General features: G+C 45.8%; 4 protein-coding genes across 14 annotated transcripts in view; 3 read left to right on the forward strand and 1 right to left on the reverse strand.

Moving 5' to 3' along the window:
- Window positions 1-751: 751 nt before the first annotated feature.
- On the reverse strand, window positions 752-15152 carry BDH1 (3-hydroxybutyrate dehydrogenase 1). Of its 5 annotated transcripts, none has more exons than XM_030456445.1 (7): window positions 15024-15152; window positions 11923-11995; window positions 10381-10491; window positions 5430-5571; window positions 3913-4065; window positions 2084-2578; window positions 752-1326 (listed from the first exon to the last, which is right to left on the reverse strand). In XM_030456445.1, exons 4-6 carry the CDS (start codon window positions 5533-5535, stop codon window positions 2109-2111), a joined length of 729 nt encoding a protein of 242 aa, XP_030312305.1. In that variant the 5' UTR covers window positions 5536-5571; window positions 10381-10491; window positions 11923-11995; window positions 15024-15152; the 3' UTR covers window positions 752-1326; window positions 2084-2108. The 5 variants fall into 5 exon arrangements, with proteins under 5 accessions (XP_030312305.1, XP_008491527.2, XP_030312303.1 ...); XM_030456443.1 differs by lacking the exon at window positions 752-1326 and adding an exon at window positions 1335-1750; XM_030456446.1 differs by lacking the exon at window positions 752-1326 and adding an exon at window positions 1335-1784.
- Window positions 15153-16581: 1429 nt separating this feature from the next.
- LOC103528109 (D-beta-hydroxybutyrate dehydrogenase, mitochondrial-like) lies at window positions 16582-31384 on the forward strand. Its single transcript, XM_030456345.1, is given in 8 exon segments — window positions 16582-16707; window positions 20349-20405; window positions 20407-20458; window positions 25604-25747; window positions 29675-29827; window positions 29934-29991; window positions 30930-31223; window positions 31225-31384. Coding segments are annotated over 8 exon segments (1044 nt in total).
- Window positions 31385-46203: 14819 nt separating this feature from the next.
- On the forward strand, window positions 46204-50211 carry APOD (apolipoprotein D). The gene is made up of 4 exons (XM_030456347.1): window positions 46204-46326; window positions 46620-46741; window positions 48478-48566; window positions 49976-50211. Exons 1-4 carry the CDS (start codon window positions 46204-46206, stop codon window positions 50209-50211), a joined length of 570 nt encoding a protein of 189 aa, XP_030312207.1.
- Window positions 50212-52790: 2579 nt separating this feature from the next.
- The window catches only part of PPP1R2 (protein phosphatase 1 regulatory inhibitor subunit 2), a 14444-nt gene continuing 1940 nt past the window's right edge, over window positions 52791-65294 (forward strand). The window contains exons 1-8 of one of the 7 annotated variants that reach the window (XR_003987895.1): window positions 52811-52986; window positions 57457-57564; window positions 58027-58107; window positions 58331-58434; window positions 59307-59498; window positions 60743-60951; window positions 62491-62541; window positions 63856-65282. Coding sequence is in view for 4 of the 7 variants with exons in the window: in XM_030456181.1 (XP_030312041.1) it covers window positions 52829-52986; window positions 57457-57564; window positions 58027-58107; window positions 58331-58434; window positions 59307-59498; window positions 63856-63923 (711 nt within the window). In the remaining 3 variants the exon portion in view is untranslated. Of the gene's footprint in view, window positions 52987-57456; window positions 57565-58026; window positions 58108-58330; window positions 58435-59306; window positions 59499-60727; window positions 60952-62490; window positions 62542-63855 lie in introns of all 7 variants that reach the window. The other 6 variants (XR_003987893.1, XM_030456183.1, XM_030456184.1 and 3 more) reach the window with 6 other exon arrangements.

Genomic DNA, 65294 nt, shown 5'->3' on the forward strand with positions numbered 1-65294 from the left:
ATGGGAGCTAGTATCTCCAGTGGAATGACATAATTTTTTTCTCTTACTTAGCATCCTGGGGATAAATTTTTAGACTACAAGACCTTTCCTTGTAAAGGCTTTTCTTTTTATGCTGTTTCACCTACAGCAAACATTGCTATCCATGTGTTTTGTTCCACATTGCAGGGTAGTCCCTATGCCTGCTGGGTCTCTTGTGGTTCATGTTCTTACATTTTGCCCCAGGGAGAAGTCCACTTGTTGGAAAATGAGACGATGCTCTTCGCTGCACCACAAGATGCAGCTACCATTGCTACGACTTTGGAGAAAATCACAATGCCAGCAAGTCTCTCTCAAGGTTTTATTTTGGGTCTGTCAGTGACCTGCTGTGTGCCTGCCCTGCTGAATCACGGCCAGCCCCCTCCCCTCTTCAGAGCTCAGTTTCTCTTCCTGCTTCCTGGAAATAATCCGTAATAATCCTTTGTAATCTGTGGGAGTCCAGTACAGATGCAAATTTAAGATCTGTGAATGCAGAGTCTGGGGGTTAGACAGCTTTGTCACAAGATGAAGGACACATCTGGTACACCTATAGAACTCTTGTACTATCCAACACAGACATGTAAGACCCAGGACTGAAAATCAGCCTCTGAGGGCAATGTGTATGTGGAACAGGCACGAACCTTAACAAATTTAAAAAAAAACATAAAACCACCACAAACAAATATGAGCTTTTCCTACTCACTTTTAAAAAATTGAGAGGGAGCCTCTGAATTTTGTTATCATTCACGTATACATTTATTAAGCCAAAGAAGTTTGCTCGTGTCCCAGTACATTATTAGAGCACATAAAAGCCCTTCTCTTTAACTTTGCTAACAATGGTGTTTTAATTAGTTGTTTGGTTTTTGCCTTTCAAGCTTAAAAAAAAATTAACTCCTTCCCCATTTTCTCATGAAAGCATCTTTTATGGTTCTTTATTTTTTTTCCTTACAGTACAAAACAAATGTTTTCAGACATGTAAACAACCTTCATGGAAATGAAACTGCTCCTAAAGTTAACTATTGTTATGAACATTCTGTCAGATTTGTGCCATATAAGAGTATTTCAGCTCAGTGACTCCTTCAGTGGAAGTTGTTATTGTTATCATCACCTGCACTGCCATAGTTCTTAGAGGCCCTAGTCATGGTTAAGGCCTTTGTGTGTAAGATGCTGTATGAATATTTCAGTGTAGCCCTGAGGTCCCTGGTAAGAATGGCTACAACTCTCTCTGTTCCCTCTGCTCAGTGGTCATCCTTAAAAATTATGGAAGCTGGAGTGAAGCTCTTCTCAAAATCTGGAGCTGATGTTGAATTACTGTTGAAGAGAAATGTTACTATGGGACAATGCTGACGCCTGCAGTCCTGTGTGTAAAGCTGCTCACACTCACAGGAATGCTCAAAAAAAAAAACTCCTGTGGGAAAGGTCTGAAGGATTGAGTCCCTGGATTGTCGAACTCCTTTGCAAGAAAGCATGCTGGAAAAGCAGACTGGTTCCCTTTTCCCTAGGGTTTCGAATTTCAATGGTGTAATTCCAAGAGAGATAGGGACAGAGTCAGTTGTTCAGTTTCTGCACCCCAAGCATTTTGAGTTCTGATCCCTAAATTAAAGAAGCCTCTGCTCTGACTTGGAATACTGTGACCAGGCCTGGAAAAGTCTGTTGGATGCTCTTTGTCATCAGGAGGCTGTGGTTTGCTGTAACAGCATGGAGGGCTTCTGTTTTATGGCGTAAAGGCTGCATCCTAGGCAGGAATTGTGAAGATTGTGTTCATTCAGCTGTCAGCAGAAATCATTCTGAAAACACTTCAGAGCAATTGCAGTTTAAATAATTACTTTATCTTGACATTTGAGGTAAAAAATAAAAAGGTTACATGAAAGAAATAGCAAAAAATCAATGTCCCCACAGAAACAACGTATTCCTGCCTATGAAGCATCCCTTGCAAACAACTGCCCTTCAGGTTGTGTCAGATGTTTGAGTGAACCCTTTAGAGCTAAAATACAGTACTCTGAAATGAGGTTAGAAAAACAACTAATGGGAAGTGTGTACAACGTTCTCTTTAAAAAAAATTTCCCACCTGTGTAGCTCAGGAGCGTGAGGCCTCAGTAGACATAGAGCCGGTCTGAGATGGCAGCAGGCATGTGTGTCATGATCTGCATGCGGAGCCACCAGTAGTAATCCATGGGATGGTACCGGGTGTAGGGGGCGGTGGAGGTGAGGGCATGGGCCACGCTGTCAATGACGGGGGAGGTGTCTGTGGAGCCGCTGTTGCAGTACGTCTCCATCTTGCTGACCTGCTCATCGAAGTACTTCCTGCCGTAGTCCTTGCGCACTATCTCGGGGAGCTCGTCCCACATTTTGTCAGCTATGGCTTTGATGCGCTCGGGGCTGTAGAGGTTGGTGGCAGCTATGAAGTTGCCGGGCTCCACGATGCTGACCATCACCCCCTGGGGCGCCATTTCATAGCGCAGGCAGTCGGAGAAGGCTTCCACCCCAAACTTGGTGATGCAGTACGGTGAGCGGGCAGGGCTGCCCATCCGGCCCATCATGCTACTGATGTTCACCACTCGACCTAAGCCAGGCAAAGCACAGCTGAGCCGTGGGACCTGATCCGAAACAGATACCTGACACATACCACCCAACAGATTCCTCAATGTGCACCTGTCCACTGGCAGGGCTGCTGGTGGCTCTATCTGAGCATTGCTGTCCTGCACAATGGCCTTCAGGCAGGAGAACAAGCCCATTGCCTGTGCTACCTGGCCTCTTTTGCCGAGGGCATAGGCAAATGGTGGCACACAAAGCTCAGCAATACAGGGAACACAGAAGTGGTGGGAGAGAACCTACAGGGTGGGAAACAGGACTGCTCAGCACTGCCTGGGGCTGAGCCCAGACAAGAGGAAGCCGCAGAACAAAAAGCTGCTGGGCATCACGGCTGAGCTTGTTTATTTACAAGTCAAAGGCACAAATTCTAGAGGCCCAACGGTGGCTTATCATGTCTGCCTCTTAAAAGGGAAGGGACTGCACCATGAACAGGCAGAGCAGTCTAACTCTGCTGTTGGGGCCTTTCTCCTCTCAAGAGCCATCCATTTTGGCCAGGGAGACTGATGGTAGGATGCTGCAGTGTAATCAGAGGTTGCAGTTCTCTACACTTTCTATCAATGTTCATTACTGGGTTGGGTTACAGAGGGAAACAGACCATAAAAGTGGATCCCTTTCCACAGTATAAGAATTACTCCCTGGGCCACGTATAGCCCAGGTTTGCAGCACAGGATTATGAAACCAATATTGTGAATGTCTGTGGATGCCTTGAGAGTGAAAAATATACTCTTCCTGTCAGGCAGTTGTACCCAGTACAGGAAAGCTTTTGCCCCCTTATACCATGACCCATGTGAGCTGCAGATCCAATCCTTCCCTGTACAAACCTGTAGTGCTTGTATGTTATAAACTCAGAAAGTAACACAGTGAAGAGATGAGAACCTTCTTGCATGAAGCACACTGCTGTACCCTGCTGCTGCCCACCTTGCCCAGCACTGCCACAGCTGCTTTTTGTATAGAAGGGGCAGTTGCTCCTTGCACTGGCATTTATGGTGAGCTGCAGCTTCTGATCAGATGACAGAAGGTACCGTGGACCAGATCTTGTGGGACGTTGCAGGAGAAGGCAGCACAGATGGGAGAGAGTAATAATTACTGGCTTTCAATACTGCTGCCTTGCTGCATAACTCCAAGTGGTCAGGAAATCCACCATTTTTGCATAAGGTGTGGGTCACATTCTGTCTCTACAGGTGTGAAGGTGGCCAGTGGTGCAGAGAGAAGCATAAAGGGACCTTTTGGCCTCTAACACAGCAAGACATGGGGCAGAATAGGGGGCCTGCTCCAGGGAGCATCAGTCCAGAGGAGATCACTCACCTTTTGACCTCCGGATGAGTGGGAGGAAAGCCTTGGTGGTTCGTACAGTGCCCCACAGGTTCACTTCAGCTACTTCCATGTAGGTGTCCATGCTTGTGAACTCTACTTCCCCGAATGTGGAGATCCCAGCATTGTTAACCAGCCCCCACAGCCCTGGAAGACAAAATCAAGCAGAAAGCTTTCCCTTTGGGACATTAATGAAAGCAGCTTGGAAAACGCCTTGCTAGTAGATTATGGAACCACACAACAGTGCTTTTAATTAAGACTTGTAAAGATGAAAGCCATATGGAACAGAGTCCAGAGTGAACCTCAGCCTCCTGAGCAAACATAACCACAGTCAAGATCTGTCTGCACCATCCAACACTGAAGCCACAAAGTACCATGAGATTCCTGGGAAGCTCTGAGCCAACAAACAGAAAGCTTCAGCCTTGTCTAAGCTCTTCTCTTCACCATTCTCTTTTTATCTGTCGTGGTTTTTTTAAAAGAAGCAAAATATAGTCTCTAAATGCAAATAGTAAGAATAGGAAAGACTTGGTAAGAAACAAGAGTAACTCTTTCAATATAAAAACCCCATAAACACTACAATTTATGCAATGCTGGGCAGGGAGATGTGAGAAGGGGTGGACATGGGTGGGCATGCATGCCATGGACTCTCTTCTCTTCTGCTGCAACTAAGATAGCAACAACTGAAGCCACTAACTCATTTGGCAGTGAAAAAGATTTGAAAGGAATTTTGAATAAAACTAATTCACTTAATATTCTAATTGCACAGGAACAGACTGAGAAAGCTCTGGGATGGCTTCTATCTGACATTTAAAAAACCTCACTGTTATCTATTGACATAATGTGTCCAGATCTGTGTTCTCAGAAGCAGCCCAGAAAAGGTAACTTCAACCTGACCTATCCTTGAGAGTACAGGGCTAGAAAACTTAATTTATACAGGAGATCCACATATAAAATCCAATGTCAAGAAAAGTGAAAGAAATAGGTTTATACAAAATACTGAATTAAACATTATTAATTGTTCTGCTTTTAAACAACCTTCATGGGTAGAAGTGCAGATGTTCTTTAAGAGAAAAATGTAGTTCACCAAAGGGTGCAAGGGTTTCATCAATGCATGATCAACTGGAATTTTCACAGTACTGAAGCAGAATGTGCTGTCATCACCTCAGGAGAATGAGGCAGGCAGGCTAAGGAAGTCAGGTACAGCTACCCCCTGAACTCTGAAATCTGTAATATATGGTGATATCCGCAATGGCATCAGTGACACTCAGCTGGCTTCATGGGAAATATTCTGGAAAAACTCTACATTTGCTTTGCCTTTAGAAAGTTTTGGGGAGACATTTTCATTGCTAATACCCCATATTTGGGTACTGGCCAGGTTTTACAACATAAAGAGAGTCGCAATAAACTTCAGGACACAGGAATTCTGAAATACGCCCCGAATATACTCTCAGAGCCCAGCTGAGGGAGCTCCTGCCACCTAAGTGACCTCGGAGCCCATTGTACACTCCTACCTTTCTCCGGGTCCTCCAAGCTGCTATTCACGTGCTCCACTGCTCGGTCCACTTCTTTGCTGTCACAGACGTTGAGCTGGACAGTTCTCATTCTATCACTGTTCATGCTGTCCAGCTCCTTGGAGCCACCACCTCCCTTGTCCTAGAGGGAAAGAAAGCACAGGTTTGAATCTAGCAAAGGAGCTTGTGTAGAATATCAAATCAACCATCAAATCAAGCAGAGTGCAGGGCAGTCACAGAGTGATCAGGACAGTCCTGAAACTCAGAGGAAGGGCAGCTCCTGCAGAACACCATTCCTTAAGCATCTCCATCTGATCTTGAGCCCTGCCCCTAAATTAGCTGGTACAAAATGCTATGAACACCAAGAAAGAAGCCAGAGCTGGATCCAACCTGGCAAGGCAACTCCCGTCCAGTACAAGCTCCTGAGACCAAGCTATGCCCCACTAGTGCAGTGGTGGGAATGTGGTGCCATCCTCACTTGGGCTTGCACACAAGGCACAGCAAATAGCTTAGCAGGGGTATGGTATAGAGCAGCCAATGAGCAGCTGCACATGTACAATGCATTTGATTCCCAGTCCTGTTGCCAGCTCTGGGAGTGACACTCCTAAAAGAGGGACTGCCTGCCCACTGCTCTCTCCCTCCAGCTAATCCATGCATACAGTCCCCACTGCCTGGAAACCCACCTACTGCCTCCAGCAGACTCTTGCAGAGTCTGATCATCACATGCCTGGCCACCTTGCCTGCTAGCAATTCCCCCTAGTGTCTTTTCCAGAGTCTTCCTCTCTTCTCTGCCTTCCCCTATTAGCTTTTTCTCACTCCCATTTCCCATCTCCACCCCTTTTTTCTCAGCTCAGAACAACAGATTCCCCCAGCATACACATATCCACTGACAGTCCTGCCGTGGCTGACCCCTGAAGTGCCTCCTACATGGGCCAGATGCTGCTAACAAGGCTGCTGTGCCCAGAGCTACTCCCTTCACAGCAGTGAAACCTGGGTACGTGATTTCAGAATGCAGACATGGGATATTAACATGAGTTTGGGATGATCCCCAAATCTCTCCCAATGGTTACAAGCTACTGGACTCTGCTGGCCACTCTAAGGTACTTTCGTAGAGAATGATGAAGCTTAGCTCTGAAAATTACAACTTTTTAGGGACATCCACGTCTTGTCAGAAAGAAACTCCCTCTGCCCCCTCAATATCATCCTTCACTAGAAGTCTTTTAGTCCTCAAAAATATCATAGACACAGAGCATGTTTCACAGGATCACCTGATGGCTGCTCAGCTCTCCTTCCCCAAACACTCAATGCTTTCCTCACTGTGTTGGCATCAGCAGGCATGCATTGGAGTGTCCACTCCTGAGCTTTCACAAGGCAGAAGAAGCTTTTTTGGATAAGCAGCAGTTCTTCCTCTGATTTGGAACACATCAGTTCATGGCAAGGCTGATCCATGACTGCTGAGTGATACCAGCTCATTCTAAACACCTCCAGCCACAGGCACCCCCTGTCAGAGACTGCCATCAATCTGTTGACAATGAGATGGTGCTCACCTCCGCAATCTGCACCCAGCCCATCGGCCCCACCAAACAAGACTTCCCTTCAGGCAGCCCACTGCAGATACCACATGAGGGTGGTTATACATCCCTGTCTCTGTGCCACCCATCTTCCAAAAAGCCTTCTCCTGGCTCCTTTCATTCCTGGGCTTATCTGCTGTGCTCACAGAGAGGCCTCTATCTTAAGTACCTGACACCTCCCACCATCTTCTCCACCCATCCTTATTCCACCACAGACTGTTAATACCAGTAAGTGTTTGTCCTTAAGTGACAAATTGCACAGTCCTCACACAGAAGTATATTGCATACAAAAGGGAGCAGTCCCATGCACAGCTTAGTGGTGGTTGGTTTTACAGTGACTGAAAACAGAGTTTTGTGCTGTCTGCTGCTCAATCAACAGCACTGTGTGGATTGCAAAGCACTGGAAAGCACACCAGTGGCACAGGTGGGAATGCACACAGCAACACACCAGCCTCAGAGGCTGTGTAAGCTCTACTGGAACCTTCAAAGTGTCCTCTTCTTCTTGCCTTACAAGGCTGGCTCAGCACACCAACATCTCTCCTGCCCTGCTACCCACACAGTGACGTGCTTGGACAGAGACCCCTGGGGATGAAATTCTGGCCAAGAGCCAGAACTTTAAGCATTAACCCAGATCCACAGGGCCATTCCCTGGGCTTTTCAGAAAGGGCAGATTGATGGTGTTTAAGTCAGGCACCCTGTGATTGTGCCATGCTCTCCTGGTATGGGGTGGAGCCTGTCCCACAACCCACAGGCAGCAGGTGAAGGATGTTTTCATGCTGCAACAAGAGACCAAGTACATCTCTGCTGTCATCCACCCCCAGGGCGCACTGTTGCCATGGCAAGAGGACCCAGCTCTTGTATATTGAAAAAGTAAACTGCTGCCTCATTGTCCTCTTCCTATGGTCACCCTCTGAGACCCATGTCCTTTAGCTTGTATCTTTATCAGTGTGTCCTTGAAGTGATATGTAACACCCTGTGGCTCTAGGCACTCTTGTTGAGCCCTACAGTAGCTGGCCTGCATGCTGGCTTGCTCAGATAACCTCTGCCTTCCCATCCCCCTTGCAAGCCCCAACAGGCTGAGCACACAAAGGAAAGCAAACAGGGGTTCCACCATACTCCTGACAGCTGGCACAAACATCACATGTGTCCACTGGTAACAGATACTGATGGAAAAGTACCTTCTTCATCTTGTGTCAGCTGACTCCTCTGGCTATTAACCAAAGAGGAAAAAATAAGACAGCTGCAGTGTGATTGTTCATTGGATCCAGTCTACCACTGCCTTTTGGCAATGAAGCATCAACACAACCCTCACACAAATATATTTGCCAGTGAAAATGTTAGGAAGAAACTGTGTATGAAACAGCAGACAGCACAGATTCATCCTTAGGCTTCTCTCAGCTATGATTCTGAACACCTCTCTCAGGTTTGTTTCAGTAACAATACAGTCAGGTGCTCAGGATCTGGCCACTGTAGGAAATCTTTCCTGCTAAAAAGTCATCATTGCAGACACTTCTAATAAGCAATAAGGATATGATGTTCCTAAGAATATCTCCTCTCCCTGAGGAGATGATGGCTCCGTAAGCTGCAATATGCTTCTGCAGGTGTGCTGTGAAAAACAGTCCCATGAAAACAACACTGAAGTTTCATAGTCATTTCCTCTCTATCAGGGTTAGGTCAAATGTGCCCAAGAAAAAGATGATGCTTCTTACTTCTACCTTCACTTCTATCTAGAACTTAAAAACAAACCAGGCTTTTCCTCCCTCTAAAATTAGCACCAGAAATAATAATTACACAATTCTGCTTATGATTTTGCTAGTGAAATCTATGACATGATGAGAAATCAGCTCAGTTTCCTGAAGTTCTTTTATTTCTGCAGAGTAGTTTTGTTTAAAGGATATGGCCTGAAGACACACACAGGAGGCCAACCTGTTAACCATGGAGCTTTGCCATTTTACAGTGTTTTTCTGTTGATAATTCCTGTTACCAGTCTTGCCATAGCCACAATTTTGAAACATGGGATGAAAGGCAATCTAAAGAAACAGAATTTAATGACGAAGTGATACAGCAAAGCTTTCTCATTATTTTTGGCAAGGAAATAAATATTGATCAAAAGAGGTCTGTCAGACTGCTGCATGTCAGCTTATACTTATATTGTCAGAGGCCAAATTTGGGTCTTGCTGGCAGCTCAGACACAGGAAGTGAAACCCATAGGTAACTCTGCAGCTTTGAAATTCTTGGCTCCTTTTAACAAAGATCCAGGCTATTATTCTAAACAGTGGGTTTTAAGTCTGCCATGTTCTTTTATTCTCTAATGTTGATTTTCAGTAATGAAAGCTGAGCAAACACATCTGCCAAATAAGTACTGATCTACCTCTCTCTTCTTGATACCTTCTGATAAACAGGTTTAAAAGCGTCTTGTTCTGCTGTAAAGCCTGTAGAGGGAGCCCAGGTTAACAAACAAACCCTTCACCCAAAGCTGAGACAGCACAAGGGACAGAGCTATCAAAACAAATTTCTCCTTTGACAAAATGCAGCAGAAAGAAACCAGTAGTTTCAGCAAAACTTAGTGATAATGGAAGAATTAACAACAGAAGGAGTGTTGGTAATATTAAAAACCACCAGGCAAATTCTCTTTAAATTCAACAACTATGCAAAATTCTTTTATAGAGATGTGTGAGCTAAAAGATTAGGATCAAAATAACTGACCCACCACAGGATATCCTGAGAAGTTGGTTTCTTTCTTTTGGGAAATGGCCACACAAATTAAAAAGTGCAGTACTTCCTAATGAGGGAAAGGCTAAAGATTTCTCCTATTCTCCATGACCAGGTACCTCTGACTGCCACAAAGAGTGCTACTGGAGAGTGCCCCAAGCCTGCATCACTAGGCTATTTGTGGCCAGATTCTGCTCTCAATTGCACCAGTGGAACTCTATCACCTTCACAGACTTTGACATGGCTGTACTCACAAATATAGAAAAATATCTTATGCCATATGCCTTAATATTGCACACAAATAATCACAACAAACACTCTAAATATGTACAGTCTGAGAGCAGGAGCAAAGGTTCAGGCTCAGCCTGATCCCAAAATGTGTTTATGGATAAGCCTACAAAATTAGATTTGGGCTTCCAGTCAATCAGATCTGGAACAGACTACAATGTGGTAACCTATGTAACAACCTCTCTGCACACCTTGTAGCCCTGGTTCTGGTCTAAAGCAGGTTATGCTCTATGAAATTCAAGCACTCCTGTCTTTTCCTTTGGGCTACCAACCACCCTTCCTCTCCATGGCAGAAAGCTGTGCAGTGAGGAGAGAAGACTGGATTTCCTACGTGCTTGTGCACATGACATGGGTGAAAAACACATTTTGGTTTTCCCTACCTTTTGCAGGCAGCCAGCATAAATAATGAAGCCCTTGGTATGCAGGTGCTTTGCCAAGGCAAATCCAAATCCTGAATCACAACCTGTTATAAGCACAGCTCTGCTACCAATCTGCAAAACAAAACGGAACAAAACATACTAAGAATAAGTATTTGAAATCCATGATTTGCAGTGCACAGAACAAAACCATGTCCTTGGCCTGGAGCAGTCAGTTCCAGGCACATTCACTACACTCATTGCCATCTGCTGCCACCCAGTGCCTCCTGAAGACAAAGGTTTCACACTGAGTTCACATCAGTGAGGCAGGATCATGGTCCTCTCAACTCAAGCAGAAGTTTGGTATTTCTACCAACAGGCTACCAAAGTAAAGAGACAAAAAAACACAACACTTCCTGATAGTTCACATCCACCTTCAAGTCTGAAAGTATACCAGTTCCCAAGAAATATTCTCCCTTCAGTAGGAACAGTTCCTGTATATTCAGAGCAGGCAGTAGCCACCTCTTCTGTGCCATGAAGGCCAAAAGTCTGACTGAAGAAAGGACAAAGGTAATCTTCCTGACTGCTCACTCAGATTTCTCTCTCTAGCATGTAAATCCTCTAGTGCAAGGTTTTAAAAGCTAAGCAGAATCAAGTGGGTATAATATTTGAAACTACGACCAGTTGGCCATCAGTCTTTTTGTTTGGTTGAGTTGTGGTCTTCTTTTTTTTTCCAGCTTAAAATTTTAATAGTAGTACACTTCCTTTCTTCTCTAAACCCCTTCTTCTAACGCAAAGAAAAGCAGCAGTTAAATGGCATGTTAAAAATTAAATGATGTACTAGATATTCTAGGAGCAGTAAGTGCACACGCAGCAAGGTGCTGCTGTGGGTGGGATTAGGTAATAATTACTTGCAATTCATTCCAGTTCATCTCTTTCAACAAGCTAGGAGTTTGGCTTTCCTCAGGATACAGACGGACCGATCAGGGTCATGCTGAAAGCCCAGCAGTGATGTAAGGGCCATATCCAAATTCCTGAGACTCTGTGCCAGGCTTATAGAGCAAGATGTACATGCTCTAGTACTGCTACAAAGCTGAGTTCTGTGCTGCAGGACAAGCAAGAGGGCAAAACATCCCCCTTCCTATTACTTGGTGATGTTCCTGGCTACCTACTGCCTTCAAAGTAAGTGCTGTTAAAGAGAGGGCTACTCTTCAGATCAAGAGGTGAGGACACATTGCCTTATGTCTCTTTAAACACTCCAGAAAGAGTGTTTTAAGATTTTGTGATGCAAAATCCCTTTAGTTTAAGGTGGGAGATTTCATCTGCTGAGTGAGTTCCAAAAATAGGAAAAACTCACTAGCCTGATTGCTTGTTTCCATCCTTAGCAGCACATACCGTGCTACGTCAATGGAAGCTCTATGCTAGGAAAGAATGTGGAGTATGTTGTAGAGGTCCAGATCAGAGTCACTCTGGCAAATCAGAAAGATGAATTTGGTCACCAGGTTTTAGAGATTTTAAACCCCCAGCTCAGCAGCACAAGTTACTGGAAATCACAATCACACTCACCTGATCGACTTCACTTGCATAAGAGCGGCTGGCACATGGGGACAAGAGAGGTAAACAAAATTTTTGCACAGGCCTGTTAAAAAAAACAGAAATAACAATAGAACAATCAGGCATGGAATATCTTATCTGTACTCTGATGCTGTAGCATACACGTGAAAAGAAATGTAGCATTGCCTATGTATGTGATGTAGACTGTCACTTGAGAAGACAAATCTGGTCTGTATTTCTCATGAGTCTGAGTCTGTGTGTGTTTCCTACAATATGAAACATTCGTTTCTTAAAAGACCTTGATGCTATTTCCAGCTGCAGAAGCTGTCTGGCTATTATGAAGAATTCCAAAATAGCTCCTGGTCTGGAGGCACAGAGCTGTTTCCACCCGCAAATTGGGCAGTACCTTGTTTACACTTCCAACAGCAACATTCTCACTTGGAGTTGCACAAAACTGAGGTAAGGGAAGTTATTCATTTGTCTGATGAAAGTATTCTGCTGTGGCATTGTTTCTGATACCTAAAGTGGAATTTGGTTGGATCTCTCAGTTCCAAACCCTCTGCACATGCAAGGGACACCTCCCACTAGACCAGGCTGCTCAAAGGCCCATCCAGTCTGGCTCTGAACACTTCCAGGGAGGGAGCATCCACAACTTCTCTGGGCAACCTGTGCCAGTGTCTCACCATCTTGAGAAATACCTGCCATGCAGATCTGAAGCTCCTCAGACAGCATGTCTGACTCCCAGGAAGATAAACCAATTTTATTAAGTCAAAGCAGAGCAAAGCAACAGTCTTCCAGGCTGTGAGTATTTAGAAAAGCTGTGCTACCAGTAACATCATACTGTATTAGATCTTGCCATCATTCATCAGAACTAAGCCTTAACAATGCACCAGAGTGACCCCAGCCTCTGTCCTTGCCAGCCACCTCTCTGGACTATGTCACTTTTTTCATGTTTGCTTTGGGCACAGACATTACCCTCCCAGAGCCTTGTGGCCTTCCCCTGGACTTACTGTACTTCATCTACCCCCTGGCCCTTCTAACAGCATTTATCCTTCAGCAGAGTTTATCTTCCAGGATGCTCTTCTAAGTGAATTTTCATAATAATTCACAATTATCTCCTGCTCATACATCACAGGTGCTCCCAGGGTGACCTGTACTACACTGAACAGCAATCTGCAAACACTCTGGCCTCTGAGCTGCATCTTGTGAAAACAAAGCAAGAAAAGGCTCTACTAGGGCAAAAGCTTAGAACCAGACAGGAAAGGAGCTGATTTATATTCAGGCTGACAGTGTCCACTCAACTTCCTGTTCTTTTTCTAACTTTAAATGTCACAAGCCCAATCAGCTCTTGAAATAGCCACAGCCAAAGTAAATTACTGCACAGGTCAGTTCCCAGGCAAAGTCTGTGTTAACATCACCGACCTGCAATCCTGGCTTGGAACCTCAACCTCAACCTCAACAATAAGCTTCTTCATGTGTCTCAAAGTGATCAGAAATAGCCATAACATTTATTTGCATGAGTTTCATTTTTATTTTTCAATGTCTAACCTGGTCCTGTTCTTTGACACTGATTTGTTGCACTCTATTCTCACTAAGCTGTACAGAACAATTACTTGACATTCTGCCTCACCTGACCTGAAGGCAAGGGCATAAAATAGATGCTGGCTGCTGATCAGCAGGGATGTCATCAGAGGAAACAGCTACAATGCATGTGCAGTGTTAGCCCCCACACATTACACTAATGTACCATGAGCCATTTCTGTCATTCTGCATGACTAAATTCTAGAGACCATAACTGAGGCTCCTGAAATGCACAGATGGTCTTGAATTAAATTTGGGCTTGTAACCATGCACTCATTTTTTTTCACCTACACCAAAAAAAGGCAGCCCTCAGCTTGAAGAGGCAAGTATATAAATGCTACCTTGATGCATTAAGGTACAGTGACAACACTGCCTTTCAGATGAAAAGCTGGATTTACATTTTGGATTTAGCAGCTACTGGGTGCTTAAAAAAATGCAGTGTATTTTTACCCTGAGTACAAGATCCACAAAAACAAATACACAGTAAGCAAAACAAAAGAAGGAAAAAAATGCTGAAAATTCTTTTCTCAAGTTAATAAGGCATTCATTTTTATTTTTAAGGCCACACTAGATTCCTGCCAGTGCAGCTTTGGTGTTTGTTGAGTAAACAGGTGATAAAAGGCCTATTCTGTTTGCACAGGAAATCTCTAACAGTTTAGCTATCTTTGCTCTCTACTGCTCCCTGTTAAAGGAGCCATGATGGACAGTGATGATAATGACACTGCTATCAACAGCAGCAGAACAACTCTGGAGGTGGCACTTCTTGCTTAGCAGGCCATAAGCCACTTTTAATGGCTCGTGCAATAAGTGGTACATGCACCACTGTTTGGGAGCCTTGCTTTAAAGCAGAGCCAGTGAGAGCACTGATTTTCTCTGAATTTGGATTAGTATGGTTCCCATCATAAATCAATACAAAAGGTATTTTTTCAGAGCTAGGAATTAGACTTAGATTGGCAATGTTCTGTTCCTGTTCTTAATAAACAGTTTCATTACTCAGCCCAGCTGTGTTTCACTAAAACCCTCTCTCTCCCTTTTCTCTCTTTTCATGTGTCTCACTGCCTTTTTAATGAAGTCATAGAAATATGTGATAGTTCCTTGCACTTCAGCAAGGCCTGCTTCCTGATGTTCAAGAATAAATCCTTGCTTGACACTGAATTAATGCTCTACACTGCTACGTTTTGACTGCAGATGATTGTCCAAGTCTAAAAAAAAATCACATTGCTAACCCCTCCTTGCATAGAGTCCATCTTCTCTGTGCTCAGCTCAGTGACTGAGCACTGCCACAGGCTGCCCAGGCTCCACAGGTTGTGGAGTCTCCATCCTTGGAGAGACTCAAAAGACATGTGGATACAGTTCTGCCCAAACAGCTCTAGGAGGTCCTGCCCAAGCAGGGGGTTGGACCAGATGATCTCCAGAGGGCTCTTCCAACCTCAACCATCTTGTGGTTCTGTAAACAAATTGTTCCATTGAAATCAAATGAGCCCTTTATACATGTTTTACTCAAGATCTAACTCCTTCATTGAGTTACTTACCTGATACCATTTCCTGGGTCCTTGAAATTCAGGGCTTTCACAGAGAAATTCAGGAGAGGCCGGGACAGCTGTAGCCAACATGTTTTCAGTTAACACTCTTTACCACAAGACTGCTCTTCCTTAGCTCTGCAACAGAAGAAAGTAACTCTGTTTAAGTTGCCTCAATTATTCTGTAAGTCATGCTGACTCCATATATTTCAACAACAAAATAAAGTCCAAAGGAACTCATCTATCCCCCTACAGTCCCTCACACTGAGATAAACAACTCAACCTTCAACCACCTGAAGATGCTTTAAGTAAGGAAAAAATTTTAAGCGAACCATAAAGCAGAAAGGCATTTGAAGAAAATGTCATTTTCTCCTTCTTTAATGCACCTTTAACTATATTCTCTAAAACAGCTTAAAATTAAAATATTTACATGGAATTCATGTGAGCTATATGAAATAATTTTGAACTAAAATACAAGTTCAGCTCATGGGTGATGTGATATGTTCCCAAAGCAATCCTTGGGCTTTACATATAGTACAGCCATTCAGTTAAAAATACATTTCTTTGTAATTATCTGGTGATGCTGGACTATACACAGGGAATCACCATTACACTCGCTATGGGGGAAAAAACAGCTCAAGAACAAGGGTTCTTGAGTATAGGAAGTTCATTTCAGTAATATTCATCTTGGATAAAACCGATCCAGCATACAAAAAGCACTTCCCAAGCTTAAGGCACAGCCTCCTTTATTAAAGCAGAAAAACGGAATCTAATTGTTAGGTTTTATTTGCATCTCAGCCGAAGGCCGGGCTCCTGCTGCGGCGGCTTCAGGGCCTGATGGGAAACTTCAGGCCTCGACTGGAAAACGGTAAAAATACCACAAAAAGAGCAGCTGGGGAGCGCTGAGCTCAAAAAGGAGAGCTCCAGGCGCAGGAGGACTCGCTGGCTCCGGTAGTGCTCAGAAATTTAGGGGGTTTGATCAAACCCGAGAGCTCGCTGGCTGCTTCCCTCTTTTAGTGAGAAATTTAGGAAGAAGAGGGCGAGTGGTTTGGTTTTATTCCCCGGCAGGCCCCACCGGCCCTGCCCCAGCCCAGGGCGCGGTAACGCGCTAAGGGCGCTCGCCCAGGGCGGGAGAGTGCGCGGGGCCCCGCGGTGGCGGCGGCGGCAGCGAGGGGTTGGGGGGGGCAGGGCGAGGGGCGCGGCCTGCACCGTGTGAGGGCCCGGGGCAGCCTGCAAGGGGGGGAGGTTGCCGGCCCCCACCTCCCGCCGCGGTCTGGTCTGCCCGCCCCGGATCGCCCCCTCCCCGCAAGGCCCCCGGGCGTACCGGCACCGGGGTCCCGGCGGAGGCCGTCCTGCCGCTGCGCCTCGAGCCCTCCCGGCCGCTCCGACCGCCCCCCTCCCGCGGCGGCGGTGAGGAACCACCCGCGCGTTACTGCCGGGCGCTGCCGCCGTTTGAATGAGGCTGGGCCGGTGCCCCGGCTGCCGGGGCGCGGCGGGGGGCGGGGCGGGGGAAGGTCCGGGGCGGGGGCGGGCGGGCGGCGGCGATAGGCTGCGGCCATAGGCTGCGGCCATGCGAGGCGTTTCGGTGCCGCTGCTGGCTCCGGGCGCCGCGTCGGTGTTGGCGGGAGGCGGGCGGTGCCTGGCTCACCGCCTCCTCTTTTTCCTTCTGCCTCGGCGGGCCCGCCGCGCCCTGCCCGTGAGTACCCGCGGCGTGGGGCTTCGGCCTCTCCTGGGGCCTCGCCGAAGAAAGGCGGCGGGGGCTCCCCCGGGGGCCCAAAATGGCTGCTGCTGCACTGGGCCGGGGCAGCTGTGGTGCCTGAGCTATGGAGGCTGAACACAGACACTGCGAGGCTGGTGAAATGCCGAGCTCTGCAGAGCCTGGGGCAGGATGCCGGTACCTCTGGGGCCTCGCCGGGCCGACCCCGCGGCATCTCCCGGGGGTCACAGAACCGCTGGCGTCTTGTGCCAGTGCTTTGAATTTGGAAGTGATCTTAAGGGAGAAAAAAAAAAAGAAAAGCCCTGTGAATAGAACAGAGCTGCATAAACAACCTCTTATCTATGTTTTAAATAACACGAGATGTCTTTCACTGGATTGGAATTAGCTTAGCTCTTGCTTAAAATTCAGACAGCCTTTCTGCAGGCACTAGGAAGAACCTGCAAGTGAATGCGTTTTTGCTCCACCTTAGTCCTGTCCTGCTGAAAACGCCAGCAGGACATCTTTGCCATCTCCCACTTCGCTCTTCTTCTGTCCACTCTGCTCCTCTGACCTTGTCCCATCCCGGAAAATGTCTTCCTCAGTTTCTGACCTCAACTTCCTGACTTGAAAAAGGGAGTATGCAAAGTCTACTGTGTCGTTGCTCATCTTTATATTAATTTGTTTGTTAACAAGCAGATAGTCAAAGGAGTGCCGAAAAGGGGTCAGGATCCAGAAAACAAGTGACACAATAGAAGATAAAGTCTAGACAAGCATGGTGAGTTTCCACATTGAGACTGAAGCTGAGGAATAGCTTCACTTTCCATAGCTTCTTTTGCAATAAATGTGTATAATTTTGAAAGATCACCTGCATGAGAAAAAAAGAATTACTATTTAATAAAGTGATGATATCCCAGTAGGAAAAGCTGGTGAGGTGTGTGCATCTGAGCTGGCTGCAGCTTAAAACCAGGCTGCTTCAGTGGGGATGTTTTAACTGAGTGGAAAGTGTAGTACAATGCTGTGGGTCACACAGTGACTGGCTGAGGGTACAGCCAGTGCTGCCCTACCAGATTCCACAGCAGCATCTCCAGCACAAGAAGTTGCTGAGTCCTGGGTAGGTCTCAGGTGCCCTGGCAGCACTGTACACAAGTGCATCTCCTGTGCAGCATTTCCTGACAGTTGGTGATAGAGGGACCTGAAGGTCCTCAAAATGCCGATTAATGTCACTGCAGCGCCTGCTAGAGAGGTGATAGCAGCTCCTCTGCCTGGCTCAGCACTGTCAAACTCTGAGCTGCAGGCTGACCTTATCGAACTCGGAATGAGGCCCATTAGGCTTATCTTGGGACCTTCAGAAGATAAGGATAACAAGGCTTTTCTGTGTTTGGATGTTTTTTTGTAGGTAGGATCTTTTTGGCTGGGGATGGTGTTAATCCCTGCTCTCATCTGCTGGAGCTTTCTTTACATCAGGCATGGCACAAAGATGGGACAGATATAGATGTGCGGTTTCTTACATCCCTTGGGTTTCCTTTCCATCCTGCTTAGAGCTGCTGGGGCCTCAGCCTGTTATGAACAGGCTGAGTGAATGTTTTACTACCCAATTAGAGTAATAAAAGCTATTAACAAATAATCACAGAAGCCTTCTCATACTGCAAGGTATTCCTCACTTTTGTCACCACTACAGACAGCTGAGAGGACTTTGTAACCTCCTTCCTTCTGTGTACAGTTCAGGGTTTAATTTTTTTATAACCTGAGAAGACAAATCAGCTGCTGAAGCTAAAACTAGATGCGAAAAGGAAACACTTTGCAAGGCATTTGCTTTTATTTTCTGCAGCTAATCTCTGTCCTCATTAGACCAGCTGATGAGGGAGTTAATGATGGCTGAGGATTGGATATCTTCTCTATTTGTCTGTCTTAGGCTCTGGTTATAACTGGATCTCCTGCTTGGTTGCTGCCCTTTTGGGAAGCTTTCTTTTCTTAGGACTCAGAGGCAAAAGGTCTAGGGAGGTGAGACAGAGAAAAACATTCAAATCCTTTCTTCTCCAAGGGCCAAGTTGCTAAATTAATGTGGGAGGTAACTTTGGCATATTCTGTGATCTGGTTTGTAGTTGATCTTGTCTGTCTTGGAGCTTGTTACACTGTAAATGAGATTAAAACTGAGCACAGTGTAATTTAATGCTAATTGTATGTCCCTTTAGCTGTGTCTACCTTCAGAGCTTTAGCAGAGCCTAGCCTGTAGCTGCATCCTCTTTGCTTGAGCATGGGAATCAGCGTTAATGTGGGTGGTTTTTATGTTAGATTGCAGGATAGACTTTTGATCAGTTCTCATTTCAACTTCAAATTATGAGTCCCTTTGAAAGCAATAACTTCAGTATGAGATATGGGTAAGGGCTCTCTGAACATCTTGAGTTTGTGGCAGTAATGATCTGATCACTATCACCTTACAATTATCCTTTATTGTGACTTCACTGCCACCCATGTCAGCCAAAACAAGGTCAGAGAGCACTGGTTATTGCCCCATTTCTGTTTGAAAAAGTGGCTGGACAAGCTGAATCATTTTAAATGTAGTAGTATAAAATGCAAATGTTCATATCCAGCTATTGCTAATAACAATATCAGGCAATATGAGATATCTTCACAGAGATGTAACTGACCTCACTTCCTTATTGCATTCTGTAGCTCTTTATTACTATGTCATGTTTTGCTCACAGTGTGTAGCACTGCAACTGGGTGCCTGCCAAGATGGGCCAAGCATTAGAGTTTGAGTTTGTTGCTTCACAGCTGTGGTGAAAGAGCAGATGAGAGATGACTTTCAAGCAAAGAAAGAGGATGAATGGGCAGTGTTTCGGTATAATATTCTCTTCAAGATTTAGGACTCTGTTTTTCACATCTTATCACAAGCCTGTCGTGTCAACCAGATGGAATATCAAATCTCTCTCAATTTATCCATCAGTCAAAGATAATAATTACGTAGGAAGAACTGTAGGATTTGGTAAGGTGTTCTTGTTAAGATTGGTGTTTTTCAGAAGGAAACCCTCAACCTGCAGTCACATTCCTACATGGTAAAATATGGCATGGAAGTATGCATAGAGTGGGAGTAGGTAGAGAACAGAAATAGAGAGGCAGTCTGCAGTTAAAAGAGCTGCTGTATAGTTCAAGCAGATGACAAATTGTCATTTGGATGTTTATCTATGCTGCTCCTATAATGCCCAGGAGTTGTTAGATCAGTAAACTTCTTTTGAAATGTTTCTGTTCTGTTTTGGCACTGGCATCTGAAAGAAAAGTGCTACTGTTCTAGCTCAGGTATGGAGGCAATACAAATTGTTACAGGACTGCCAATTGAATAAATTCTGGATTTCACAGTAGTTGGGAGCTGGTTGTGATTCTCCACAGGAATCTTGTCATCCTGTCTGTGCTGGTTGACCAGCAGAATCTCCATTGAAACTGTTGAGTTTAGATTGCAGCCAGGTTTAGGTATGCACGCAGGTGCCCACTGTGGCTTGCAGCTAGAATTTTTACCTTCTGAGCACAGACTGGCCCTGGCTGTGGGGCTGCAGCTGCTCCTGGGCTCTGTTGCAGGGTGCTCTTGGTACCTGCATCACGGCAGTAAATGTCAGTGTTTCTGTTCTTGTCTTTTCCCCACACAGGCTGAAGGGAAGGCAGTACTGATCACAGGAATGTACAAGGGTTTTGGACATGCCTTCGGCAAAACAGCTTCACACAAAGAGATTTACTGTTTTTGCTGGATGCTTGCCTCATGGTGAGTAGCAGTACTGATCAAAACTCTCTGATTGGAGAAAAATGGCTTCTTAAGCGACAGCATCTTCATCTGCAGCCTCCGTTTATCCTCATCCAAGACCAGGGGAAATGCAGCGGGCAGGGCTTGTTACATCTTCAGTTGCTTCATCTGCCTGTTGCATCCTGTCATTCTGTAGATTCTGGCTCTCTAGGGCAGAAACTCTGCCAGTTGCCTGTGTGTACAGTAGCTTGTACACACTATTGTGTACAAATAGCTTGTAGGGCACTATTTATTGCTGGAAGCTTCTCAGCAATACTGCAACACACCAAATAAATCTAATAGTGCATGGATGCAATGACACTATGGCATGTCCTGTTGCTGTCTTTTGTTCTGCCACTTGTCTTTGTGTGCACTCACCTCACACTCATCTCCAGGCTGCCCCTCTTGCCTGGTTCAGGTTCTGTTTTCCAAAGCCTCTTCTAATTTTTCAGTTTCTGGTAGCTGAATAAACAAATTTACCATACCTTTCTGATATCTGTAGGCCTCACTGTCTGTTGCCTGTCTTTGGCAGATGATGTTCGTTGTTGTAAATTAGGAACACTGAATCAGAAGGGTTGCAGACGCTGTCACCCAAGTTTCTGCTCTTACAGGTAACTGTGTTGTGTAATCCCTTAACAAACTGGGCCAGCACAGCTTCCATCTCCACTGGGGTTTTATTCTTATTATTGTTTTTGCTGTTTTGTTAGTGAAAAGTCATGTAATTCCCAACCTGAATTGTTCAAAATCTGTTCATACCCCTTGTTTCTGTGTTTAAAGATGGCCATTTTGGCACAGGTGCTCAGGGAGTGATGACACAGACTCCTGAGTAGCGTAGAGGGTGAGGACAAACAAAAAAAGGTGACCCTCGTTGCCTGTGTGATCTCAGCAGAGGTTATGTTCTTCCACCACACCAGAAGGGAAAGCTATTATCAGCTGACGCATTGTGTAATTTGAGAACAAAAGACTCCTATTGGAAAATTGCCACTATCTGGAAATTTCCATGTGGAGGCTCTGTAAATTCTTTCAGTAATCATGTCCACACACTGCTTTGGGGTGCCTTTGTCCTGGTGATGGCAAGTCAGGCAATCACTTGTTGAGCAAGTGATGTAGGGAACAGAGAGGGGAGACAGGGTGGTCTCAGAAGGGCAGCATGCTAGTGTGGAGCAGAGAGGGCCAGTCTCCATTTGAAACCACATAAAGAAAATAAATGCTCCTGAAGTAAGCCTGCTTTATTTTATTGATTATAAAAAACCTGTTACTTCTTGATCACAGATACTACCTGTTCCAGAATGGCTTGGCAGCTCTCAGCGTCTCTTCTGATCTCGCATGGAAACTTCATACTCAGAGCTAAAATTCTGTGGTTCCCTACTTACGTTCTGTGTAGAAGTGGAAAATGCATCAGCAGTCATGGTCGGTTAGCAGGTGACAATCAGGAGATACACTAAGCACTTGATCCTGAAGAGGAGAACGTAATTTTTCTTGTTCAATGTGTTAATAAATTTTCAGGAGACCTGGACTCATCACCCAAAGATTTAACTTCAGGGTTTTTTTCCTGACGCTGGAATGTCAGTGCTGCCTTATCTGCTGTTAGGTGCATCTGAAGGGCAGGGTCTGGTGGTAATGGAGTTATCTGGATAGCTGTTGCAAAAGTCTCACAGCTGAGTGTTTTCTACAGTTCTTTGAATAGCCAGCACATTTGTGGAGCAGCCTTGTGTTGATTGAGGGAGATAACACCCTAGGAAATTAAAATTTGATGAGCAGGAGCTTACTGAAAACTGAATAGTAGAATGCTCATGGGATGAAAATGTTTATAAATATACAGGGAAAAAAGGGAATAAAAAAAAAGGGATATAAAAAAATAAAAAGGGATATAGAAAATATAAAAAGGGAATAAAAAGGGATAAATTGTTTTCAGATGCCAGCTGCCAGCAGTTTTCATGAGGACTGCAGGTAAGAAAAGGGAATGTTCTCATAAATAGATGTGTTCAAGTTCTCTAGGCCTGACATAATGTACTGAAGAGCATTCAAATGAGCCCTTGTAATTTCTGTTCCATGGGTAGAGTGCGTTCCAGCACCAGCTGGAGGTCAGGGGATTTCCAGAAGTCTGGAACAGGGCTGATCTTGTACTTCCCCTTCCAAGGGAGACCTGGAATTGCCAGCTTACCTTCAATGCACTAGATGAAGTTGCAACACATCTGTTTTACAAATGTGTAGATGATAGTGTGACACACATTGTCCATGTAAACTACTGAGAACAGTCTGTCCCATTTCAGTCTAATCTCATTCTGGCTAAGCAGCAGAGTGGTGAAAGGAGAAGGAATAAATGTCTCCAGCATAATGGTTTTGACATAGTCCCTCAGTCCCACAGTCCCTCTTTCGCAGGGTGGTGAGGGCTTGTGTGGTTGTTGGGCTCCATGCCTGGGAGCAGCTGCTGCTGTGCAGAGGGTGGGGTGGGTGGCCAGGACCCACAGGGCTGCAAGGGCAGGATAATCACAGGAAATGAGATAGGTGGGAGGAAATGCACAGTCTGGTAAGAACATGGGCAGCAGGCCAGGCTGGAGCAGGGCAGCTTTCAGCTGATGAAACTGGGGTGGCAAGGCTGGGAGATTCAATAAGAGGAAAAAAAAAAAAAAAAAAAAAAAAGATTGGGGAGAAAGGTTTTGCAGAAGCAATCAATTGGGCAGTGCTGCCAGGATCCCCCCAGGAATTCTATGTGGCTCTTGCTGCTGCATAGCTCCTGCTGGTGAGTCACAAGGTCACAAAGACCATCCCAAGGAGAGCACCATGGGAACTGCTCCAGGTATCCTTCCTGCTAGCAAATTTAGCGTTTGAAAAAACAAGGAGGAAATACCATGTGGGTATCTGAACAGGGGCTTACAGTGCTTACAGCCCCTGAAGACTACAGAACTTAAGATGATACCCACTCTTTCCCTAAACACACATGGCTGCTTCATTTGTGACAAGGTTTTCTGGACAAAAGAGGCAATTTGTTTTACAGTTAAATAGCAGCTGAGGTGGTGTCTGCAACTGTGAAAAGTGGTTCCCATTGGTGTTGCATATCAGCCTTCCAAAATCAGTATGTTTTGTCACCACTGGATAAATTGTAGCTGGAAAGGTAACTTTGCAGATTGAGTTGCATTGGTGGTAGAGGAAAATTAATTTCTGTGTGAATAAAACAGAACATTTATTCTGGAATTTTAAGTTCCTGGCCTGTGACTTTTCTCAAAAAGTAATTTGTTTCTCAAAAAAACAGTGCAAATATTTCTCTTTTAGTTCATAAGCATTATGAAAGATTAAAATAATGTAGGGAAGGCTGTTTTCAGTTCTCTGAAATGACAGCTGGTACTTGAGTACAGATATAGCCAACTTCTTTTTTTTTCCTACAGAGATCCAGTAGATCTCTTTAAAAGCTGAATTAGCTCCACTTTATTCACTTTTAAGTATCTGAATGTTACTCTTTATAACTCAGTAAGATGCAAGAGCATCTTACAGAAACGTAGAGAGGCATCCCAAAACCCTCCCCCATTCCAGAGGAATATGTTTTGGTGACTATGTGATTAACTTGTAATGGCCCTTTTGGAGATTCTTTTCATAGCTAGATAAGAGGGCTAGACACATCATGTCACCATGGTTGATGTACATCAGGAAAGCTCTGGGTCTTTATTTACTGTTTTTTGGTACCAGGAAATAAGTCAGTTGTGACATGAGACACAGACATGGGGCCAGCAACTCATTCTTACTACTTTCATTATTCTAGTGTAACTATGTATTGATTTTTAAGAGAGCTACAGTGTTTTGCTTAAGGCTGTGATGAACATTTCAGCTCTTTTCCTTCAGTGTTCATTGGACTGCAGGTGGAGGTGAGATGTTGTGTATTTATTAAGTACCCTGAGGGATGTATAGAAAAACTAAGTGGTCACATGTTTTTAACATCCTGGCTGCAGAAGCAGCTGAGCAGGTGACTGTGGGAGGGTTGCTCACCTTGTTTGCCCTTGTACTGGGGGAGCTGGTATCAAGTGTGAAAGAAAGAGTGGCAGCCAGGCATGGTGACTCACTAAGTCATCACTTCTTCCTCCCTAACAAGGCAGAGCCTGTGATTCAGGGAGCAGTTTCGTGAATCAAATCTTGAGCCTGGAACTGCGTGTCTGATCTGTGCTCATTTCACTTTTATTTGCTGTATACCACCTGAGCAAGGCTGTAAGACTTAGGCAGCAATCCTGTCTGGAAGTGGTCTGGGAAAATTTGGAATCTTAACTGTGTTTGATTAAACAACACCATAAAAAAAACCAACCCTGCAGTAGTAACAGAATATTATGAAATGGAGGGAAGAAAGGAAAAGAGCAGAAAGGAAAGCAGAGCCATCATGTTCTTATTACCAACAGTATGAATAAAAAGATTTGTTATTGCTTCCTAGGCCTTCTCCTCCTTTTGTGTTTCCTGCATGTAATCTTGTTGTTGTGTGGCAGATCTCCACTGTGTATGTAGTCCTGTTCTGCTGTGTAGTAAGAGCAAATTATTATTATTATATAGGTTGAGCTGTAAATGTTTCCTGCTGTTTCCTGTAGCATCAGACCATTTGCTGTTAGGCATGCCAAAGGTGTCTCTGCTGTCTTTTTTCCAAAGTGCTCTGACAATACTGTTTCATACTATTTCATTAGAAGCCAGGTTATGTTTTGATATTACACAATTATGGTGCCTCATTAGTCTGTTGATTTTAAGCCTAAACAATCCAGCTCTGATTTATGTACAAGTGTTTGCTATGTTACCTGCAGAGCATGGAGCCCAAGGCAGTGGGTGGTCCCTCACAGTTATCTCAGGCTGGCACAGTGTTTGAAAGTCTTAGAGATGTGAAACCCTTCATGTGAGGAGCTAACAGCAGGGACTTTGAGGTCCTTCAGAGTGGTGGGTCACAGATGCAGATAATAGGGGCTGTGCTGGAGGGAATGGGGAAATGGCTGTGGGTCACGTGGGTTCGTGTAGCTCTCAAGCCTGTGTGTGCACCAGGTTTACACCTCTGAGTTATTTCAATAACTTCTGTTTCCTGTCCATGTGAACATGCCTGGCCCCAATCTGCATTATTGTTCCTTGTCTGTCTTAGTGGGACATCTTTCTTTTCTGCTAAACAGGATGAGAATGGAGATGGAGACAGGGAGCTGAAGAACTTGAAGTCAGATCACATGAAAGTGCTACAGATGGATGTATGCAGTGGCAAGGAGGTGGCTCAGGCTGTGGATTTTGTGAAGAGGACACTGACGGAGACAGAGGAAGGTGTGTGGAGATCTTTGTATTTCCAGCACAGCTGGCCCTCTGCTGTGCTCACAGAATCCTTCCTACAGAGGATTCCTGGCCTGTGCTGGCCAGGTCATTCTCTCTCTGCAACACGAAGAGAGGGTTAACAAGACTGGAGACCTGTGACAGCATTTGGGTGGCAGTCAGGCAGGGTTGTACCCATGTCAGTTAGGAGAATTGTCTTGCTGTTGATGTGCCACATGGAAAGTGACCAAGACTGGCTGGAGGACTGGTCTAATACTACATGCTGTAAAAAGCACCAGTGGCAGCAAGCCCACAAGAGCCCTGTGTCTTTCTCCTTGAATGGCTGTGAAGGGCATAAGATGGCCAGAGCCCAATGCCCTCCTAGAGCTCCTGCTGCAGCCGGGCTCACACAGACCTTTCTGTGGTGATCCTCCTAGAGATGATGTGAGCCCTGGCTGCTTAATGCTGTCCTCTCTGTTGTGCTGACTGAGTGATCTGGAGCAATCTGCTTCCAAACCTGGATTGTGTTTCAGCCAGGTCAATCCATGCCATGCCATGTCCCAGAGGTAATGTGAGGCAGGATCCAGGATTAGCTTGGTATAGACCATCTTAATCCACATCTCACCTTAAGTATAAGTCTAACTCATGCATCCTAAGAGCATGTAAAAGAAGACAGGAGTCCATTCTGCATGCTTCTTTATCTCTTGGAAGGGGTTTGGCAGTGGGATTGGAGCTTATAGTCAGAATTTAGTGTGACACTACCAAACCTTCTCCCATGTGGCGAGGCTATGAGGCTTCTTGCTTGCCCTGCATAGGTTTCTCTGCAGCCTCTGTGCAAGTAGCAAGCTGGACAGCAGCTATAGACCCAACCAAGGGTGGACTAAACTTCCACATCTAAGTGTTGTGTGGCTGGAGCATGATTGCTCCTCTTGAAGCCTGGATAGGTCTGCCGTGTGTCTTTGTTCACAGCAAATACCAAGCTAGTAAATAACAGCTGTGCTAATATTCATGCAAATTACAGGAGCACACGTAGCCAAGTTACCTCCAAGCTCTGTTCCTACAGATGTTCTCACTGCATTTTTCTTCCTACACAGTCATTCAGTCCTTGTCACGCATTTTGCGGCTTCTCAAACTTTCCTTAAAGAGCCCAGCAACATCAGTGCTGGCACAAAGCCATTTCCCACCTAGCAAAGGCTTATAAGGGAGCAGCTCTGTTGCTTCTATAAATGCAGCGGTGTTTGCAAAACCATGTGTGTAGTCGGGACTGAGAAATTGGGTCCTTGATCAGCAAGTTGGACTGGTTCCTCCTGCTCTTGAGAGCCTTATCCTGTAGTTGCTTGCTGCAGCACAGTGTACAAAGCAGCAAAGGCTTCTTTTTAAGGACATAAGTGTGGCTGAGATTTGGAGCTTCCCAATAAATAGTGCTCAATAAATAAGTGCTGGAATGTAGAGATAACTGAAACCAAGGAGCCTTGCACAAAGGTGCTTGTTGCACACTGAGTGTGGCCCCAGAGGAGCGAGGGCAGAACAGTTCTTGTGCTGTACATTTATAGCTCTTCTCACTGTGATGTGTACATAAGGTGAAATGCATTTCGATGGGAGTGCCCCTGTTTGCTCTCAGTCTTTTGCAGTTCCCACTGCATTGTTGACAGTAAAGAAATAATAGTGATAAGGCTCAGCTCAATAAACACACTGCTGTCCAGCAAACAGCCCTGTGACTGAGTGCCTGTCAGCACTTTGTTCCATGTGTAATGTGACCTGATCAGGGAGCAATGAAATTCCAAGAATGAGCTATTGTAAATAATGTTTTCATGAATATCACAGAATCTAATCTTCCCAAGAATTAGGAGATAGCTATAGAGACATTTTGAATCAGGAATACTCTCAGAGATCAGTTTAGGATTGACAGCTTTTGTGGTTGTTGATAAATTCCTGCCAAATTTGCTCTGCGTAGCCTCTTGTTACTAGTGAAATTACACCATCAGATACCCTGTTTCCATGGTCCTTCTGCTAGTGATTCAAGCATGCTTTGCAGAAGCACTGGAGACCCCATTCAGGCTAAGATACTGTGCTGGCTGCCAGATGAGTATGAATTTCAGAGTTATCTTGACTTAATAAAATTGGCAGCTTCAGTAAGTGCAGCAGCAGCATCTTGGGCAGAGCAGTAAAACTACCTGACTGCAGGATTTAAAATCTTTAATTGATAAAATGGAAGGATAGGTGTGCAAAATATTTTTCTTATCTTTTGCTGTGGGCCACAATTTTGCTATTATCCTAAGCAGCCCCTGTGATCTGGTGGGGATTGGGAAGAGTTTATCTGAAAGGAGGATACAGCTGCAGGCCAGTAAACTGGAGCAATATTCATCACTCTGTCAGAGACAGGAGTGCAGGGCAAAACGGGTGCCAGGATCAGCATGTTGGAGCTGGGAGATGTGGGAATGGTGGCAGCTATGAGAAACAAATGGGGAAATCCATCCTGGGATAGCCCATAAAGGAGTGGTTAATGCAGTTATCATTGGGTAGGACTGACCTTCCCTCATCAAAAGCCTTCAGGGAACGTGGATCTTGCTGGGAACAAAGCAGCATTTCTAGGGCCAATGTGAGAGTACAGAGCCAGTCCAGGAAGGACATGCTTGTGTCTTAAAATGCACCACCAGGAGGATAAATTCCCTTGGTACTTACTGGGCAATGGTGGAATATTGCAATTTGCTTAGAGGGCTGAGTTCAGTACAATACATGGTTACTGTCTGACTATGAATAAATATAGGCTGGAAGTTATTAAAGGACTTTGATACATCAAGGCAAGGAAACTATGGAAAGGAGGCAGGGCAAACAGCCTCCAAAAAATTGAGAAAGCTTGGTAAGTTTTATCAATAGGGTGGCATGACATGGGTGCTTTTGATAGCAATGTCAGAGATCCCTGGACACAAAGACTCCTTTTTAGCCCTGTATTTGTTCTTGGTAAGAGGAAGGGCAGTGAGTGGAAAGGGGCCCCAACTCCAGCTGAGTACTTACACAGTGAAAAGTAACCATGGTGTATGACAGGACATCTAATGAGGAGCAACTCCCTTATCTTGTTCCAGGTCTTCTGTTTGTTCCTCCTGCAGTTTATGGCTGCATAGTCCTATGCTTCAACAAATTCACAAAGTATGGACTCAGCCCTACAGTGTTTGCCTGTGGGACTCCTGCAGTAATCACTTTGAAGGGTCAAGTTATCAGTGATCCACCAGGCCCTGGACCTGTAATGGGCTCAGTGCAGATGCTCTTAGTAAGTGCAGTCAGCTTAATTTTGGCAGGACTGCATGCACAAAAGACATTAATTTTTAAATTTTATTGGTTCTAAGAGTTGGTTGTAAGTTTGCCGTTTTCTGTTATAGTTAGGGTTGAGGGAAACCAAATACCTGGGCCAAAATACAGCAGCTGTTAACTGGGCCTTGAACTTGCAGATCAATATATATACAATATATATACTCTCCAAGACAGTGAGTCAGAGTTGTGGAGGGGATCCAGAAATGAAAGATATTTGATGGATTTTTTTTTTTTTTTTTTAACTGAGAGAAAGTCCAGCCCCCTCCAAACTGCAAAAGCCATGGTAAATTCACTGACTGGAGGCAAACCTGGGACTGACAGGAGGCATAAAAGAAGGTCAGCCAGATCCAGCTGTACAAAGGCCCAAGACAGTGTTTGACATCAGAGGAGACTTTAGGAGGGGCAATGCTTGTGTGACTCTGTCACTCTTCCTGATGTTCCAAAGAAGCCCCAGTGGCTTCACTTGTGGTGTACCAAGAGTGTATTTCATCCCCTTGATGAATTTTTCTTGAGTTTTTCTACAAAAGTGCATTGTTCTTTGTCAAAGGGTTGTGTTAATTTGAACAATAACAAAGGCTTCTTCTATGCAATGCTTTTCCTCATTCCAGTCTTTAACTATGTGTTTGTTGACAGGTCTGTGGGGTCTAGTGAACAATGCTGGTGTCTCAGCCTTTGGAGAGGTGGTATTTGCAAGTTTAGACAACTACATGAAGGTAGCAGAGATCAACCTGTAGGGCACTGTGAGGGTGACAAAGGCTCTCCTGCCCCTCATTTGCAGAGCTAAAGGTACGTGCTGGGGATTGTGGCAAAACTCAGAGAGCTTTTGTAGCACAGCAAAGAGATGTAGCTAAAAATCAAGACTCAGACTATGCTTCAAGGAACACTTGTGCAGTCCAGGGAGGGTGTCTGAGGCATGCAGGCAAGCTAGACAGCAGGGTTCAACATGCTGGGTAAGCATCTGGTAGTACAGGCAGCTCTTGGGGCAGACACCTATGCAGCAGATGCTATCTTAAACATCCCAGGGTATCAGAGACCTTTGTGCAGCGATGGCAGATAGGACACAGGACTCCAGACCAACTTTAGAGAAAGTGACTGGATGCCAGAGCACCAAGTGCTTGTGTTTGTATAACTGAGTCTTCTTCCTTCCTGTTACTCATTCATAAATGACTGCAAAGTGGCAGTGGCACTGCTGCCATTGCCCCTAGGCAATGCATGATCTCTGCAAATGGCCTGCCATGGGCTGCTGGTGGGACCTGAGACAAGTGCTCTGTGCTGACCCACAGACAGCAGCATGTGAAATCTCCATTTGTCTCAAGGCTCCTGGCTGACATGCTGGGTGGGCAAGCTGTGCCATGCTGCCTGTTTAGAGAAATCTCTTACTGGTTCTGTGCCACCCAGCTCAGGTCTAGAAGGGTGTAGCTGCCTTGGGCAGAGTGGGTGCAGGTACACTGTTGTGCTTGCAGAAAGAGCCACAACACTTTTATGGCACCACGCTGGGGTGTGCTTTCCAGATATCAATAATGCTGGAGCTTGAGTGCTTCTCTAGCAGGGTGCAGGAGTGGAGCACACTGTTATGTGAGAACACACAGCTAGTAGCCAGAGAAGTTCTGGGTATTTCCCTATTTGGAAATTAGGAGGAAAATGTCTTGTATGCTTTTAGAATCCTTTTAAATACAGAGATAGGCATTTGTACCATCCATGGATGAGGTCAAAGCAGGGGCTAATCTTTCTTGAGTCAGGATGGAAGAGTTCCTTGACAGGGGATTTGGACCTCTTTTCAAGATTCAAATTTTATAATGGGGCATCATCCAACAAAGCATCTCTTTAGTGGGGTGTTCTGGCTCGTGCTTCTGCAGGCTGTCAGCTCTCACTGCTCTCTTCTCTCAAGGCCGTGTGGTGAATATCATCAATCTCAGTCTTGCTATTGGATTTCCAAATTTGGGGTGTCAGCCTTTTCTGAGAGCCTGTGGCAGGAGCTGTATGGCTGGGATGTCAGAGTCATCCTCATCGAGCCCAGTAGCTTCATGGCAGCCACGGGCATCCTGACAGCAGACAGTGTTGACAGGCAGGCTGAGGCACTGTGGAGTGGAGCTGGTGACACTGTGCAGGAAGACTATGGGAGAGAGTATTTCAGTTGCCAGGTGGCCCTGATGAAGTCCTTTGTTAACAGTGGCCTGCAGGACATCTCTGCTCTTGGATGACATCACTGATGCACTCACTTCCCCGTGCCCAAAGAACCATTACAACCCCATGAAGCTGTACTGGTGGGTGAGGCTGCAAGCCATGACTTACCTGCCCACTGCCATTGCTGACTGGATTTACATCCCTGGAGCCACCCTGTAAATGGCCATCCTACAGGCACCCTTCCAGTGCTCACACATACACACAGGTTAGAGCTACCTTAGCCAGGGCTCTCTGCAGTAGTCAGGGCACCAGAGTTACCCCAGTGACAAATTGGGATCATTACTGGGATCCTGCTTTTCCTTACAAGGACAGGCTGCTAGTAGCAGAGCAAAGCTGTTGCTATGAGCTGTCTCAAAGGGAGAAAAAAAACCTGAGAAACAGAAGCAGAATTTTCCATTTGATTGAAAATGGGTCAGTCACAGCCTTCCATGGTTTTCTTGATGCTGCTAGGAAGCTCTGCTGTGCTGTGATTCTCTGCCCTTTCCAGTAAAACAGCAACACTGCTTCTAAACAGCCTCATTACCTAGCTCAGGGGGGTGGAGTGTCTTTTCCCTCCCAGCACCGTGGCCAGGAGGTGCCAGAGCCAGCTACTGCAGACAGGCTGGGCAAGGAAAGGCCCTTCTAATAATGAATGAGATCTGAGCCATTCCTCAGTTCCTGTGGATGTTGGTGATTTGCAGCCTCTCTCCACCCACTGCTGATGAGCTTTTTGAGACAGAGTTGAATCTGATGTAGCAAACAATATTTGGCTGCTCTGACTGCTGCCCTAGGTACCCATGTCTGAACTACTTGGCTGTGGTAGATACTGTCCAGCTGTTCCCTGCTTCCCTCATGTCACTGCCCCATGCTGGGCTTCCTCTAGCTGGTGAGGGGTCTTTCTTTTGCTTTCCCAGATAATTTTTTTGTCTCATTCTCTCTGCACTTGAACAGTGATTTGGCACTGTGCAGCCAGTGTGGCCTGACTATGAGCTCTGGAAAGGTGCTTTAAGTGACACAAGCCTTTTTTTTAATATTGCACAATGAAAATTCTATGAAATGTCACACACAATTGCCTTCGCAGAGAACCTCCTGATAACTGATATGATCTACTTTTGCACAGTATCCTCAAAGGTCTCTCCTGTTGGCCATGTATAGGGATTTCAATTATTTTTCCAAGTGTTGGGACTGCCTCTGTTTCACTCCCTCTGTCCCCGTGGTGGCCACTAACAGAGCAGCCAGGGGGCTGTGGTCACTGCTGACCAGGCTTTTACTCCAGGGACCAGCTTTTCCTTCCACTACTGAACTTTGTTCTGTTTTGTCCTATGTGGGATTAAGTGCCTATGAAAATAGTTTATCTTTTGCTCTTTCCTCATCTGTCTCTGCTGCTCTGACTTTGAAACTGTGCCATAAACTTTTTATGTGTTGCTGGCTGTAAATACTTGGAGTCTGGATGCAGCTGTGAATGCTGTGATGCCTGAGGAAGAAAGTGGGCTTCTCTTGGAGGTGCTGTTGTAGCTTGTATCACAAATAACTGCTGCAAATGCTGGCCATGGAGTTCTTTTCCATTCCAGATCATTGGCACGGGGAGATCGCCTGCGATCCAGGACACAGAACAATCCCATGGAACTGCCTCTTAAGCAGTGTTGTAATAATTTCTGTCCCCTGTGAAATGTGAGTAAGATTAAGTAGCACTGATTAGCACAGAAAGAAAAATAAACTGTGAGATTTGTAAAGCACATGTCTGTGTCTCCAGTGCTCATTTCTAAATTGTTTTTCTCACCGCCTTTGCATCTGAGGTCAGGTTTTAATTTGGCTCAGTAATCAAGATGATGGCACTCCTACTACCATGCAGGTAGCAGGACAGTGGAAACTCAGTGGAATCCCTGCCTGGTGCAGAATGGGCAGCACAACCCATTTCATCAGCATAAGGCAGCTAGAGAGCGGCCACTCTGCAAACACAAGAATCACCAGCATTTGTGTTTAATGTGATTTCCCTCAAATGACAGTGTGAGAGAATGCTGCTGCACACTATTCATTGCCTGAGCACTCTGTGTGTAGCTAATCCAAAGGATACAGCTTCCTGGCAATAAGGATCAGCTCTCCTCACAGGCAGAACAGAGACTTTAAAGCCAAGAAGTATCTGAGGGGTGCAGAGTGCTGGCACAGGAAGGGCAAGTATCAGGAGCTGCTGTGTGGTGCAGATGATCTCGTGAACTCCAAGCCACCAGAGCAAAGTCAAGATGACCCTGCAGGTCCCATCCCATCTTGACAGATAGAAGGAATATCAATTCTATTTGACAGTATTTGACCTTCAAAACCAGAGAAAGGTAGAGACAAAAGACAGCTGAAGTCCTCTGGAAGTCCATGCTCACTGCTTCTGTGGTGTCCTGCAACGAGTTAGGCTGCTGAAGGTGCTTGTGGCTTTCCTTTCAAGAGCCAGCTGCAAAGTCCTATCTTTTCCTGCTTATTTCTCACAAGGCTTTGGAACAGCAATGGTACAGCTCCTTTGTGCAGGCTCCTTTTTTTTTTTTTCCCTTTCAGACCAGCAGGGTTCTCTGTGATGACTCCTAGTGTTGTGTTTGCTTTGGTTCAGCTTAACATATCCAGGGACCTCCTGGGGTCTTCCAAGCAAGCCCTGTGAGCCTGGATACTCCAGATAGTTTCAGATTCTTTCTGTCGTGACCAAAACCCAACTCCCACTGTGTGTCCCTGATCTCATGGCACCTATGGTTCCTGGTTTAGCCCCAACATGAAACCATCAGTAGCAGCAAATGGAGAGTTTAGAAGACAAAATGTTTACTGTGGGTGAAGTGAATAGAAATCCTCTCTAAGTCTCTTGTGAGTGACAAGTGCCGCAGATAAAGTGGTTCATTTCAGGTGGAGGCGAGAGGCAAGAAGTTGCTATGGAGATCCCTTGTCAGTTCTATATGCGTTTAGCTGTACAATGAGCCACACGGAGAACAGGAACCTGTGCTGCTTTCTCTGGGCTTCAAAAGACCCGGGTTTGCTATCCTGATGTGGCTGGGGATCTCAGAACAGTTGCAGAGCTGTCCAGGAGGCATGGTGAACCAAATGGGAGCTGTGGAGTGTCACTGGGAACCATGCTTGGCAGTCTGCTGGGGATTTGGAGAGATGTAGGCAGTGGGATGTGGTGACCATTAGCATTATTTCCATGTCCCACGTTCCTCCTAAGTGGCGCTCCTATAGGTGCTGTCTCGTTACTGGCAAAACCCAGCACAATGTCAGCTGATGGGTTAGCAGAGTGGCTGCTCCCCTCTGCCTCACAGGCCCAGCTGATGGAGAGGTGATGCCACATGAGGCATCTGACAGACTTGTGCCATGTTAGTGCTGTCTGCTGTGAAACTGCAGGGAAATCTGCTTGTCAGCACCCAACTCTGCAACAGTGCCACCCAGTGCACCCTGAAATAGGAGCCTTGCTTAGAATTTTAGAAACTTCTAAGACCTAGAAAAAAAAGCATGATTTTATCTTTCTAGCTCTGAGACCTCCCCCGAACACGATGGTGCTGTATAAATAGCAATGGCAGCACCTGTCCTTCTGACTGGGGTTTTGAAACACGAATTTTCAGCTTCTTTTGCAACCACAATGCTGAGAAATGTCTTAGAAACAAACCAAAACCAATACCAGCAGGTTTCTCAGGCAGCAGCTCGAGCCCTGGGGACTGGAGAGGTGCTACAAATAGCATGAGAATTTGTAATGGAGCCAGCTCCACCTCCAGGGTCTGGTCTGGAGCCAGATACAGTTAATTTGTTCACAGCAGTTCTGGAAGGGCCACAGGGGTACTATTGATGCACCCACACCATCCTTTCCCTTGGCACCCATTCAAGGAGGGAGCAGAGCAGACCTGTGTCCTCACCTCAGGTGAAACAGCACCTCTATCCTGACAGAGGAGTCACAAAGTGGCAAGGCAGCAGCACACAGTGCCTTATCTCAGGGTCTCAGCAGTGAAGCAGCCTCCAGGATGCAGGGAGCACACTGCCTGCTCCTGGCACTCAGCAGCACCGACTCGGCGGAGCATGCACAGGGCTTGGCTGGGCCCGTGTTCAAGTGTGGTTATCATGCACATACTACCATGAACATGCAGAAAAATGCTCCCTTGGGGGGTTAATTTGGTTCCTTGAGGGTGGTTTGCCTTACAGCACTGTTTTTGCACTGAGCATGAGCAGTGGGTCTTTGCTCACCCCACTGCCTGCAGATTTGCAGTATTGCTTTCCCGGGTCCTTCACAGAGCAGCTGGTTTTTTTTTTTGGTCCCATAGGTATGGTCAGGGAAGCATTTTCCTGGTCTGTTTTCTGGTAAAGCACATCATTATCAGACTATTCTTAATGAAGGAGCCTTGCCATCAGGCAGCTTCTAGCCCCAAGGAATCAACATAGAAAAAGAATCTGATGTTTTCTGGCTTTATAGAACAATTTTTGTGTTTTTAAGACCCAATTGTACTCCTACGCCATTTCCAGCTTTTCAGCTTCATGTAATTTTATCATGATACTGTCCAAATCAGTTTCATGTGTCTGCTTTGAATAACAGCACATGGTGACAACTGATTCATCTACCCATTCCTTGTTCTTGCCTTCTCCCTTGCCTGTCTTTTCCTGGCCATCATTGCACAAGGTTGTCCACTCCCTAGCTATGTCATGTCAGGTGGATGGGCCCCTTACATGAAAGTTCTTTCCTGTGCAGGACCTGGCAGATGATGTTGTGAAGGGCAGTGAAGTTTCCCAGTCTGTACCAGCCCCAGCACACAGCCAGAGGAATAAAAGTAGAAATGGGTAAAATGAAAGAAAGAATTTCTGCTTTGATTGTAGAGGTGCCATTAGGTGGAGTAAGCAGGTAAGAGCCAGTCTGTTTTAATGATGTAATGGAAAGATTTCTGCCAAGGACTGAGATCCAGCAGCTCTTCTCCTTGCCCTGACACTGACTCAGTAAATGTCCTCAATGCTTCACTCTGCCTGCACTCAGCTCCTTACTATCCCAGCCATATTTGCTAGCACCCTACCCATGCTGGAAGGCAGAAAACCAAAAAGTATACATTGCAATGCAGTGCTGTTTGTTTCATTTGCTGCCATAACTCATTCCAGAATAGGTGTTATCCCCCTTTCCATAGGCTGACTTATGTTCTTGTGGAACAATTAAAAATGTGGTGTCTCCTGTCTTTTGCATGAAAGCTGCTACAAGTGGCTTATCAAGTCCTTTGAACTTTTATAGCTTTGGGGGGAAAAGTGCCAGGGTTGAGGGCAGGCATTAACACTGTTGTGTTGCTTTTAAACAGGCACCAAGTTTAACCATCACTCCAGGGGCACCTTGCCCAGGGACCTTGAACTGCAGCTTGGAGGAAAACTTTTACTGCGTGACTCCAGGGCCTCCCTGCCAGAGCTCATGTCCCAGGGTGGTACCGGTCACCTTGTGGGGTCAAGTGCTGTACAAGTTTTTTCCTGGTGGGACTTTAACCAGGGTTACTATGACAATCAGGCAGCAGGCTGCCAGCACTGTGTGTCCTTGTGTCTCCTTCCTGTTTTCTGCCTTCTCAGGGCTGCTGAAGCATTTGAAGCATAGCAAGTGCCTTCTCTTTCCACTGCTAATGAGGTGCAACTGGTGCTCTAGGAAGCATGACTAAAGAGAGAGCTGGCAGGAGATGGGATGCACCCTGGTAAACCCCCACACCTTCATCACCTTTTGCAGGGGGGACATGGCAGTCCCTGCATCACACTGGAGGTATTCAGTGGGTGTCTGGAGCACAGATATGTGGCTGCTTTTCTTAAAGAAAGCAATGCATGAATGCTTGTGCAGGTACCTATTCTGGCAGCCCTCCAGAGGAGAAGATGGGGATCAAGTGCTCTATTACAGCCAAAGTGCACTTTGATACTGGAGAAGTGCCTGCAGAAAACCTCCCTGGGAATTCAGGAAAGGCTTTGAGGGGCCAATGGTCAACTTTGAGGGATAGTGTCATGGCTTGTGTCATGAGATGGCTTACAAGAGGTGCAGGAAGGAACATCCAGTCGGTGCTCTGGTCTGTCTGTGCTAACAAGAGACTTTTCCATCCCAAGCCACCTGCCAGCTGCCTGGTTCCCTCAACCTTTGGGGACAGCTGGACTAGGTGGCCCCTGCCCACCTGCAGCCCTAACTGGAGCACAGAGTCCCCAGCTCACTGTCAGCAGATGTGGCACTGGGCACAGAAAAGTCTGGCCCTGGTTCAGGCAGGTCTCCTGCCTTCAGGCACAGGCAGGGACCAGGAATTGGCTTTCAGTTCTGCCTGAGTTCTTACAGACTCAAAATCAGTGCCAGGTTGCTTCATCATATCCCAAGGAAGTTCCTCCATTCCTGTATACCTGCCCTGTTGCAGGAAGCTTTTGCTCTGTTCCATGGACACTAACGATTTCAGAAGAATAATTTTGGCTGGTAATCTAAGGTATGACATCTTTTTTCAGAAAATTCAAGCTAATTGTATAAAGCACCCATTGAACCACTGCAAGTCTCTGCACTGTAATAATACATACCTGGCTAGTATCCCTGGGGTGCAGCACAGATGAAAGCATTTTTAAGACTGTCTAAACTAATAATTTCTAAAATCTCCTAACTTGTTTGAATGAAACTCACTATGAATAGTATCCCTGTGCTATTTCAGACTGTAACTATGTATTGAATCAAAGTCAGAGCACGGACCACTGAATTTATGTTATTTATTTTCTGTAGAATGTAAACTTCTGCCTAGCAGACACTTGGGCTGTGTTTCAATTCAAGGCTTGTGTGCTCGAGCTCAGTAGCCTCAGTGCAGCTATTCATGGGCAAAGCCAAACATATATGCCAGTGTCTTTGTGCTCTGCAGCCTGCTCTTTCAGAAAAGGGATTCTTACATTTTTTTTCTGATCTGTGGTGTGAGATCAGGGGGCTCAGAGAGGGGATTAGAAATGCTGTGCTGGCCTGTGGAAAAGTCTATTGGGAACAAAGTGCCACACTCAGATCTAGATCTTCCTACCACATATATAAAACACATATAAACCAGTTACCTTGAGGTCTGGGAGGGGGGAATATCTGAGTGTCAGAGGTCATGCCTGGACTCTGGGTGTGACTCCTGCACTCCTGGTAGCTGATGAAAATTGCTGACTTGAAGTGAATTCTGAAGTGCTCCCGCACTTCAGAGAGCCAATGTCCCTGCTGAAGGGCTCTGCACTTGGCTTGCAGGGTGGCATAACCTTCAGGAAATGTCTTAATTGCATTTCTTAATGCAAGAGAGTCTGTTCACTCTTTCCATGAGCAGAGATGTAGTTACCCACATGCTATAAATCTATGTCAAGAGGAAGATGTACGCAGTATATAGGTCATAGAAAATATAATTGTATAACTTTATCAATGCATTCCTGAGCTGAGATGATGAAATATGGTTCAACTGCGGAAAATAGAGCTATGAGCCTTAAATAACCTTACTTGGGCATCTACTGGACAGAGCTGGTGGTGCTGTGAACAGATTACTGTGCCTGCTCTGGGAGAACAGAAAGTCCTTTTGCAGAAGGTGCACTTCAAGTATGTTTAATGGCATTTTTTACAGCATTTATAATAGGTATCAGTATGCTGTGGGCTGCCTAAGGAGTTCAGAAAAATGCATGATGAATCCATGGGGGAATGTGGGAGCTATCCTCTGAGAAGCAGGATGCAGAGCAGGGCAGCAAGAATTGAGGTGCCTGTTGGCTGCTGCTCAGAGGGGTGCAGAGGTACTGAGGGAAGGGGGAGCAGCACCCTGAGCCCAGCTGCAGCAGCCAGTGCCCCACAGCACCCATTGCACTGTCCTCTGAGCAGATGTTCACAGAGAGGAGGCCATTTAAGTCTAAAATCGACCAGGATCTGCTCCCACAGCCACTTGAGAAGTCCCACTCTGCCCCCTTCTGCTGGGCACCTCCTCGCAGTGAGAACCAAACCTGACCCAATGCCTGCCCTGCCTGGGACCTAGGATAGCTGTGATAAGCCAGCTGTTCAAGCTTCTGCAGAGGACTCTTCTTCCTGATCGTTTTGGAAAGGACTTGGTCTTTCATTTTCATCAGAGCTCCCCTCTAGATGTTTTCTCTTCCCTATGTCCTCGGCAACACAAGGCTGAGCTTGCTTTCTTCACTTCTTGACCACAGGGGCAACCTGTGCTGGTATGAGTTGGCAGAAGTTCTTGTTGCAGGGTCTGGTACAAGAAAGACTCATGCTGGTATGGTCAGACGGACATCATCAAAGGCTGCTGGAAAAGTTTGAGTGGTGGTTGTATTTGTGTTGCAACTCCTACATCTGGACCTATGCCTGCTGATAATAAACTACCCCTGCAACATATTAAGCGTAAGTAACATGTAGAAACAGGGACAAATATTTCAAAAACCTCCAAATTCTAATGGGGTCAACTTGGTATGAAGAGAAGATGTATAATTTCCCATAAGAAGATCAAAGATATAATCTATTATGCAGTTCATTAGAAATAGCCAAGGTACCCAGGCAGAGCCACTATCCAGATTATTGCAGAACAGATTAGTGGTGTCAGACAGGACAAAAACACAAAAAGGAAAAGCTGTACCTTAATTAGCAGCAAAAGGCTGAGTCTGGTGCAGCACATTTTGGAGATATACTGAAAAGCCAGGATTAAGTGCACTCCTTGAACTCTAGTTTTTATGCTGAGCACATCCACAGGGGTGAGATGCTGCCTGGGAAAAAGCTTTATTGCTGGTCCAGCTCTTGCTCCACAATATAGTTCTGTCTGCAGAGGCTTGTCCTGCTGTCTCTGTTGTAACTCTTCACTCATGTTTTTCTTTGTTTCATTTTGCTTTTTCTACCTTCAGAAAAGCAGGGATCCCTCTCCAGGGACTTGTGCATTCAGACCTTGATGGCAGTGCCAAGCAAGGCAGGGAGCAGGTCCTTCCTGGGAGCCCAGACAGAACTACTGCTGGTCCTGCACAACAGGGTGTGTCACTTAAATGATAATATCTCTTTTACTTTTCCAAAGTCTTAAATATCTCTTTTTGGTTTCTTGTGTTTTGAATACATAATTGGATAATTTGCAGGGTGGAGAGTTAATCACTAATTGTATATACATGAATCACAACATCTTTCATGGACCTGCCTTGGACCAAGTTCCCATAACCTAGAGGTCAGTGCACTCTTCAGTCTGTTTACTTCCTTTGGTGCAATAATTTTAATTTGAAATTTTACACTATTTGGCATGAGCAGATTTCAAGGCCATTTCTTGCCACTCCTCAGAACACAGGAAAATTCCCACCTGCCGTCCCTTTCTCTGTGCCAGAGAGAGGATGGAAGGCATCTCCTGAGTTGGGAAGAATTTTCCATTCAAAGAACGTTGTCTCTGTGTTGGGACTCTCGGGACTCCTAGGATATCCTGGGTCCCAGGACAAAATGCCCCAATGCTGCAGGACCTGTGGAGAGGCTCCAGGATTGGGGCTTCAAAGGGAGCAGGCATGAAGACAGGATCTGTTCATGCAGAATGGTGCAAAATAGCTGTGCTCATGACTGCCCTCCAGCCTCCGTGTGTCTGGCTTGTTCAGACACTATTTGGAGATGAAAGCTTCTTCATGGGGACAGGAAGCCACAGGACAGTGCATCCCAGGGCTGGAGCTGGCAGTGACCCACAAGCAAAGGGTGTGCCTGGAGCTCCTGGTCCCTGCAGTGCCTCTTCCAGATGCTTTTCCTGCTGGGGAGAGATTGGGCAGTTTCTTGGCAGACCTAAGTAACATAAAGGATTTCATCACAGCCTTGAGATGATGGTGTCACTCTGTCTGCTGTCCCGTCCCATGGCAGGTGTGGAACTTCGGGGTGCTGCTCTGCAGCTGCTGAAATTGCAGCGTGGTAAGACAGCCTTTCCCTGGGGAGCCTGGTCAGCTGCAGCATCTCTGTCATAGGGCTGCTAGGAGCTGATTTCAGGGTGGCCTGAGGTGTGTGATGGGATAGGTCCACTTCTGCAGTCAACCGGGTTGCCCTCAACTGGCCTCACTGTATCTGCAGCTCCGACTTGTTCTGGGGTTTCTTTGCTAGCAGCACTCATGGCTTAGAGCCTTGTCTCTGAAATGGGCAGCCATGTAACAGCAGAAAATCCCAGCCCATGTAGCCCATCCATGTGTTCCCCAAGGGCTGTGCATGCACATCATATGCCCCTATGCACACCCTGCCCCTTTCCCCTGCTCCCCCTGCTCCCCTCCTGCCTCCCCACGTGTGCTGCTCCATCTGCAGTGACCCTGCTGCCACATCCCATCACCCCTGCAGCTCCTCCCCCTCCACGGGCTGTGCCCACACCCTGTATGTCTGCCTTGCAGCTGCCCCATCACCCAAAAATGTTGGGGAGGCTTCATTCTTGCCTGAAGCTCTCTGAGCATGTCCAGTGCATGCCCCTCCACTTTGCCCTGATTTCTCCCCTGCTCCAGATTCCTGCCCTTTGATCTGGGTCCCCTCCTTTGCTCCAGGGTGTGAACTGCAGCATGAACTTCCCCACTGCAGGTGGGGAAGTCTCCTCCCTACCCCACAATTAGGTGCAATTACAAGGTTATGCTTTGCCCCAGACCCTTGCTCCAGTGTGCACTGAAGGCAGATGGGCTCATGAGCAGAGTCCTGATCCAGGATAAAACCAAGCAGGTCATGGAGCAGGGCCCTGGACTGTGCAGGCTAGTGGTACCAGTGGGTGCTGGAGGTGCTGGGAATGGGGTACCTGGTGAACATATCCTGGCCAGGTGTCCTGAGCAGGGACTCAGCTGCAGGAGCCTGAGCCTTCTGCATTCCAGCTCAGGAGCAGCTGATAACTGGGTGCTTCTCCCTGTGGGCAGGCAGAGCCCAGAAATGTGCCCCAGGGGAGGGTGCAGTGAGTGCTTGAGTAGAGACAGGTCACAGCAGCTGGCAATGTGCTGGGCTGCCAGCTCTAATCATTTGTGCTCCGAGATGTGAGATGTGGGATGCCCCTTGGCTGGCAGCAGCCAAGCAGATGAGGGGGGTCCATGCACTGTAGCCTCTGGGCTTCTGAAGGTGCTGCCTTGGGCTGGAGGTGGGACCCCTGTATTACCCACCAAGACACAGGTTTTTGTTGTTGGTGCTGGATGCAAAGGAGCCTATGGTTATAGAAAAGCCCACCCCATGAGCCATCTTTTCTGTCACTGGAGCTCAAAAAATGTTGGCTTCTGGTTGCTCCTGGCCACTTGTTGCCTCCTGGTCACATCCCAGGTGGGAATGCACACTCCTGCAGCAGGTTTCATGGAGCATGGCTGGGTGAGTGCCTCACTGCTCTGGTGTGACCTTAGCCACAGGGAACTGGGGTCCAATCTGCAAGCCTTGTCAAGTCTGACTAGGCCAGCACTGCAGGGCAGCCCTTGGGTGTTGCGCAGTGCCTGGAGGCCAGAATGAGCACAAGCCTCCCTTGCTGCAGTAGGGCAGGAGATTTTATCAGGCCCATTCAAGGGCAAAACTCAGCCATCACAGCCAGGGAATCCTCACTCCATCCTGCAGGAGAGTGCTCCATGTGGGAATGCATACAGACAGAGCTCCACAGGCTTCCTCTCATGCACGCAGTGCAGATGCTCAGACGTGGCCATGGCTGATTGCTCCACAGTGCTTTATCCCCTGGTTGCTCTGCAGGATGCAAGCAGCCAAGCTCAGGAGATAAATGGAGCTTCCTGGAATGCTGCATGTGGGGAAGCCCATCTCCACAGTCACATTGCCATGTGCAGCAGGGCTCATAGTGCCTGACAGCCCTCGTTCCAACCAGGTCAGGGCATCCATCCAGGGCTTTCCTGATTTCTAACCTGTTTGCATCACAAGAGGTGCAAATGAATGTGAGACTTGTGGCGGGTCTGCAGGACATCTCTTACTTTGGTATGGGAAGCCAGAGCAACCCCATCAGGGACATGCACACAATGGTTGCTGACAAACTGCAAAGGGAGCTGGAAAGGGCAGGAACAGCCCCTCCCTGTTCCTCTGTCCCATGGCACATGCTGCCAGCAGGGCCATGGAGAGGGTGCTTCCTTCCCTCAAGCTCTTCACCCCTGGCTCTTGCTGCTGGGTCTGCATTGGATGAGCCATGTTCATCCATGGCCATTGAGGTCATGGGACCACTTCAGCTGTGGCCATTGTTGAGAGGTACTAGTTGTTCAGCTTAAATAAATACATTTTAATTAGACTAAGTTATTGAGAGTTATAGTACTGTGTGATTTGTGTTGCTTGCCAGGCTCTGCTTAGTGTGATTAGCTAGATTTGCTGAAACCTTAGGCCACAATGCAGTTAATTTTCTTAGTATGTGATTCGGTGCTGTGCTTTATCTTTTAGTATGAGAAAAATGATGATAACATACTGATGTTTTGGTTTTTATGAGTGTAGGTGCAAAAGAAGTCTAAACCATGATATGAAGAGCCTATAACCCTCAGCAAAAACTGCTTATCAACAAGATAATACTGGTCAGCAGCCTGCCTGCCTTAACAGGGAAGAATTCAATGAATTTTTAGAAGGCCCCCCCTTGAAAAATTGCCATGAAAGATGCAGGAACAGCACTTCAGAGGTGGGTTCACAAGGGTATAATAATAGCTTAGGGATTTCTTTTTTGGGGGTCTCCTCTGGGGAGACCCAGCTCAAGCTGACCCTTCTGCTGTACCTTTCAATTAAATTATTTCTTTTATAAGATCCAGCACCTGAGACTCTGTTGCAGGAAATCTAGGGTCAAGCCTGAAGGATGCAAAGGGTGTGAGTGGAGTTGGAGGTAGCATCCATTGGCTTGCTGGAGATGCCCACTGTGAAGGAACTCTGGTCCTGCTAGTTATGGACTCAGGTGGTTTGTGTGCAACTCCTTGAATGATGAATACTTGGGCAGTGGCTTCTCTTCCAACACCTGTGTTTCAGGGCACATCTCAGCAGCATGGCACCAGTAAGGGTAAGAGACAGAACTGAGCTTTGAACACCTCCAGGGATGGGGGATCCACAGTTTTACAGGTTGCCCAGGGAAGGTGTCTATGTCCCATCCCTGGAAGTGTTTGAGGCCAGGTTGGATGGGGCTTTCAGCAACCTGGCCTTGCATCCCTGCCCACACAGGGCTGTTGGAACTGGGTGATCCTTAAGGTCCCTTCCAAACACAACCACTCTGATTCTATGGTTTGTGGCTCTTGGGGTGGCGTTTGGGCAGCCAGGTACTCAAGAGTGTTTGTGTGCATGTATAAGGCAGGTGGTGCACTGTGTAAAAACACACAGAGAAAGAAAATCTCAAAACAGATTAGATTCCAAGAAAATGTAATCAAACACAAAGAGCATCCTGTCTGTTATTCAACTCTCCTTGCATAACACAGGGGACAGGCTGCCTTCACAGATGGCTGCTCTGCTGTCAAAGCCATTTGCTGGGCACCTGTTGGAAAAACTGCCAGGTCAGCATTAAACTAATTGCACAGGCATCTTTCTTTCTAATGAGATTTACCAGCCTAAGAAAAAAATTGTTTGTGAGGTTTTGCAGCTCCTCAGACAAGCCTACAATGCCTCCTGCTCCCTAATTCTCCCTGTGCCCGCCTGTGAATGACTGTCATGGTGACAAGCATGCTGGAGTAACCTGGAGGATCCCCAGGGCTCTGGTGGCCCCCAAGATGGCTCTGAAGAGGGAGAGGAGGATGCACATCACTCCTGGGACCACACTGATGGTTGCTACAGAGCAAGACAGTAGCTGCTGCTGTCCCCAGCCCCTATCCAAGGCTGTGGCCCTTCTTTCCTTCCCCTGCTGTTTGCGCCCAGGTCCAAGGCTCTGTTGGGCTGCTGAAAGGCAGAGAGCTCTGCAGCTGTGGGGTGATACCCAGACATGTGGGGTGCCTTTATTTGCCTGGGTGAGCAGCCAAGTTGCAGCCCATCTCCAGCTTCGTACCAGCTGCAGATCTAAGGCAGCTGACTGGCCTGACACAAAAACAAAACATGTCAAGGACCAGGGAGTGGCTTGTGCTCATGCTGAATAATGATGATTCCAGTGTGCTTATAAAATAAGGAGGTGGAGAACTCACCACAGAGCTGTTCCTTGCAGCCCTGGTCCTCCACAGAGCATCACTCAGCCTCACCAGCCAAGGTATGTTCCTGAATTAAGAGATTCAAAACGGGAGCTTCCTTTGTGTCTGCAGCAAGGCCCATGCTCTGTGCCTGGACACAGACTGGGCTTTTCTTTTAAGCTTGGGGAAAAAGCTACTGCTGCTCCTGCAGGGGAGCCCTGTGCCGCAGGGTCTGTCGGTGCCAAGGAAAGCCCAAAGCACATGGGCAGCATCCTGGCTCCAGGGGCTGCTTGGAGGTGAGCAGCACAGCTCCTACCTCTGTTCCATGGGAAAATGTGTCCTTTTCCTCCTTGCAGTGAACTTTTTGGGGTCAGTTCATGTTTTATTTGGTGCTGACTCAACCAACTTCCCCGCCTTGCAGTGCTGTGTACACCCCAGCATGCAGAGACCCCCCTGGTGGAAGCTGTGGGTCCCTCCCACCACCTTTCAGAGCCTGGCAGCCCTCGTGGGGATGTCCCTGCTTGCTTCTCTGTCCCAGAGTCCTGGCTCTGTCCCAACTCCAGAACCTTTTCCTTGTACTCCAGCATCATATAGCAAACATCTGTGCATTTCCTCTTGCCTCAGCTTTGGGCAGATGACAGTGCTCCTGTGTGGCCTTGGATGTTTGTCACCCCTGCATCTTGCTGGGTGTCAGGTGTGAGTGATAGGTACAAGTGCTCTCACCAGGCATTGTCTTCCTTCCTGCAGATCTGCTGGGCACAGTCTGAGCACAAGGAGAACATTTTGGACAAACATTTTTTTGGTCTCCAACACAACCATTTTGGGTTTGGGACTTGGCACAGTGCATTTGTGCTTTTCTCAGGATCTTTTTCTCCTTGCTTCACCCTCAAAGTGCCCTGCTGCAAACCTCCTGTCCTTCTTCATGTATTTCATGAAAATTTCTGTTCCACAGAGGCACCAGCTCAACTCTTTTCCTCCTCCCCAGGTCTGTTCCCCACTATCATCCCAGCACAGCCATGCTGGGCACAGCAGTGCAGCTTTCAATCCTGCTCAGCCTCCTCACCTTTGGAAAAGGCCAGATGTTCCACATGGGACCATGCCCAGATCCACCAGTCCAAGAAGACTTCGATATCAACCAGGTGTGAAAAGCTTTCTAAAAATCTTAGGGCAGGTAGTGAGTTAGGTGAAGGGGGAATGGGAGCCATGACGATCTGCCAGGGCACATGGAGGGGTTGGCAGGTCTGGTCCCTACTCCTTGTGCTGGAGCTGCCAGGGTGGGTTTGTAGCCCCAAGAACCCCTCCACAGCCTCCTGCACCAAGGGGGGGATGCTTGAATGAACCATGCAGGCAAAACTGTGCTGAGAGATGAGCCAGGCTGCTCTACCTCAGCCCTCTTGTGCTAAATGAGTCTCTCTGGACTTTCTTCTATCAGTATTTGGGGAAATGGTACGAGATAGAGAAGCTGCCCTCAAGTTTTGAGAAAGGAAGCTGCATCCAGGCAAATTACTCTCTGAAGGAGAACGGGAAGTTCAAGGTGATCAACAAGGAATTGCTGTAAGTGTTTGCGTTCAGGCCGTGTCCTCATGTGCCAGTGATGGCACTTCTGTCACCTCTCTTGCCATCCTGGGAGGCTGTTTCTCTCCAGACTGCCTGTTTCTGAGTCTGTGGGTGATAGGGGAGACACCCTGTTGTTGCAGTGGCTCTGCTGGGATATTTGACTTTGCTGTGGTTACAGCAGAGCTGTGGGTCTCTGGTTTCTGCCAGTGCTTCCCTGGGGCTCACCAGGTCTCTATCTCACTGACTAAGGTGAGCAGTGAGAAAACAGATCAAATGCACATATTCCAGTGTGAAATAGCCTAGGTGTCTGGGAAGCCTGGGTCTCTCTCTGACTGGTTTGCAATCCCCAGTGATAGCTGAGAAGTCAGATGTCCTGGGTCCTTCCCGAGAGGGTTGTGAGGCTGGTTGTGGGGTGGCAGCCACCACCTTGTACCCCTGTGTGCTGAGAGATGCCTGTGCCCCGTGCTCCTCTCTGCTCCAGAGTGACGGGACACAAAGGAAAAGGGCAGGGAAGATGAAGTACATGGGTCATTTTTACTTAAACAAGTATTTGTCAGCCTTTTTCTGGAGCTTTTACATTGCATTGGTGGTAACTGCTGGGGAACGGGATCAGCAATCATCGCCAGTTTGAAACAGCGAGCAAAGTGAATGCGCTGATTGTTCCCTTTATTACACTTGATAGTTTACAATTATCCCGAGCCTTCCTGGCTTTTTGCACGGACAGATGCAGATACTAATTCATCTCCTCTCATCACGGCTGTCGAGTGGCTGAAGGAATGAGAGGGAGAGAGAGGCGAACTCGGCGCCGTCCCCTGCTCTCCCGGCGCGGCACGGGGGCTGTGTCCTGGCTCACAATGACAACAAGGGAGCGACACATCCCCGGGGACCAGCCAAGAGCCGCGTCCATGCCGCACGCTGACCCAGCAGCTCTGTCTCTGCAGCTCCTGGCAGACAGCTGGAGCTTTATTTGCCCCTGAATTAATTTGTGGGAGATTTATCTGACTGTTGTCACCACTGCAGCAGCTCAGGACCCTGAAACGTCAAGCATATTTTGGGGCAGATGTGCACTGTGCATGGCTTCAGCATCATCCTCTTCACCTCAGCTGCTGAGTGGCTTCTGCATCCTTGTCACAGGCAATCTTGACACCTTTCTGCCCCATAGGCAGCATCCAGGTCTTGAGGCATCTGAGGAAAAATGCAATTATAATGTAGGCAACTAGAGCTGCAGGGATTGCTGCCAGCAGGGGAGTGCTCTGAACCAGCCCTGAAATAAACCCTGTTTTACCAAGGTAATTTGTGTAGGAGGAATGTGCCATGACCTGGAAAAAAATGCAGGTGATTAAACAGTCATGGACACAGGAATGCTTTCCTCAACTAGCACAAGTTCAGCTGCCTCATGGCACATCTCAGATCAGTGATGGGATCCTCCTGTCCTGTGTGGAGGGGTCTTGCGCTCTTTTCTCTACCATTGTACACCCCACTGGCAGGGGCACTTGGAGAGAGACACCCTGGGGTGGCTTAAACTGGAGAACATTTGTCCTGCTGTGCCTCCTGCTGAGGCTGTGCCCATGGGTGTGCTCTTCCTCTGGGGGTGCTGTGGTTAGCCAGTACATCTTTCAGACAACAACTTAGCAGATGGACAGATGAAGGGATATGAAGATGCATTAAAAATAAAAAAAAAAGTATTTCAAACTCACCTGATTTTATTTCTCACCTTGTCATTCTCCCTTTAGTTCCAATGGCAAAGTCAATGAAGTTGAAGGAGAAATCATGCACATGGATGTCAGGGAGCCAGCCAAGCTGGGAGTCCGCTTTAACTGGTGTAAGTGTCTGGATGGGGCTCAGAGCCCCCCTGCCCCCCAGTGCCTGCTGGCCCCAGCAGCACAGGAGGCAGCACCTGCACAGTGCAGACACTGCTGTGTGTCATCAGGGGTGCAAAACTGGCACAGCAGGAGACAAAGCTGCCCCAGGGACACCAGTGCAGCATGATGGGGCAGTTGCAAAGAGCTAGGAGAGATCTTGTGACCAGCAGGCAGTGGTTGGTGGTGTTTATATCATTTATAGCAATAGCCCCTGCAGTGGCAGAGCACTCTGCAGGAACTGATGTCAAAGCAGGAAAGATCAGCAGGTCACCTCCCTCCTGGTCATTTCACAAACAGGGAAAGGGAGTGGGGAGGCAGGGGAGGCAGCCCCACAGCTGCTGCAAGGGCCAGAAGTAGGCTAGTTTTTCTGAATACAGCAGTATAGCTACTAGCCCACCCTTCCTCTGCTTACTAGCACCCTTTAATAACCATTAATAATGTGGGCTTGTTTGGGTTTTCTTCCCTTGTCAACGTAACATGTGGCAGGGGAAGTGCACTGTGTCCACATTGCTCAGCACATTGCTGAGGACTTTTCTCTGTCCACAGCATCACTTGGTAAGTGAGCAGGAGTCTCCTCTTGGCTCCCTTTCTATTCTAATCCCTCACACCTTTTCCTGGGCTGTATCACAGCACTTACACAGACAAGTTATTTGGAGAAATGGGTAGATCAGAGGTACTTGTGTAGGACAGTTATTGTATATGAGCACAGACAGATTTAATAATGCACTGCTAAGGCACTAGCAGCAGCCATTTTGCCTGTGGAGTGTGCAACTCCAATCACCTACCACAAGCCCCAGAGATCAGCACCAGCATTCCTGAGGGCATCAGACATAAATCTCAGGGCCCTTACTTCTGCCTGGGGGACTCCCCTCTGCTTTCTGCCTGACAGTTTGAAGCTGGAGTGTCTGCCCTTCATCAGAGCAGATTCTTTGGCTGTAGCAGCCTGATGGAGAACAGAATCTGGTACACATTGCAGGTGCTGGTGGGATGGGCTGAGCCATACCAATTCCCACTCCATGGGCTGTGTGGGCAGGGGGTGGTGGAAGGGAGGTTGGGTTTGTGCTCCTCAAGTCAATGGTCTCAGCTCCCAGCCCTCGCACAGTTCCAAGCTGGGTTGGTTGTTGTTGGCTCTTGGTTGTTGTTCAGCTTAAGACTTACCTACACAGGGCTTTGTGATTTTCTTGAGTCCCTCTATGCAAAACAAGGAGTCCTGATAGCCTTTTATAAATTATAGCTGGCTGTAGTGACCACAGTTATGAGGCTCAGGAGCAGCAAAAGTGGAAAAAGCACCAGGAACTTTGGCTCTGGTGCTGCAGAGCCACCCAGAGTGTGTTATGTTTCACATTCACAGTGCCCTTCTTTCTCCTAGTCATGCCTTCTGCCCCTTACTGGGTCATCTCCACTGACTATGAAAACTACTCGCTGGTTTACTCCTGCACCAATATACTCTGGCTCTTCCACATTGACTATGCCTGGATTAAATCAAGAGCTCCTGAGATGCACCCAGAAACTGTGGACCACCTGAAGAGCATTCTCCAGTCCTACAAGATTGACACTGAGAAAATGATGCCCACGGATCAAGTTAACTGCCCTCCTGAGATGTAACTCCTGGCACGCGGTGGCACAGCGCCAGACCAATGATGAACTTTGTTGCTTTCTTCATTATCCATTAGAATGTCTGTATGTAACACAGAAATGTAATAATCCCTTTGCTAATGGTAGTTTGCCAGCCCTGAGTTACTCCTTGCTGTTGTACCCTCTCTCCCTCTTCTTGTTTTTTTGTCTCCCTCTGACTTCTGCAGAGTAACTCATAGATTCAAAGCTAATGGGTGGAGAAAAGAAACCCTGACATGCAGACCTGAAGATTTGCTGTTGCTGTGAGTCCACCAGTGTGTGGATGGGAAAGGATATGAGATGTGGTATGCACGTAATAGTCCTGAGGGTAAACCTCCTGTCATGTGCTCCCAGATTTGTTTCCCATTTTTGTCTTGAAGCTTCAGGGCCTGCTAGGAGTCTGTGGTGTCTGAAGTACACTGCAGGCACAGCCTTCCCAGCAGCAACACCCAGACATGGAGGGTCATTCCTGCAGCCTGGGAAATCTGGAATGTTTTCTGGTCCAGAGTTGTAGGTGCATGTTACAGCCAAGCCAGCATACATCTTTGCTCTGTCTGGCTCCTTGTATTTAAAGTCTGAGAAGTCTAAAAATGTCCAGAAATTCAGGACTGCTCCATCCAGAGTGTCTGTGGGTGACTTGCCTTCAGTGAGGCTGCTCCTGCACTCTCAAGAGGTCAGCTCTGGGAGTACCCATAAGCAGATGGAGAGAGATGGGGATGCTCCCTTGTCCTCTCCCCTCCCAAGGCTTTCTCCAAACCCTGGGAGAAGGCAGGCTCTGCCTGATGCCTTGCTCACTGCTTTTGTATGTGCTGAGTGCCCGCTGGCACTGCACCTCCCCCAGCAGGTGTTCAGCAGGCACCGCAACAACTCTGCTTAAATAGCATTGATGCAACTCATTAAAAATGAAATAAAAATATCTGGTTTCGGGCTTTGGTACCTTCCCAGCTGCACAGCCTCTTCAATCAAGCTGAAGGAAGGCAGGAGCTTAATGTGCTGGGTCTGCCCCTCTGAGGCCACAGCACTGTGAGAGCAGGGATACAATGAGATGTCAGCAACTGTAAATCTGTAGGAGATGTTCTACACTCACTGTGCTGGGACCCTGACTGTTGTGGGTGTGCACCAAAGCTCTGTCTTGCCTTGGGAAGGCTACAGGATCTGAGGAGGGAGCCAGCATCTCACTGATCTTCACCATTTGGAGTCAGCTGAGAAGGGGGAGAGGCCACGCAGGGCTCAGAAACAACTGCCATGTTTAATGCATTATCCCTTTAAACTTTTAAATCCTAAAGCAATAGTTCCTGTGACACAAAATCAAACACTCCACCCTCATCCTGAGGCTTTAAGGATGAGGACACACCAGGATGCTGACAGCTCCATGGTAGCTCCCAGATGTGTAAGATTTTTGAGGAAGATAATTTCATTTCTGCTTCATCAGCTTCCTGTTTTCTTTCTCAAACGGATGGTGATACCGTGTCCCCTCACAGCTGTGCTGCCAGCCCATCGCAGAGTGGTTCTGCAGATGCTGAGCCCCTGTGGTGGAAACTTGCAGCCCTACAGGAGAGGCAGCAATCACCTCTGGATCTGTCTGGGAACTGGGATCTGCAGATCCTGCAGAGACAGGAGTGGTTTACTCTGTGGCAGAAATATGTGGTGTCTGAGCCCTCTGGACACTGTGCTGCCCCTCTCCTTGTGGCATGAGGACCCAGGTTATTCTGCCAGACACGGTGGCCACAGTGCCTCCACACTGCAGCAAGGAGGGGCTTCAAGAGCACCAAGGGGGCTTGCAGGGGGCTTCATGGAGCAGCAGCTGCCTTTGCTGGAAGATGATGGGACATGAGGATGACAGGGCTCTCCTATGAAGGCAGACTGAGAGAGCTGGGGTTGTTCAGCCCGAAGACGAGAAGGCTCCAGGGAGACCTTATCGCATCCTTCCAGCACATGAAGGGGCTCCATGAAAGCTGGGGAGGGACTTTTTGTGAGGGCATGTAGTGACAGGAGAACAGGTAATGGCTTTAACCTGGGAGAGGAGAGAATTACGAAGAAATTCTTTAGTATGAGAGTGGTGAGACACGAAACAGATTGCTGAGAGCAGCTGGGCTGCCCCATCCCTGGAAATGTTCAAAGCCAGGTTGGATGGGGGCATGTAGCAACCTGGTTTGATGTGACACAGGATGTGTCCCTGTACATGCAGAGGGGCTGGAACCGGATGATCTTTAAGGTTCCTTCCAACCCAAACCGCTGGATGAATCAAACCCAGCACACACACAGCTCTTCCCACGTGCCAGCAAACCTCTCCAGTGGAACACCGCGTGTGCAACAGCCCCGCGGGTGTGCAGAGCCCCGTGAGTGTGCAGGACCCCCACGGGTGTGCGGTAGCCCCACGGGTGTGCGGGAGCCCCGTGGGTGTGCGGGAGCCTCACGGGCGTGCGGGAGCCCCTGGCGGTCGCCACCTCCGCGCGTGCCCTGCCCGGGAGCCGCGGGGACGCTCGGGCCTTGGGGTGGGTCCGCCGGCCGCCAGGGGGCACGGTGGGTTCCCCCGCCCCACCCCGCGGTGTGACGCACGGCTCGGGGGCGCGCCGGGCGCGGCGGCGGAGGCCGGAAGCGGGCGGTGATGGAGGCGCCCTCGGTGCCGGGCGCCTCGACGTCGGGCGCGGGGGGACGCGGGCCCATCAAGGGTATCCTGAAGAAAAGCGGCAGCAAGGTATCGGCGGGGGGAACGACGCCCGGAGCCCGACGAGCCAGCCCGGCCTGCGATGAAGACGAACACGGGTGAGGGCCGCGCCGAAGCACCCTGGTGGTGGATGAGGCGGCGGCAGATCCCCGCAGGGAACCCCACCCTTCCCCTCCGGCCCCACTGCCTCCAGTTGTCCCGAGGTCCCCGGGGTCTGGCGGGCGGGTTGCCCCGTTGCTCGGGGTGACGCTGGGTGTCGGGGTTGGGTGAGCGGGTGGGCCGGTGCCGCCCCCGGTGCTGCCCAGAGGCCGGTGCTGTTCGGGCAGGGTGAGGAGCCAGCCCGAGCTGGAGCTGCGCTGCGTTAGGAAAGGGGCTGGGGGGGCCCTGCGCCGGAGTGAGGAGCTGAGGGGCTGCTGGATGGGAATTGAGGGGCTGAGGTGGTGGCTGTGAGCAGAGGGGCAGGGGGCTGGGCTGCGGTCATTTCCCGCTGTTTGTGAACTATTAGCAGAAGCATTATTGCCTTTAATTGCTCGTTCAGAGAGCAAACCAGGGAGGGTTTACAGTTGGTATGAGGATCGTTTACAGCGTGAGAGATTTGTTATCGGGCTTCTCGAAGGTGGATTATTTCTCTGTTAGGAGAAGCGTGTCCCTGGGGAGAGGACCTCTGCTGGGTTGAAACGTAATTAAGATGTATCGGCTGTGCAAGATTCATCTGTAAAGATCTCGCACTTCAGAATGTGCTCTGGCCATTTGTTTTGCATTTTGAATGTCAAGAAAATATTGGTTTGATTGTAGCATGCTGAATTATTCCAAATATGCAGGAAGTGGCCTTTAGCCAGCCAGATGTTCTTGCCCAGTAGGAAATCTTGCTCCTTTTCTGATGTTAGCACCCACTATGCACTGCCTGACATTGCTCTGAGACTCCATCACACTGTGATAGCCAGGGTTTGACCTGAGCTCTAAGTTTCTGAAATTGCATTTGGCAGTTTTCTTCATTTGGAACCTTTTTGCTGCAAGGAGAGAAATCATGCTGAAATGGACATTCAATTTAAAAAATTTACAAATTATTATTATTGTTGTTGTTGTAATACTGCTTTCTTCTTTGCCTAATTAAGTCATGAGTATTGTCTAAAATCAGTAAGGTAAGGATGAAAAATTTTTGGTTTGCTGTGTTGCCTGTGTTAGCTGCTTCTGCTTTACAGGGAGAAATTATTGCAACTGAAGGAATGAGATGAAGTTTTTGAAGGAGGTGAATGTAAATAGCAATACACTACATACATGCTGCGATTTATTTTTTTTTTTCTGTTCTTGTAATATAATGTAACACAAGGGGTTTACTGCCACACTAGACATGAAGTCCAACTGGCTGTTGGGAGCCCCTATTTCAGTGTCTGCAATCTCTTTTGTACCATCTTAGAGAATGATCAGGAGTTAGAGTACAAACTGACGAGCTCGGTATTGGTTATAGCTCACTGTCATTTATTTCAAAGCAGTTTGGTGGCCAGGAGCCCACCTTTGATTTCCTGTTTAGCAGTGTGAGGCAAGAAAGTAAATTAGATTAATTCTTGCAAGGTAAAGGATATTGGCTGAACCAGGCAGGCTGTATGAGAAAATTTCCTGAAAAGATAAGTATACAGTATCCAAAACTGGCTTGTGTGCAGGTGTTAATTTTCGTTGGCAATGGTTCATTTAAATCAGTGTTATTTCTGACTTTAAAAAAAGAATTTTGTACTTAAAAGAATGATAACCAGTACAGCTGTGATTTTCCTTTCCAGCCTCTCTGCTTATTTCTAATACTGCAATTCACATATTCATATATTTAAAAATAGCTGCAGATGAAAGAGCTCATTGTGTCAGCTGTCATCTTATAAAGCACCATGTTCTGTAGAGTGCCCACGAATTTGCATTATTATTGACCGTGCACTGTTGTTATGATGATGGCATTCTTTGGAGAACTTCCTTGATGAAAATATGATGCAAGAGGCAAATTTGTGAAATTGGGACACCATGGGAACTGCATACTAAGAGCTGAGATCGTGGTTTAATGGTAGACATTTTTGTGGCATTCCTGGTATATACAGAATTTTTTTGTCTTAAGGGTCTTGTAGGAGCCTGTGCACAATCTGATTTGGCATTTTATGAAGTAATTCAGTGAGTGTGTGTGTGTGTGTGAGAGAGCAGCTGTGTTGGAATAGGCAAGAGAAGAGCCTGCTATGGAAGGAGCAAGTGAGGTGTGAGAGGTGTTTGAGTAATATTGCTGCAGAAACCTTGCCTGGCAACCAGGGTCTTGAGTTAAGTGATTATAGATATTTAAGGATATGAGAGAATACAAATGAGCACTTCTGAGATTTTTTTCAAAGCTGATTTTCCTAAGGAAGATTAAATTTCAGATTTCTGTATGTGAAGGGGTGTTGGGAGGCTTTTTGCTGTGATATTCTAAGCTGTCATTAATGTTATGCTGTTCAGGCATGCCTAAGCATGCTAAACTGGAGACAGTCAAGGGAGGTGTGTGTTTTTAGAGCACTTACTCACTCTCCTGTGATGGCTTTCTTATATGGAGGGGGAAAATGACACGTTTGTCTCTTTGTCACTAATGATAATTTTTACCCTATTTTAAATCGTGCTCTGGGAGATGTTCCACTTGGAATGCTGGGATCTAAGTTTAAAGAAATGAGTATGAAAAATTAAACCATTAAAATCCTCCTCAGTCTTGTATTTATAACTTACTGAATTGCTAGGTGTAGGCTGTGTAATTTTGAGAGCAGTTTATGCCAAAGAGATGATCCTAAGGTTGCCAATATCACGGTTAGGGAGGGAGATGTGAGCCCAGGCAATAAACCCTGACGTGTTCTGGGTGAGTGAGGTGAACACAAATCATGTGATGGGAGTTTCTCCCATCTGTTGTATTTCCTCTCCAGCTCAGTCCCTTTGTAGGGGCTGTGTGCCATTACCCGACTGCTGTGGCTAGTAAGAATTCTCCTATGCTCAGTATGTGACTGTGTGATCATCTCATGTTAGCCACAGACGAACTCTAAGCAGGTGTTTAGCTGATGTTTTTTGACTCATATATAGATACGTTTGAATAACTCGTGTTCCTAGACCAGAGCTCTTGCTTTGTCATCAGGAAGCTCATGACTCTCCACCCTGCCAGAGAGGGCAATTCGACTCACGTGTTGTCCGCTTAGGTTGCAATTCTTGTGTTGCAGCTGAAACAAAATGATTAAATAGATGTGAAACCTGGAACATGAGAGCTTGGTGTTGGTTGCTATATGCTAAGGGATTAAGCTCACTTAATTTGTATTAGTTTCTGAAGTGAAAGTCTGTGTCATGCAGAATGCAGCATTAACTCCCTCATCTATTTTTTTATTCCATAGTTTTTTTCCCCATTGCATTATGCAGTGATTTCTATAAATGTAAAATCTAGTTTGCGCTTGGAATTTTGCTTTATGAGTTTGGTTTTACAGATAGCATTCTGCTCAGGAGCAGCTGTGTTACTGAGATTAAATATGTATTTCAAGTCAACTAATTTGCTCTTGGAACAGTCTGTGTTTATGTAAGAGTAGTTAAGTCAGAGTTTTCTGACAAACTGCCCCTCCCCCCCCCCAAAAACCAAAACCCAGCAAAGTTTATAACATTTGCTTCCTTAAATAATTTGCAATGCTTCAGGAATATGTTAATGCATGAAGTAATTCCTATTCTAAAGTTAATTTTCTTGGTTTAGTCTAAAGCAAGTTATCACCTTGTATGAACCTTGCAATAACATTTTAGAGGAAATGTGGAATCTGGTAGGCTCCCTTGAATTAAACATTTCTGTGGCTTTTTAAATCGGTGGTGGGGTGATTCTTCCTCCAGCAACAAGGCTGTTGCTTTCTTTGTGGCGTGTATATTTTGTCACTCCAGATGGACTTTTGATTCTCCACATGTACATAAAGTGGTACATTCTCTGATTAACTGAGGAAATTCTGCATCATACATCAGTGGTGACTCTGTGTAAAATGTGAGACTCCCTCTGCTCAGTTACGGAGGTGAATCAGTTCTGGTTTATGATTCCACCTTAGGATGACAAAAGCAGTATTAAAAACCAGCTTGTTCAGTGCTATTCGTTTTACTGCAGGCAGTTATTTGTTGGTTGGTATTTCTTATGCAGCAGTTTCGCTGTTAATCACAGCAGCTCAGGGAGAACTGGGGAAGTGGAAGTTGCTTCCTTTTGTTTAAGTGTTGTGGGTTGTAACAAGAGGAATGATTTTAACAAGAGCAAATGATTAATGGGACAGAGATTGAACAAGATGGGTCTTGAAAAAAAACAATATTAAAAAATATGAATAAGAATACATTTATAGATCACTGAGTTTATTTAGCTGTTGTGAATTGTTAGGGAAATTAAGTTGTATTGATAATTTGTCATGACTTAACTAAAGTATGTGTAGTCTTTGAATGTGGCTATGCACAACATTCTTTGTGCATAGTTTGTACCAGAGATCAAAGAGGTTTTAAACATTGCTTTTCTGTGACCAAACAGAACTGGTTTTTAGAATATAAGAAAATTTAACCTTGTTTTCTTATTTCAGTAAAAAATCACAGAAGTGGGATGAAATGAACATCATAGCTACATACCACCCACCTGGAAAAGATTATGGCTTGATGAAAATAGATGAGCCAAGTACTCCTTATCACAGGTAGGCTTGCTAAGCTGCTGTCTTAAATGATGCCAGGGGACAGAGTTTTACAGCAAACTTGACTTTGTGGATGTTGTAGTATTTTCTGTAGCTGACTGGCTGCCAGACTTTGCAGGCCCACCGAATATAAGCAACATATTCAGATTTAAAACCTTCTAAGTAAAGGCTTGTATCTATCAAGGACAACTGTCAGAAAGGACAAAGTCAGTTTTTAGGTTTCTGTCTAGCAGGCTATAGGCTTTGAATAGAATAAGTCTGACTTGTATTATTTTTTTCTTTCAGTTAACATCTGTGTACAAGAATATAGATCTGTCATTCATATTGTTATATAAACTAGATTTGAAAGTTTTTAAAGTATTAAAGGAGTCTTTTAATTGTGTTTTATGGTTTTGACAGTTTTATCAATCAAATTTTAAGCAGCAAATTACTGATAAAGACTTTCTTCTTTGTTTGCCTTCCAAGCATGGTAGGAGAAGATGATGAGGATGCAGTGAGTGATTCAGAATTAAATGAGCCGTTAAAAGCAGATGTGTTGAGTAAAAAGTAAGTATTATCATAGAAAATTTACTAAATGGTAAGATAATTTTCTCTTTCCTGGGGTAGTTTTTCTTTATGGGAAAATGTTGCTGGTTTCTCTAGGAGTTAAACTTTTGCTCTTGTCAAATTAAGTAGCTATCAGTGTACCAGTGGAGTGTTCTGAAGTTTCATATATTTAAATAGTGAAAAGCTTGCTGCTTCAACATTTTGTATTACGTGTTTTATGTAGACTGGCAGCCGCAGCTGAAGGTAAAGGACCCAAGATTATAGCAAGGCAAGAGGAAAGCAGTGAGGAGGAGGAAGACGATGAAGACTTAAGTCCTGAAGAACGAGGTAGGCATAAGCTGTTTTGTTTGGGTTTTTCCCTATAAATAGTTTCAGATTTCCAATATGAAATATTTGGGAAGAAAAAGTACTATCAAACAAAAAATATTTTATTTTAAAATAATCTTTGAAGGGTAAGTAAATGACTGGACAAATATGCTAGAACATTTTGAGGGAACAGTCAAACAATAATACTTCTAAGGTTTCAGGCTTGGATTATCTAGCTGTTGCTTGTTATTCTTCCCTGGCCACAGTTTTGAGTGTGTAACTTTACTGTTCTAAAGGAAGAAACAAAAGTGTTGGAGCTGCCACTAAGCCAAGTTTAATTTAATTATAGTGGGTTACTGCTAGACCTGCTGATGTTTAATATATGGAGCAAATTTAGGCTTCTGGCCATGGGTAAAGTGGAAAATACTTTCTTCTACATGTGGTAAATATATCTCTCATAACTGGCCTTTGGTAGCTAGCCAGGGAGTCATGTATCCACTGGAGTTCATCATCTATCCCACCACAATGTTTCAGTTTGTCCTGAAGCTTACTTAGAAACAAGATTTGGGAAACTTTGGAAGCTTGTATGCTGTAACTAGGTGCTTCTCTGGGTTGAGACTTGCTCTTACTTGCAGACAGGTGCTTCAGCCATTCCAGGTCATCAATTACTTGCCTTTTTGTAAGTCAGACTGATTTGGAAGAAAAGTCCAGTGCTTAAAGAAAATATTTTTAATTCAGTGATTACTTGATCATATAATCAATGGACTTTTAATGTAGGAATAAACTTGATGTATGAAGCAGTTAGTGCTGCTGTTAAGGGGAAGTAAGTTGTCTTTTGTTTGTTTTGTTTTTAAAAAGGGAAGGAATAAATATTTGCATTTTTTTTTCCACAGAGAAGAAAAAACTGTTTGAAATGAAGAGAAAAATGCATTACAATGAAGGACGAAACATCAAACTGGCAAGACAGCTCATTGAAAAGGAACTGCATGGTGAAGAAGATGATGATGATGATGATGATGATGAGGATGAAGAGATGCATGATGATGCAGATGTAGAAACAATGAATACAGAAGGTACCGATCATGGTGAGCTGATGATTAATCAAAAAGCATGTTTAAGTACTGGTGGGCTTTTCAGCTGTTGGGCAATGAATACACTCAAGTGTGGATAGGAACAGAAAGGTTACAGTAGGTATGAAACACTCAATCTGCAATACGTTGTGATAGGTAGGTTTGTAGCATGGTACCAAAGCCATCGGTATTACTGTCAGTATTAGGCTTGTGGCCTTTTGTTTGTTGTGACATGACAGAAAAGCAAGCACCTCTGTTTTGTGCTACTTCCCCAGCATAACTGACTTTTGGTAGTGAAGTTGCCAGAATCCTTCTTAAAGGAAGAGTTATCTTGTACAGAACACCTAAAGCTGTGGCCACATAGCTGTATATGGTGGTTCAGTTCCCATTCTGTTCCCAAACCATCCTGTTGCCAGCATTGGGAGACCAGCGTGAATGTTTCCTTCCTGTTGAGGAGTGTATCTGACTTCCTAAGAGCTTCTGCCTGTCTTGCTGTAATGTAAAACTGTTGTTAGGACTTTGGTATGCACTTGACCTCAGGCAGTAATGTTCACTTCTACAGTATGAGTAAGGCACTCAGCTTTGCTTTTAGTGGGGCTACTGTAAGAAAAATCTGGGACTGTTAGCTGGGAGCTGTTTCTGAAACCTGCTTCAGGGCTGTCACTTGATAGGAAACTCATAAAACTGAGGAGGCTGACACCTTCTCTTTCATCGTTAACATTCTCTCTGGGTGAAAAGGGTAGACTGCAAAATAACAAAATCTAATTTTTCTGGTGGACCTCTGAGTAATTACAGCTGTTAACTACCCACATCTGTGTGTAAAAGCACTTTGAATATGTTTTTGGCATTAAAAACATAGATATCTGTTGCTCATGAGACCGGTGGCAATGAAGTCTGTATGCTTCATTCATCTGTTGCTTGGCACAGCAATGAGGTGTTGGCACAATCTGCAGACTTGGGAAGATGCTGCATGGGTTTAACTTGGTTCACATTTGCTTTTCACAACTATGTGAACTAATAAGTCTTCTAAAGTTAGCTTAATTTCCACATAATAAAAAGGTGATTTGAAAAGTTCCATGTTTTTAAGTTCTGTGGATTGCACATTTTAGTCCCATAATTTACTACAGGAGGACTAATATTTTCATAATTCCTCAGAAGGGGTCATTTGGTATGTGTCTGAGACCCATTAATAGACTGACTTTATCCAGTATCTTACCATATGCCTTATAATGGCTATTTACTAGAACTTCACTCTCCAGGGGAAAGGAGGGCTCCAGTAGGCAACCTTACAGCCTTTCTCCATGGCCTGACGCTGCCATCCTCCTGCACTCTGCTGTAAAACAGAGGCAACTCCGCTCCCCAGCTGCATTCTTCAGTGGAAAGAAGGAACACCTTTGCAGCATTTTTCCATCTCTAGTGTTGACGTCCATTCCACCTTGCCTCATAACCAGCTTCAGAGCCACAACTGGTAATTATCAATTATCAACTGCTCATGACCAATAGATTGAATAAGTGTGACCCTTTGCCAGTTTATCAGCCTATGAACTAACTGGTTCGCCTTCACCCCACAGCGTAGAGAAATACTTTCCACTAACTTGTTGTAGTTCTACACTTTTTCATTCTTGTTTTGCATCATCCTGCTTAATAAACAATGGTGTTTCATTATCTCCCAGTCACTGCATCAGTTATCATAGCTTTTTGTCTCTGTATGTGATTAATTCTTCTGAGGCTAATAGTGGTCTCACTTTTGTAGCAGCTTGTAAATTGAATGCTCTCAAACTGATCACATGTGATTCTTTGTGGCAGGGTTGGTCAAAGGATGATGGAATATTAACAAAAATGTTCATAAGCCTCTCTGTCTTATGGCACTGCCCAAGTTTTAAGAAATTCCTACATTGAGATGATAAACGTTCAGCAACATTGCTGTGTTAAAGTAATGTCAAAGTTCTACTGAAATAACTTTTTTGGTATGACATTTCTTTGTCACTTTCTCATCTGTATTCTGAGGGTACAAATGAATCTCCTTATTCATAAATGTTAATTAAACAGATACTAGAGCTACAGAATATTTCTCAAGCAGCTGGTTTTAACACTTGCTACTTGGGTTTTTTCTAGTCTGTGCTTTTGGTCATCCCATGCTTTTGGTCTTATTAAGCAATTGGGTATTTAAAACAGTATTTCAATTTGGTTGTTTCTGTCATGGAAGTGGATCAAAATGCTATTAATATTCTAATTCCCAGGTCTCCCTTGTTAGGACTCTAAGTGTGTGGAAAGATTGTTTATCTGGATAGCTTTCAAAGACTTCTTTGACTTCAAATCGCTGTATTTTCAAAGTGCTTTCATGCGGAGTAGAAAAGGAGGGTTTTCTTGACTCTGTATTGGATGATGCAGGAGCTGTTTTTTCTAATGGCTTATTTTGGCTTCACTCTGTTAAACTGACTAAGCTCTAGTGCTTGATTTTAACTGCAAGAAAATGTATGTCTCTTTCTGCATGTTGTATTGTAGCAATATTTTGATAATTTCTTCCATTTGACTTCAGTTCCTCTGAAGTTAGAGATGATCTGGTGATGTGGCTTCCACTCGCCTATTATGTCTGAGACTGGCAATTATGTACATGAGAGCTGGCATGCAGGGGTTTTTTTTATTATTCCAGTGGAATAACATGACTTCTACAGTACTAGTGCTTATTCCAGGTATAGATATGACATTGCTTAGTGGTCTGTTGTGACTCTACTGCTCCATTAAGTCCTAGGTTGTTTTTCAGGCAATTTGAGACCCTTTTCTCACTTGGAATTGTTTGGCCAATTGTGGTTCTGTGCTTCTCTTGCTGTATGCTCCTTTCTGCTCTCTAATCCTGCCTGGTTTGCATTTGAGTAAAATTAACAGCGCTCTTCCAATCTCTACACTCTCCCTTTGAAGAAGGAGCTAAAGATTTAGGACAGGTTTTCAAGAAGGGGTCTGTCAGATGCCATCAGCTCTGCTAATGAGTTGCACTTCTTGGTTACAGACTGAGATTTCTTGGTGATTGAAATGAAGATGGCCAGTCCAGTCAGTGATGGTGAGAACTGTTTGTATATTTTTGCCCCTGTCATCATCGTGGGCTATCAAGTGTTTTAAGTGGATGGGCCATTCCTTTCTCGCTTCAAGGATCCTGCACTAGGATTGCTTGCTTGCTTTGGCTTTTCAGCTTCTCTGGAATTTCTCTGGCTACTCCCTATTTATGACTCCGTGACATAAATAGACTTTGCCAGCAAAATAGTGACTTCTGTTCTTCTTCACAAATACTTTTTTCTTTAAAAAAAATCTCTTTGGAGCACTGAGGGAAAGATTCCTGATATAAGTAGATTTAAGCATGATGATTTCATTGCAGACCTGTCTCTAAATCTGCTACATAAAAGTATCATATTCAAGGGTGTGATCTATAGCAGTTTAATTGACAAGCATTAAAACTATTCTTCTCTCCTTATGGTTCATTTAGCATGCATTGCTGTGATAACCCTGCTCAGATACTGCTTATCAGCTTAGCTGTCAGCTGACTGGGTGTGCTCCTTTGGCCTTTGTCAGATACAGAGCACATTGTGTTGTCTTAACCACGGTGAGCATCACCCTACTGATGAGTTAAGTCAGAGGGCTGGGAGCACAGACAAATTACTTCTGCTTGTTGACTGTGCTATTCACTTGTGAAACAGCACTTCTTGCCAAGTTTAACTTGTGCTGAAGAGTCACTGGCCTTCTGAAAAGAAGATTATATCTGGATGTGGTTTTCTCTGATCTTTGCTTTATGCCGCTGAATTTTCAGATACATGTGTATACACAGATTTTTACACATATATCAATATAAATCCATATATATATATGTAGTGGAATTTTTCATATGAAAGGCACTAATGAGAAGGAGCTTTCTCTGATTTACTGCTGTTCGTTGGCTCAAAACCGTGAGTTTGAAAACTTCTGAAAAACACAACAGACTGTGCTCCTGCTTTTATAAGCTTGCTTTGCTTTAAAGTGTCTCATCTGGAAGTGAAACTTGACCTGAAAAGTACTGTGCTTGCTTGTGTTCCTCATGTGTTTGTTCTGCAAACTAATCTCTCTCTTAACTCCTGGGTTAAATTGTCCCAGTTCCAGGGGTGGTGAGCACTGAGTGCTGGACAATGGCGTGAGCCATTTCTTCAGAACACGAGGGTGAAGTAACTATTTTTGAAGATTCTGCGCTCTCAAAATAAAAGCTTGCAGATCACTAATATGGGTTGGCAAGCATTACCTTTGGAGAAGCAAAGATGATTTCAGGAGGACTTTTGTGTGTGTTTTGAAAATATTCAATAAGTGTGAAGAATTATCTTTTTTTTTTTTTTTTGTAATCTTTCTTATGCAGCACATGGTACTCGTGACCAGCTGGGAAGTCGAGCACACAGCATAGAAGAAATCTGTCCAGAACTGTAACTGCTTGTCAAGGACACAAATATAAACATCGCTTCATTTTTGCAATTAAGGCTCTTAAATATTGAGAAGCATATCAGTTATGATGTTGTATTGCCAAGAATGTTAATTTTAGATTTGTCCATTAGGCAGAAAAACTGTCTAATTGATTTATTCTTGTGCCTAGTTTTTCATGGAGAATACTGCTTCATAATCTGTTCAACCAGAATGGCATTCCCTGTATCTATAACGCTGGTTATCTTGCATAATGTACTGTTGCTCTTCATGCTTTAAAACCTACAGTATCTTTTGGTTGTTCACTATTTATTTGATAGTGTTCTAGGTGTGGTTTCTCTTATTGAAAGGTTTGAGATTCCAGAGCCAAACTATGTGCAGCATATATCAGATTGACATGAAAGCTACTTAACAGATGTGTTAAACAGTTTAAAAAGGGATTAAGTCTTAAAGTTTTTGTAAAATGTTGACTTGTTAATCTAGATTTCAATATTTTATTACCACTACTTTCCCAGTCTTTACAACAAGAGCTGAATTATTTTTTAAGAGGAGTGTTTGGACTTAGTTCTTAGTTCCTGAGTAAGGCAGTACTAACATCTGGTATAGGGAATGCTTTTTACACTGGAAATGTGCTAGCTTTGCATTTAATGGTCATTGTCCCTTTCATTGGGACTGAATGTTTTGTGGAGGTCTGTTTGGCTTCTCATAAGAACATGGAAGTTCTCTCCAACTTTTCTCTTAAAGCCACATCCACTGCCACTCTTCTGGCTCTTGTTTCAAACTTCTGGTCCTTCCCAGTTGCATGAAGACAAGATTGTGCTCCTGGCACCTGAAGAAAAACACCCAACTATGAGCAAATCCACATCAGGACTGTGAAGGTGGATGAGTTTTGGCTCTGGCTGTTCTTTATATAAAGATAATTGCTGCTGATCTCCTACTTGTTTGAGGTTGGTAACCTGCATACTGAAAACCACTGGTCTAAATCTTCCTGTATCCGTTGCAACTTTTAAAGCAGCTGCTTTTGTAAAATGAAGGCTGTTTTGAAGAATAGAAGGGAAACTTCAAACACTTGTTTACCATGTGGTTGTATAGCCCCTGTAAAGACAGATTCTGAATCTCCAAATTGCTGTAAACAACATCCCACTTTGGTAGAATTTGACTGGTGAATGTTCCAGTAATCAGAGTTGTTCCTGGGTTTTATTACACAGTAAGGTATACACTTAAACTTTGGCTTGGTTCTGTGTATATCTGAATTTTGATCCGAATTTGATATCTTGCAAAAATCCATGTAACTATATGGATCTATTTTAAAATGTCTTTTTGTCCACTGTATATGTGAAGTTTGAATAAAGGAATGACAGTTATTTTACAGATACATGT

Source organism: Calypte anna, chromosome 9 (genome assembly GCF_003957555.1).
Source record: "Calypte anna isolate BGI_N300 chromosome 9, bCalAnn1_v1.p, whole genome shotgun sequence".
NCBI lineage: Eukaryota > Metazoa > Chordata > Aves > Apodiformes > Trochilidae > Calypte > Calypte anna.

Bases quoted from the DNA above. Each gene is read 5' to 3' on its own strand.
- BDH1 (XM_030456445.1), bottom strand. From the start codon at position 5,535: ATGAACAGTGATAGAATGAGAACTGTCCAGCTCAACGTCTGTGACAGC. The intron at 4,066-5,429 runs GTAGGAGTGTAC...TTTGTCTTCCAG, and splicing joins CTTGGAGGACCCGGAGAAAG to GGCTGTGGGGGCTGGTTAAC. The intron at 2,579-3,912 runs GTGAGTGATCTC...TGCCTGGCTTAG, and splicing joins ACTCATCCGGAGGTCAAAAG to GTCGAGTGGTGAACATCAGT.
- APOD (XM_030456347.1), top strand. From the start codon at position 46,204: ATGCTGGGCACAGCAGTGCAGCTTTCAATCCTGCTCAGCCTCCTCACC. The intron at 46,327-46,619 runs GTGTGAAAAGCT...TTCTTCTATCAG, and splicing joins AAGACTTCGATATCAACCAG to TATTTGGGGAAATGGTACGA. The intron at 46,742-48,477 runs GTAAGTGTTTGC...TTCTCCCTTTAG, and splicing joins GTGATCAACAAGGAATTGCT to TTCCAATGGCAAAGTCAATG.